Consider the following 72,089-nt stretch of genomic DNA (forward strand, 5'->3'; position numbering starts at 1 on the left):
ATCAGGCTCTTCGTCTATCTTGGTAACGGCCGCTGCGGCCGCGCCTCCATAATCGCTGTAATTTTTATCGTCAGCCTGTTGCATGGTGTGTTGCAATCTCTGACGCCTTTGACCGGTCATGCGTGCCATGATCCATAGGCTCAGGCGACTGATTACGGTAGTTGCCCGTGTTCTGGGCAGAACTATTTTGTTGGGGCCTATTTTGCTTTCTGTAGAAATGAGGGTTTTTCCCTTGGTCATTTTCGGCCCTGCTGTGCTTTCCCTGCGGCTCCCTTGAGCGGTTTTGATTTTTTCGGTGCTCATAGAGGAGTGCCTTGTCCTCCAAAGCCTTTGCATATGTGGCAGCGAAGGTAGTGCGCTCTATGGTATCCTCGGCAAATCCTTGGGCTGCGCTGGCAACACTGTGGCCCTCAAGGGTTTTCTAAGGCTTGCAATAAATGCATGGAGAGCATCCTCTCTAACTTCATTATTGAACAGAATAGCACTGTCCGGTTCGTGTGTCATAACGATCTTATTTGTTATCAACGTTAATCGTTTTTCTACGTCGTCGTAATACTGCATTAGGCTAAGTTCCCCTTGCCTTACTGTTTCAAGTCCCTGCCTAAGGACACGCAGCGACGTTTTGTCGGCGTAAGTGCAGTTTAATCGAGCAATAATGGCATCGAAATTTAAGACTGTGCTATGGGCAACTAGTAGCCCTCTTGCCGACCCCCTTATTTTATTTCTGATAATGAAAAAGGCCTGATAATACGCTTCGCTACCATAATACGGCTTGAAGATCTCGTATGCGTCTACGGCTGATTGCCGCCATGACACATAGTCATCTTGTTCTCCCGTAATATCCGGCATCGTCTTTACGATGTCAAGCTTGACTTCACATCGAATAGTTGGGTCTGGTTTTATTCTTTCTTAAGCTTCCACTTGTGGTGCTTCCACGCACAAGCTTTCCAGCTGTTGTTTTACCTCATCTAACTGTGCCTGGAATGCCTGTCTCAATCTAACTTCTTGCTGGGATAAGGCCTGGCTAACGGCTCCAGCTATAGCTGCTTCTAAATGGGCAGCTTCCATAACTGTTGTGTTATCTGTCGTATTAGGCCGAAAGCCTTCTGATTCTAATTCCCACCCGTCATCATTCTCGTATTCGACTTTGATGTCTCTATATGCCCAATTCATGCCCAATTTGGCACAGCGCAATTAAATTTTTTCGAGCACTGTTGATTGCTTACGAGGTGCGATAATTACAAGCGCGAGATGTAGAATGCGACACAACAATATGTTGGGTCATGCAGCCGCAAAAACTGTGCAGTAGACTAATCTCATATTCTTTAATATTGTAAGCCGAATTAGTCAGTGGTAGCAGTTGCGATGCCCATAGTACAAACCGCTGTTCTCGCACGCATTTATCTGTACGGCGCTCATTCCTTCTTCCTTTTTTATCTACCTACGTTAAGCTTGGGCGCTGCATTTCGGCTGTCTGTTCCGCCAATTGCCAATTCTTCGTGTTTCGGAAAAGACTAAACTTGTACATTCGATATAACTCTTTGTCGGCCCTAGCTGCCTTAAACAATTCGCAAAATAAACAGTGTCGTAATATAAACAAACTTTCTTCGACTTTTTATTATTCACAACAGCTATTGAAAAAGCTCAATAGCTAAACAAACATTGGTGACCCCGACGTGATAGTGTTAATTTGCTTTTATAAATAAATATGAATACATTAAATCGCAATCGGTTGGACAAGTGAGTGGTGATTTCGTTGATAGTGGCTGTGTTTAAGCGAGTTAGCATTACATATATACATACATTGCTACATATATAGTGCATTGACCCCGCTTGCATTTTCGGCATTTATTTTGTGCTCATCTTCCCGCTGAACCGAATTAAAGGCGATTTGTTGCTATGCCCGCTGAAGGTGAAAAAAACAGGGTGACCTTTTTAAAGCCAATGCGCTGTTCAGCAGGTTGCAGAGGCTACAAACGTCGCTGTCTAATGAGACGCTTAGCGGATACGACGAACTGGAGCAGATTGATGAGCTGTAAAGTGCCTTCAATGTTCTGCATACAGAACTGGAGGAATTGGATTTCGACGAAATTGGCAGTGAAATGAGCGAGTCTTTTGATGAATTCATCGTTGAATTCAAGGCTAGTGTCCGCGCGGAAATAGCCAAACGCAATGTGCATTTCGCGCCGCACTCAACGCTTGCGGAAGGTGTTGTGCCCCACCAGTGTAGTGGTCCTCAAACGCAGTCGCGGTCGAGGCCGATGCCGTTGCCGCCTGTGCAGCTGCCAACGTTTGGCGGAGGCTACGCAAACTTTACTCCGTGTTCACGAGCATATTCGACAGCCATCCGGACCTCTCCAACATTAAGAAATTTCAACATCTGCGGTCATGTTTGAGGGATTCAGCGTTGGATACTATCCGACCATTGGAGATTTCAAACAGCAATTACGAAGCGGCTTTAGAGTTGCTTCAAAAAAGGTTTGATAATCGGCGTCTCGTTTTTCAGGCGCACATTACCGAGATTCTGGGTTTAAAGGTAGTACGGAATGGTTCAGTGGCATCGCTTCGGAAATTGTCGGACAAATTTAACGCTCACATTCGTGCGTTGAAGGGTTTGGGCACCACTGATCAAATCGCTGGCTGCATCATAGTGCAAAAGCTGCTGCAAAAGCTGGATGCGGCGAGCCAAGCTAAGTGGGAGGAGCGCTTGGAGTATCCGGTCTTTGCCAACCTTATTCCGTCGTGGGAATCGATGGCTGCATTCCTGGAACAGCGATGTAGGACTTTGGAGGCCGTGGATTGCGCCATGGCAACCTATGCGCCAGGCGTTCAGGTGGACAGAAATCGTTCGACGCTAGTTGCTACCACCCAAAATTCTCTTGGTTGCATGCTGTGCCATAGTGCAGAGCATGCCATATATCATTGCCAGCAATTTAGAGACTTAGCGCCAGTAGATCGTCTGCGCGAGGCAAAGAGACTAGCACTATGCCTAAATTGCCTAAAGGCAGGTCATCAGCTACGGCAATGCAGCTCGAGCCGCTGCCGCACCTGTGGAATCAGGCATCATACGCTGCTCCATCTGGATGGTCGGCCTTCCTCGCAGCCACGTGTTCCGGTGTCTTCAAGCTCCCACACTGAGCCTTCTGCCCCGCTTGCGAATTCATCTACTCTAATTGCCCAGGATCTCGGTAGTGACCTTGTGCTGCGAGGCACTGCAACCGTTCTAGTGCAGAATCGGTCGGGACTGTTCGTTCCCTGCAGGGCCTTGTTAGATCCTGGCTCTCAACTGCACTTGGTCACCTCTCGGTTTGCAAATCAACTGCAACTTAAAAGGTCGAGGTCGTCCGGCTCCGTCACTGGAATCGGGCATTCCAATTTCGCGACTGATGGATTCTCGGTAGGAATTGCGATTCGGTCTGTCACTTCGGACTTCTCAACGAGCATAACAGCAGTTATCGCTCCCAATATCACGGATCGCCAGCCAAGCTTTAATGTGGACATTGGGGACTGGAAGATTCCAGAAAACCTGCAGCTCGCCGACCCGGATTTTCATAAAGCTCAACGTGTTGACCTGTTAATAGGAGCTAGCCTGTTTTATGAGCTGCTGTGCGTAGGTCAGATAAAGTTGTTGCCAGGACTGCCCCTGCTTCAAAAAACTCGTCTGGGCTGGGTTGTGTCTGGAGGCTGCGCGCGCCCTTGCGGTAGCGCCTTAATAGCTTCACGCGTTCCTTCTTCAGCCAGAAAGGAAAGGAAAGCATTGATGTTGAACTTGATTCACTTCTGCAGCGCTTTTGGGAGGTAGAAAATTGTCCCGGCCCAATAGTTCAAGGAGTCTTCTTAGACATGTGCTTGCTGACAGAGCCATTTTCTCCTTTCATCAAGCTTGTCAAAGCCCTCGAAACATCGGTAATAACTGGCTAGACCCAAAAATGATCTAAGCTCATACAGATTTGTAGGCTCTGGCTATTCCTTTATGGCCTTTACTTTTTCTGCGTCGGTTTTTGCACCTCCATTGGTGACAATAAGTCCCAGATATTCAACGCTTTGCTTAAAAAAGTGCGTCTTTTCGTTGGACACCTTCATATTGCCATCACACAGGCTTTTTAAAACCCAATCTATTTGCCTAACATGGTCGTCTTCATTTTCAGAAAAAATAACGACGTTACCTACGTAGACATAGCACGATTTGCCAATCTGTTCCCGTAAGACGTCATTCTTCAACCCGAACGGTAATCGACAAAATTCATACTTTCCTCTGTTTACTTCGTCATGCTCGTCTTCGTCATGCTCGGCCAAGTAAATCTGGTTGTAGCCGGACTTTAAATCTAACGTTGTAAAGTACTTGGCTTTTCCTAAGTTTGCCAGTATCATGGGGATTATTCGCACGGGTCCCACGGCCACACCTCCCGCCCAACCGACCGAGGGGCGCTGCCGTGTATCGTACGGCTCGATTCGCGAGAAGATATAGACGCGATATAAAAAATAGAATAGGAACGAGGAAATTAATAACTATGTTAAATATTAGTGTTAGTAGGATCTTATTATGTAATAGAAAAGATAAAATGGATTGCTTTAATAGCGGCAGAGAGTCAAGATTACAGATAATAGGATAAAGTCTATTATAGACAGAACATAAAACTCTGTAAGGGTCATGCAACTCATAATTAGATCAACAATGATTTAAGATAAGGGGTATATAGTTTCTAGTGAATCTACTTGGAACCGAGAAGTTAAGCCGACTAATCAAGTCGGGACTCTCAACATCCCTACGAATAAGCTTACAAATAAAGACTGTTCCAAGCATAGTTCTACGGTTAGCTAGGGATGGTAAATTAATTAAAAGTAGTCTACTGGAATAAGGAGGTAATATATGGTTTGCATCCCAATTTAGGCGCCGCAAGGCAAAAAGTAAGAAGTTTTTTTGGACCGATTCAATGCGGTCCGAGTGGACTGCGTATTGTGGACTCCAAACAGGTGATCCGTACTCGAGAATCGGACGGACTAACGAAATAAATAAGGTTTTAGTCAAGTAAGGGTCATTAAATTCCTTGGACCACCTTTTTATAAAACCAAGCACACCCCTGGCCTTATTGACAATAGACGAAATATGGTCAGAAAATTTTAGTTTTGGGTCCAGAAGAACACCAAGATCATCAACTCGTGTTATTCTGTCCAGAGAGCACCCACTTAGAGTGTAAGTCGTGCGTATTGGGTTGGCACGACAAAAGGTCATAACTTTACACTTGGAGCTATTTAAGTCTAATATGTTATCACGGCACCATATTTGAAATCGGTCTAGATCGGATTGTAAGTCCAAATGGCAAGAAGTGTCCTTGTACTGGAGGCATAATTTAACATCGTCTGCGTACATAAGTACACGCGAATGTTTTATTATTAAGGGGAGGTCGTTAATGAATAAGGTAAAAAGAAGCGGACCAAGATGGCTCCCTTGTGGGACACCGGATGTGACTCGGAGAATAGAAGATAACGAATTTTTAAAGAGGACTTGTTGTGTCCTGCCATTCAGATAGCTTGAAATCCAATTTAGAAGATCAACAGGGAAACCTATAAGGTCAAGTTTTTTTATTAGAAGGTAATGATTAACAGAGTCAAATGCTTTACTGAAGTCAGTGTAGATGACATCTGTTTGAAGATTATTTTTGAAACCCTGTATTACGAAAGAAGTTAGCTCCAAGAGGTTAGTGGTTGTAGATCTGCGTTTCATAAAACCGTGTTGACACGGTGATATGATTGATCTACAAAGGTGCTGCAAATGAGGAGTGATAACATTGGCATTGGGTACTTATCAGCTATGGTTTTTTCGTAAAGTTTCCCAAAGTCTATTACAAGACGCTTATTTTTGTTCCACAGCTCATTATGGCCTGTTTTGTCCACAACCGATGTTGGATTGTTGTACGGTGACCTTGAGGTTCTAATAATGCCTTTCTGCAGTAAGTCTGCGATTTCTCGCTTAACAAACTCAGATACACCCATGGGGTGCGGGTATAATTTGGAATATACTGGCTGTTTAGCTATTGAGCTTTTTCAATAGCTGTTGAGAATAATAAAACACCGAAGAAAGTTTGTTTTATTACGACAGTTTTATTTTGCGAAATAGCGATAATTTACGATAGCGACAATGGTAAGGTTGGTCTTTTCCGAAACGCGAAGAAATTGCAACTGGCGGGCAGGCAGCCGAGAATGCTGCGCCCAAGCTTAGCGTAGGTAGCTAACAACAACAAAGGAATGAGCGCCGTACAGATAAATGCACGCGAGAGCAGCGGTTTGCACTATGGGCATGCTACTGATAATTTGGCTTAAATATTAACAAGTATGACATTAGTCTACTGCACAGTTTTGGCGGCTGCATGACCCAACATCCTCCCCCCGTTGGAAGCTTGTGTTCCAACAGAGTCCTCAAGGGGGAGCAGACACAGCTTGTTCACTGCCCGTCTTATTACTCCAGACGCGGTCCTCAATTCTGCAACTCGAGCGACGCCGTCTCTGCCAGGAATCAACTGCATGGCTCTCGCCAAAGGCCATCTCATTGGGGGTAGATTCTCGTCCTTAACAAGAACGACGTTGTCCACGGCTGCGCCAGGCTTTGGGGTGCGCCACTTGGAACGCTGCTGGAGCAACGTCAAGTACTCTTCCTTCCATCGCGACCAAAATATATGCTGAAGAAAGGAGATGCGCTGCCAAGAGTCAAGCCGATTATAGTTTAGGCCCGTTATATCTGGCTCGTCAAACGACGAAGGCGGACCACCATTGAGAAAATGCGCCGGAGTGAGGACATCTAGATCGGCAGGGTTCTCTGAAATGGGAACTAAAGGTCTGGAGTTAATAACTGCCGAGATGTGGCAGTTATTCGGGTGGCGGCCATCAAAGTCCAACGACGAATTCCGGAGGCGACCGCCAACTCTAAGAAGTCCGAATTGATCCAGGAACGGCGAGAGCGATGATATGGGACTAGACGAGGAAACTCTTCCCAGCGTTTTTAGGGACTGCAGGTCCTCCCATAAATGCGCGCGCTGCACCAACCGCAGATGTTGGAATTTCTCAACGTTGGAGAGGTCCGGATGGCTGTCGATTATGCTCGTGAACACGGAGTGAAAATCCGCCCAGTTTGCGTAGCCGCCGCCAAACGTTGGCAGCTGCACAGGCGGCAACGGCATCGGCCTCGGCCGCGGCTGCGTTTGAGGACCACTACACTGGTGGGGCACAATACCTTCCGCAAGCGTTGAGTGCGGCGCGAAATGCACATTGCGTTTGGCTATTTCCGCGCGCACCCTAGCCTTGAATTCAACGATGAATTCATAGAAAGACTCGCTCATTTCACTGCCAATTTCGTCGAAGTCCAATTCCTCCAGTTCTGTATGCAGAACATTGAAGGCACTTTGCAGCTCATCAATCTGCTCCAGCCTCACCGTAAGAGTGAATTCGTCGTATCCGCTTAGCGTCTCTATAGACAGCGACGTTTGTAGCCTCTGCAACCTGCTGAACAGCGCATTGGTTTTGCCCTTTAAAAAGGTCACCCTGTTTTTTTCACCTTCAGCGGGCATAGCAACAAATCGCCTTTGATTTTGTTCAGCGGGAAGATGAGCACAAAATAGATGCCGAAAATGCAAGCGGGGTCAATGCACGCAACGATATATGTAGCAATGTATGTATATATGCAATGCTAGCTCGCTTAAACACAGCCACTATCACCGAAATCTCCGCTCACTTGTCCAACCGATTGCGATTTAATGTATTTATATTTATTTATAAGCGGGATAAGTGCATTAATTAATGCATGCAAATTAACAAAATCACGTCGGGGTCACCAAATGTTTAGCTATTGAGCTTTTTCAATAGCTGTTGAGAATAATAAAACACCGAAGAAAGTTTGTTTTATTACGACAGTTTTATTTTGCGAAATAGCGATAATTTACGATAGCGACAATGGTAAGGTTGGTCTTTTCCGAAACGCGAAGAAATTGCAACTGGCGGGCAGGCAGCCGAGAATGCTGCGCCCAAGCTTAGCGTAGGTAGCTAACAACAACAAAGGAATGAGCGCCGTACAGATAAATGCACGCGAGAGCAGCGGTTTGCACTATGGGCATGCTACTGATAATTTGGCTTAAATATTAACAAGTATGACATTAGTCTACTGCACAGTTTTGGCGGCTGCATGACCCAACACTGGCTTTTCGTCGCTTGTGCGAATTGTGGCAAAAACAGAAGTGTAAACGGCAAAATGTTTAACGTGAAAATGTCTTAGATCTGTTTGCGATCATGTTTCGAAATTGATCTTTTACAGGTTCTGGTACGCCGATGTCATTTACGTTAGTAAAATTTACATTGTCGCAATTTTGATGCTGAAGCTTGTCAGAAACAGAACCATAATTAATTGTACCTTTCTCTTCGTCGAGTTTTGCTCCCACTTGAGCTAGGAGGTCAAATCCTATAATACCATCGAATGGTGTTAGCGCGCCTAAAAGAAAGAACGCAGATGTTTTTTCAAAAATGTTCATCAAACATATCTGGTGAACTCTGTTAGAACCATGAATGGAACTAACTGTGAAAGAGGAATCGACCGGCATCACATTTTTACGGGCTTGATGTAGTTCTTTGCCGCCCCTGTGTCGATTAAAATTTTTAGTTTCCTCCCATGTAGCTGTCGTTCAATGAACGGCAGTCGGGAGCGCTCCCTAAAAAATTGATCTGATCATTATCATCAGGCTCTTCGTCTATCTTGGTAACGGCCGCTGCGGCCGCGCCTCCATAATCGCTGTAATTTTTATCGTCAGCCTGTTGCATGGTGTGTTGCAATCTCTGACGCCTTTGACCGGTCATGCGTGCCATGATCCATAGGCTCAGGCGACTGATTACGGTAGTTGCCCGTGTTCTGGGCAGAACTATTTTGTTGGGGCCTATTTTGCTTTCTGTAGAAATGAGGGTTTTTCCCTTGGTCATTTTCGGCCCTGCTGTGCTTTCCCTGCGGCTCCCTTGAGCGGTTTTGATTTTTTCGGTGCTCATAGAGGAGTGCCTTGTCCTCCAAAGCCTTTGCATATGTGGCAGCGAAGGTAGTGCGCTCTATGGTATCCTCGGCAAATCCTTGGGCTGCGCTGGCAACACTGTGGCCCTCAAGGGTTTTCTAAGGCTTGCAATAAATGCATGGAGAGCATCCTCTCTAACTTCATTATTGAACAGAATAGCACTGTCCGGTTCGTGTGTCATAACGATCTTATTTGTTATCAACGTTAATCGTTTTTCTACGTCGTCGTAATACTGCATTAGGCTAAGTTCCCCTTGCCTTACTGTTTCAAGTCCCTGCCTAAGGACACGCAGCGACGTTTTGTCGGCGTAAGTGCAGTCTAATCGAGCAATAATGGCATCGAAATTTAAGACTGTGCTATGGGCAACTAGTAGCCCTCTTGCCGACCCCCATGACACATAGTCATCTTGTTCTCCCGTAATATCCGGCATGGTCTTTACGATGTCAAGCTTGACTTCACATCGAATAGTTGGGTCTGGTTTTATTCTTTCTTAAGCTTCCACTTGTGGTGCTTCCACGCACAAGCTTTCCAGCTGTTGTTTTACCTCATCTAACTGTGCCTGGAATGCCTGTCTCAATCTAACTTCTTGCTGGGATAAGGCCTGGCTAACGGCTCCAGCTATAGCTGCTTCTAAATGGGCAGCTTCCATAACTGTTGTGTTATCTGTCGTATTAGGCCGAAAGCCTTCTGATTCTAATTCCCACCCGTCATCATTCTCGTATTCGACTTTGATGTCTCTATATGCCCAATTCATGCCCAATTTGGCACAGCGCAATTAAATTTTTTCGAGCACTGTTGATTGCTTACGAGGTGCGATAATTACAAGCGCGAGATGTAGAATGCGACACAACAATATGTTGGGTCATGCAGCCGCAAAAACTGTGCAGTAGACTAATCTCATATTCTTTAATATTGTAAGCCGAATTAGTCAGTGGTAGCAGTTGCGATGCCCATAGTACAAACCGCTGTTCTCGCACGCATTTATCTGTACGGCGCTCATTCCTTCTTCCTTTTTTATCTACCTACGTTAAGCTTGGGCGCTGCATTTCGGCTGTCTGTTCCGCCAATTGCCAATTCTTCGTGTTTCGGAAAAGACTAAACTTGTACATTCGATATAACTCTTTGTCGGCCCTAGCTGCCTTAAACAATTCGCAAAATAAACAGTGTCGTAATATAAACAAACTTTCTTCGACTTTTTATTATTCACAACAGCTATTGAAAAAGCTCAATAGCTAAACAAACATTGGTGACCCCGACGTGATAGTGTTAATTTGCTTTTATAAATAAATATGAATACATTAAATCGCAATCGGTTGGACAAGTGAGTGGTGATTTCGTTGATAGTGGCTGTGTTTAAGCGAGTTAGCATTACATATATACATACATTGCTACATATATAGTGCATTGACCCCGCTTGCATTTTCGGCATTTATTTTGTGCTCATCTTCCCGCTGAACCGAATTAAAGGCGATTTGTTGCTATGCCCGCTGAAGGTGAAAAAAACAGGGTGACCTTTTTAAAGCGCAAAGCCAATGCGCTGTTCAGCAGGTTGCAGAGGCTACAAACGTCTCTGTCTAATGAGACGCTTAGCGGATACGACGAACCCACTCTTACGGTGAGGCTGGAGCAGATTGATGAGCTGTAAAGTGCCTTCAATGTTCTGCATACAGAACTGGAGGAATTGGAATTCGACGAAATTGGCAGTGAAATGAGCGAGTCTTTCGATGAATTCATCGTTGAATTTAAGGCTAGTGTGCGCGCGGAAATAGCCAAACGCAATGTGCATTTCGCGCCGCACTCAAAGCTGCTGCAAAAGCTGGAAGCGGCGAGCCAAGCTAAGTGGGAGGAGCGCTTGGAGTATCCGGTCTTTGCCAACCTTATTCCGTCGTGGGAATCGATGGCTGCATTCCTGGAACAGCGATGTAGGACTTTGGAGGCCGTGGATTGCGCCATGGCAACCTATGCGCCAGGCGTTCAGGTGGACAGAAATCGTTCGACGCTAGTTGCTACCACCCAAAATTCTCTTGGTTGCATGCTGTGCCATAGTGCAGAGCATGCCATATATCATTGCCAGCAATTTAGAGACTTAGCGCCAGTAGATCGTCTGCGCGAGGCAAAGAGACTAGCACTATGCCTAAATTGCCTAAAGGCAGGTCATCAGCTACGGCAATGCAGCTCGAGCCGCTGCCGCACCTGTGGAATCAGGCATCATACGCTGCTCCATCTGGATGGTCGGCCTTCCTCGCAGCCACGTGTTCCGGTGTCTTCAAGCTCCCACACTGAGCCTTCTGCCCCGTTTGCGAATTCATCTACTCTAATTGCCCAGGATCTCGGTAGTGACCTTGTGCTGCGAGGCACTGCAACCGTTCTAGTGCAGAATCGGTCGGGACTGTTCGTTCCCTGCAGAGCCTTGTTAGATTCTGGCTCTCAACTGCACTTGGTCACCTCTCGGTTTGCAAATCAACTACAACTTAAAAGGTCGAGGTCGTCCGGCTCCGTCACTGGAATCGGGCATTCCAATTTCGCGACTGATGGATTCTCGGTAGGAATTGCGATTCGGTCTGTCACTTCGGACTTCTCAACGAGCATAACAGCAGTTATCGCTCCCAATATCACGGATCGCCAGCCAAGTTTTAATGTGGACATTGGGGACTGGAAGATTCCAGAAAACCTGCAGCTCGCCGACCCGGATTTTCATAAAGCTCAACGTTTTGACCTGTTAATAGGAGCTAGCCTGTTTTATGAGCTGCTGTGCGTAGGTCAGATAAAGTTGTTGCCAGGACTGCCCCTGCTTCAAAAAACTCGTCTGGGCTGGGTTGTGTCTGGAGGCTGCGCGCGCCCTTGCGGTAGCGCCTTAATAGCTTCACGCGTTCCTTCTTCAGCCAGAAAGGAAAGGAAAGCATTGATGTTGAACTTGATTCACTTCTGCAGCGCTTTTGGGAGGTAGAAAATTGTCCCGGCCCAATAGTTCAAGCCACTAAGGAGGAGCTAGATTGCGAGGCCCACTTTGTTAAAAATTACACCCGACTGCCAGCTGGCGATTACTCGGTACGGTTGCCGCTAAAACTCCATTTGGACTCTTTAGGAGATTCCTATCCTCAGCCTTTGCAGAGATTCTTGTCGCTGGAAAAGAAGCTTACACAAGCTTACGCGAAGCTTTTTGCCACATCACTGCGTCATGAAGGAGGATAGCACTACCACCAAGCTTCGCGTTGTCTTTGACGGATCAGCTGCCACTTCCACTGGTTACTCGCTTAACGATGTGTTAATAGCTGGCCCGGTCATCAAGCCCAAGCACATCATCATCACATCCTATTTCGATTTCGCTCACACCCAGTTGCCGTTACAGGAGACATATGTCAAATGTACCGATGTGTAAGGGTCTCGCAAGAAGATAGCTATTTGCAGTGCATTGTATGGAGGGACTCCCCGATCGATGACCTTCAAGTATACAAACTCGACACAGTTACCTACGGCACCAAACCAGCCTCCTTCTTGTCCGTAAGGGCTATGCAGCAGTTGTCAATCGATGAGCAGGCATCGCTTCCCATTGGATCAGAAATCCTTCGGCGTGATTTCTACGTGGATGATCTTATCTCCGGCTCAGGCACGGTAAAGGATGCTATCAGCATAATGCAACAGACGGCTGGCATTCTTGCGAAGGGCAAGCTCAAGCTAAGGAAATGGAGCTCTAACATTCCGCTTGTGCTGGAGGGTGTGCGCATAGCATAGCGCATAGCTCCGTTGAAGACCATAACAGTACCAAAGCTGGAGCTTTGTGGTGCGGATCTTCTGGCTAAAATCATGAGGGAAATAGTTGGCTTGAAAGTATTTAAAGGACGCTACTATTGTTGGTGCGACTCGACGGTGGCACTTTCCTGGATCCGAGATGAGCCCGCCAGGTTCAACATATTTGTGGCAAATAGGGTTGCTGTCAGTCAGGAGCTGACAGATGTCACGGCTTGGCGTTATGTTCCAACAGCGTTAAATCCGGCTGACATCTTATCCAGAGGATCCCTGCCGTCTGAGCTTAGCGAATCGTCACTCTGGGCGCATGGACCCGCCTATCTTACGGAGCCTGAAAGAGATTGGCCAACAGCTGTTTGTCCTGACAAACCGGTGCTTGAGCTTCGTCGAAGTGTGTTCATCGTAAAGTCGCCGTACGTGGATGTATTTGCAAATTCTTACCCCTCACTGCAACGAGTGTTTGCATACATTTACAAATTTTGTAATGGAATTCGTCATTCTGGGCTCACCGTCGCACACATTCAAGAGGGTACTCATATGATGCTGCGGTTGGTGCAGCGCGCGCATTTATGGGAGGACCTGCAGTCCCTAAAAACGCTGGGAAGAGTTTCCTCGTCTAGTCCCATATCCTCGCACTCGCCATTTCTTGATCAATTTGGAGTTCTTAGCACATAATGGCGGACCTTCCCAAGGAGGGCTTGGAAGGATCTCACGCTTTTGAGGTTGCTGGTATAGACTTCTGTGGACCCTTCTTTCACAAGTCGGATAGTCGCAACAAGCCCGCGGTTAAATGCTACGTCTGCGTATTTAAATGCTTTGCAACCAAGGCAGTGCACCTGGAGCTGATCAGGGATCTCTCGACAGTTGCGTTTCTGTGCGGACTCAAGAGGTTCATATGCACCCGGCGGAAGCCGAAGCAAATTTGGTCAGACAACGCCACCAACTTTGTCGGCGCCAAAAATGAACTTCTGGAACTTCGAAGATTATTTCTCAGCAGCGAGCATCAAGGCACCGTTCAGAATTTTTGCCTTTCGGAGACGATTGACTGGCGGTTCATCCCTCCACGGTCGCCCCATTTCGGTGAACTTTGGGAAGCAGCTGTGAAAACGGCCAAACATCATTTCTACCGCGCTGTGGGTACGGCGGTTCTGACCTTCGACGAGCTGAGGACGCTGGTGTGCCACATCTCGGCAGTTATTAACTCCAGACCTCTAAGTCCCATTTCAGAGAACCCTGCCGATCTGGATGTCCTCACTCCGGCGCATTTTCTCAATGGTGGTCCGCCTTCGTCGTTTGACGAGCCAGGTATAACGGGCCTAAACTATAATCGGCTTGACTCTTGGCAGCGCATCTCCTTTCTTCAGAAAATATTTTGGTCGCGATGGAAGGAAGAGTACTTGACGTTGCTCCAGCAGCGTTCCAAGTGGCGCACCCCAAAGCCTGGCGTAGCCGTGGACAACGTCGTTCTTGTTAAGGACGAGAATCTACCCCCAATGAGATGGCCTTTGGCGAGAGTCATGCAGTTGATTCCTGGCAGAGACGCCGTCGCTCGAGTTGCAGAATTGAGGACCGCGTCTGGAGTAATAAGGCGGGCAGTGAACAAGCTGTGTCTGCTTCCCCTTGAGGACTCTGTTGGAAGCCAAGCTTCCAACGGGGGGAGGATGTTGGGTCATGCTGCCGCCAAAACTGTGCAGTAGACTAATCTCATATTCTTTAATATTGTAAGCCAAATTAGTCAGTGGTACCAGTTGCGATGCCCATAGTGCAAACCGCTGTTCTCGCACGCATTTATCTGTACGGCGCTCATTCCTTCTTCCTTTTTTATCTACCTACGTTAAGCTTGGGCGCTGCATTTCGGCTGTCTGTTCCGCCAATTGCCAATTCTTCGTGTTTCGGAAAAGACTAAACTTGTGCATTCGATATAGCTCTTTGTCGGCCCTAGCTGCCTTAAACAATTCGCAAAATAAACAGTGTCGTAATATAAACAAACTTTCTTCGGCTTTTTATTATTCACAACAGCTATTGAAAAAGCTCAATAGCTAAACAAAAAAATTTATTTTATTTTTTTTTTAAAGAAGGCTCTGTGCAAAAAAAAATAATTATTTCTTATTAGTTCACGTATGTGAAACAACAAGGTATGCTACAGAATTCGTTCTTGTTAAAAGTATGCAGTGCAAAATACCACTCCGTAGGGTATGTTATAGAATTTATGCTTTAGGTTTTTTTTTTGTATAACTAACTTATTTCAAAACCAAAATGTATATGTCCAATCAGACGGACAATTGTACGACCTTATAAAATTAGATACTACCTATTACGATTCAAAATACATATATTTAAGAAAGAAGAATACAGAATTGCGACAATAATTCCCCTACCAATAAATAACACCCACTTTATTGTAACCCCTAGATATATTAACTATAGTAACAATAGTTAAATCTATCCCCTAAGAGCAAAATGTCTAAACATAAATAACATATACATATGCGATAACGACAACATTCCTACATATGTTATATTATAACAAACATATTTGAGGCGGAAAAAGGCTACATATTCAGTTTTAATGCAAAAAATATCTCTATTAAAAGCGTAAACGATAGCCACACCTTAATAAACGGGTCAGCTATAATTTTTTTATTATTAATATTTATTAAGTGAAGAATCCGTACATCATAATATTGTATCTTAACATCACAGTGTGGAGAAGTATTCTTATCAATTACCAAACACTATAAAATAAAATAAGTGGAGTAGGAACATAAATGAAGAGTTTTTACTGCTGCCCAATTGTCTTGGCGAAGCCTTGCCGTTTAAGTCTTCTTAGAGGTCGAGCGGGGATGAGACGTCTTGCAAGAAGACTGCTATGGCTCAGTAATCTGTCACTATATCGACTTGTATGTCTCCCAATTTGTGACTCAACTGTGTGAATATTGAGGTCTTTATGGAGTGTAGAGTTACGTACATACCAGGGGCAGTTGGTTATTTGTCGTAATGCGCGATTTTTCATCACCTGGATACGATTATAATTCGATTTGGCTGCAATTCCCCAAATCTGGATCCCGTATAACCATATCGGTAATAAAATACTTTAACTGCACACTATCTATAAACGGCATCGAATACGATGATACTGTAGATGTCACTGCAGAAAAATTTGACTTCTTTTTGGCCCCTTTACAAAAACTAATAAAAACACTAAAATAGCAGTACTCAGCCTGGCAAGACTACACCTTGAAGCCGTACACACGTCAAACAGAATCCTGAACTCCCACCGCCAAACAACGCGACACACCACAGCCCTCTACATACTGTTCCTGCTACTGGCAGTCATCACCGTCTTCTTCCTGACATTCCGGCGCAACACACACATCGTCCACCTGCCTACAGAGTGTCAGCTGCCTATTGTCGCTCCGACCATTACATCGTTATGGCCTTCGCTCCATTCTAGGGGGGGAGGAGTCACTAACCCGGCGCCGACAGCTGCCATTCCCCCCTTAAAACCCCCTCGCGCAGAGCCATTCGCGTGGGAGTTCCGCGTTATAAGCATTTATTCTCCAAGACATAACCTACGCGTGGTTACGTTGAATTGAGAGCCGGCGTTCGTCTTGCTCGCCCTGACGCTGAGCGCTAGTGTCGTTCTGGCCCATATTTTTATTATTTAATTATTTAAGTACTGTTTTTTTTTAAATTTTGAAGACAAAGAATTACAATATTAATTTGAGCGATCTTGCATCGCATAAAGCGTCTCTTTCGCTTTCGAATTAAATATTTATTTTATATTTTTAGCCGTTCACTGACCCTTAACCGTATTAATATCACTTTAGCTGCTCACTTGACACACAACCGTTCGGCTTCGCGTTAAGTGATCTACTGTGAGGAGTGTGAGAGGAGTAACTTATGTTAAGTTATACAATGTTTAAATGATAAGACACATTTTTGAGTTATGTCTTCTACTCATGTCTTTTGGGGCCCAATTTATGGATTTTATAGGCAACCTTATCGTTTGCACTTCCAGCTTTTTGGCAATATTATTTATTTAAATATGAAATTTCAAATTGTTATATGGTTATTATATTTATCTGTGGGCAGATAACCGCCTTTAACAGCGTCCTGAGTGCGACTGACCTGATAGCACATATATCCATTTGGGGTGTCGAGCATAACACAATCACAACCATACTTTATATGAGATGGATACAAACATTTTTTTATTTTTTGAATAAATTTACTAGGTCATTGAATACAATGTTAAACTATAATAAGATACATATTTGTGCCATTCGTGGTTATATGATTTAATTACTTCATGTCCTTTGCAGCTTCAGAATATTCTCGAATAAGTGTAGTGATTTGATAGGCCTGCAATAAAAGAATAGTGCATTTAGAAAATTAATAAGTAAATATTGGAAAAAATGTGGAATGGAATGTAATAATTAGCGGCTATTCGATCTGGATGTATCAACGTCCTTATTTAAGTCGCGAGCTCTGACACGATTTCCACAAAAACGGGCTACGGGGCTAACGAACGACAGGACTAAGGGCAAACAAGGACATAGCAACTTATTACGACAGAAGATGTTATGCATTCTTACATAACATAAACATAACTAACATAAAATGTGATCCCTATAAGTATGCTACACAACGTCGAACCTCCGACGACGCACAACATTATAAACTTTAATTAAAAACATAGATTAAACTTAAAAACTGACAGTACATTTTTCTGGATAGGTTCATGGGGCTTATGTATAAGGATTGATCACACAAATTATTAAAACTATACAAACTACTTCAATTTATTAAGAGCAGATTTTTGTTTTTTCCTAGCCTTAGTAAAAATTTTTAATGCCATGCTAAGGCTAGGGCACTTTCCAAGGCAATGGAAGCGTGCACGTAATTTGGTTTCAGGAAGTCCCACGGCTGCCCTGAACAAATACATCGACTGGTAAACCAGGTGACGCATGGCTTCGAGCTCAAACTCTACACGGTCGGCGTCTTTCTAGACGTGAAGCAAGCGTTTGACAAGGTGTGGCATGAGGGCCTTCTATACAAGATTTTATTTTTATTTTTTTTTACTTTGCTTTTTTATTTATTGAATCTTCTTGTATAAGAACTAACAATAAGTTTAAAAATCTTAACTATAACAAGTATTTTTTGAACAGTTGTATTATTTTTCCAACTGTTCTATGATTAAACGGCCCTAATAATTTATTCGCTGGGTTGGTAGGTCCTTTCGCCGGAGACGGGAACGGCTGCTGAGCTGGATTAGACCTCGCGCTAGGTGGTTGGGGTGCGTGTAAAGCTTGCTATGGAATTTTTCCTTAAGTTCCGTGATTGCGTTGGTAACTGATGGGATATTTAAGTCTCTTTGGATGTTTTCACTCCGAACGTACCACGGTGCCCCAGTGATGGTTCTCAGAATCTTTGATTGTGCTCGCTGTATGATGTCAATATTGCTGTTGCTGGCATTGCCCCATAACTGTGAGCCATAGGTCCAGATAGGTTTCAATATAGAATTGTAGAGCAAGACCTTGTGATCTAGGCTGAGCGGAGAACCAGAGTTGATGAGCCAGTATAAGTTGTTGGCTTTGAGTTTAAGTTGGGTTTTTTTGGCTTCAATGTGCCTGCGCCATGTGAGTCTTCTGTCAAGGTGTACTCCTAAGTACGCTACCTCATCTGCTTTCGGGAGTGGTATGTTGTTCAACAAGAGCGGAGGACAGTCTTGTCTGTTTAGCGTAAACGTCACGTGCTTGCATTTTTGCTCGTTTACTTTTATTCGCCAGTCAGAGAGCCACTTCTCAATGTCGATGAGGTACAGTGCCAACTGTGCTGTAGCTTGGATAGGGAACCTTGAACGGCTAAGGATAGCTGTGTCGTCGGCAAATGTGGATACCGTTAAGCGACTATTTGTAGGGATGTCGGCTGTATAGATGAGGTATAAGGTTGGCAAAAGAACGCTGCCTTGGGGGACTCCAGCCTCAATTGTATGATCAGTGGAAGTGGCAGTGTTGCACCGCACTGCAAACTTTCTGTCATAGAGGTAAGACTTTAGAAGTTTGTGTGTGCTTTCGGGTAGGGATGTTTTAATTTTAAACATTAGGCCGTCGAGCCAGACTCTGTCGAATGCTTGGGATACGTCTAAAAATACTGTATACGGCCGCTAGTGTAAGGAGAGTGTTGTCATCCAGCTGAATGTTGATAGATGTGGCCTGAAGATGATTTTCCGCAAATTCTTTGTAAAAGTGGTGTTTCATACGGTTCCTTATGAGTATGGCGGTGCCACCGTGTGCTTTTCCGTCGGGATGATTTGTACCGTAGAAATGGTAGTCTCTTATTTGAAAATTGTATTTGCTTGTGAGATGAGTTTCCGAAAGAAGCATTACGTCGATATGCTTCTCGTGTAGGAATTGAGCTAGCTCAAGTTTGCGCTGTGAAACGTCATTGGCGTTCCACGTAGCTATGCGAAAGGTAGCCATTATTTATTTGATTGTTGGGCTACAAGCATTTGTATCAAAAGGTTTTGATTACGCATCATGTCTTGAATGGTGGTCTTCATAAATGTCATAAATTCCATCATGCTCTGTTGTAAGGCTTGCATCATAGCTTCAGTTTTTGTTTCCTGCTGCGCAGCTGGGTTATAGTTTTGTTGTGTGTCTAATTTTGTGTGCACTTCTTGTGGAGTTCGGGAATTTTGGGTTGGAGGCGTCATACCTGATTTTAAAACGTTTGCAAATTTTGTCTTGTTAGTGTTGGATGTAGGCCAGGGAGCGAAACTTGCTGCTTTCAAGAAAATTACTTCAGGATTTGTCTCTGATGGTATCAGCGTAGCTGTTCCTTGGTGTGCCCGCGCCGTGTTCATTCTTTTGTGAAGACGGATTGTTTCTGTTTTTGATATTGAACACGCTTTTGGCGTAAAATCCCTTTTCCTTTAGCGCCTCAGTTATCTCTTCGGGCGTAACATCAGACTCAATGCCCTACAGATCTACTTGCAGGCCCTTGCTGCTTTTAAGCTGGTAGGTGTAGATACAAGATGAAAGCTCTCCTTCCTGCTCCCTACTATGCCATCCTGAGATCGTTCGTCTCTTATCGGACTTTTAACGTTGCAGTGCGTGATGCTCGATCTATCCTGGAAGAGATTCACGCAGGAGTTCCACAGGGAAGTGTTCTTGGGCCCTTCCTGTACACCCTGTACACTGCTGACATGCCATCTCACGCAAACAACACCGAAGTCCCCCCGGCTCAGCTGCTCCTGGCCACTTACGCCGATGACACTGCCATGCTGGCGTCTCATCCTTTCTTTCCGACAACATCTTGGGAAAACAATCACTGTGACTTTTTTGTGCTTTCTGCTTGTATTCTTTGGCGTGATCCGTTGGAGGATTTTTTGATTGGTCGCCCAGTTGACCTAGCTGTGCCTCGACTCACAGCTGATTGATCAGCCAAGGAAAAGCAAGAACACAATGTTTCACCTTATATAAAATTACTGTAAATTTGAAAAAGCTAACTATAGTTAGCCGGCGAGCCCAAATGGGTTGAATTAATAGATAAGAAGAACACACAGGGGCTTCAAGACTTAATAAATAAATTAAAAAAAAAAAAAAAAAAAAAAAACTTTATAGTCCTAGTACTTTAAGGCGTGGTCTTTTATTCTGTGTTTCTTACCACTGGTGGGGGAAAACAACAGAATTTCTCGAAGGACCAAAATGTTCACACTTTAAACTTGTGCGTACACTTAATGAGTTCAATTCGGGTGTTTGAATCTAACTGACTCGCTGCTGCGAGGGCTTCGCCTTTTATTCATTCTTACATAGGTTCTTATCATCTAATGATATAATGCAGCGCTTGTAAGACGCCGCAGTCTGCGTTGGTAAATGCAGCTGAGTTTTATTCTGAAATCTATGTTTGAGGCCTCCCGCATGGTCATATTTCTTCACACTCCGTCAATAGGCCGCTGCAATCGTACTTATCTGTAGTTGCCACTTATGCTGTCCCGTGACATGTTTATTGCAGCCCATAAATAGAACATATTTATAGTTTGCCTACTTATGTCTAAACACATATTTAGACAGCTATAATAGTTGTTTCGTGGTTTTCTTTAACAGTTTCCTTTTTATACCTAGGCGACAATTTGGATCCTAGTCTAGTATTGATTTTGACGAATATTTCGTCACCTCTTTGGTATGTTTTTAGAGTTTTTCTATTTTTGTTATGGTATTCCAAGTTCGTTTTTTGCTTTTCTTTGAGTCGGTCAATGTTATCTAGTCGAGTCTTTTCGTATTGTTCTGGATCAATTGTGATTGTATTTCTGAAGAACATTTCTAGTGGCCGTTGATTTGTAACAGAGTGGAATGTATAATTGTATTCATAAATTGCTCTGTCTAAAAATATCTCTGACAGTGTGGAATGGAATCTTTCGATTTGACCATTTACTGTGCTTTTATAAGGGGGGCAGTGAAAATTCCAATTTTAAATTGATCTGTGATTATGAATTTTATTGAAGCTGAGTTTAGGGATTTTTCATTGTAGAAAATAAGTTCTCTCAAAGGGGATCGGATATCTTCTATTGATTTCGATTTTATGACTCTTCCTTGCGTCAATTTGGAAAATTTATCGATGGCTGTTAGGACTAGTTTCCCTTCTGTTGAATAGATGTCTATATGGATTATTTGTCCTGGATATTCGGCAATCGGAGTTTCTTTTAATTTGGGATTTGGTGGGTGTCGGTCATATTTCTGTTCTTTACAGGTTGTGTATTGTTTCACTAAATCGTATATTTTTTGTTTCATTTTTCGGAAATAAAATGTTTCGGACAGTTAAGTTTTATTCTCTGAGGCATTGCGAAGGGTTCTGTTATGTGTCTTAAGGACCTCTTCTTCTTGCCTTTCCACGCTTTTTAAGTCTTGTACTATTTTTTGTGAAAATCTTATTTTGAAGGTATTGAAGTGTGATAGATGGGATTTTCCCCATTATATCTTCTGTAGTGTTGATGCCATTGATAACCGAGGGGTTGAGGTATTTCTTTAGTATTGACGTTAGTTCATTAGAGTCATAGTTTTGTCGATATGTGTCATGTCTGTGGAATGTGGGAAATGGTATGCTGAATTTGTAATTTGGAATTTTGCTTTATGGATGAATATTTGGTTTTTAAACACATTAATTGGAGCTTCCACACTTGGTATTAGGTTGTGGCTAGAGCTTTCGTCACTGTGTTGGGTACTAACTGAACTAATTGAATTTAACTCTTTTGGATTTGTTTTCCGAGATAGGGAATCTGCTCATATGTTATCTTTTCCTGGTTTGTACAACAATTCGTAGTCAAATTCCTCAAGATGGGCTTTCCATCTTTTAATTCTAGGGTTTCCATTTCAACTACTCAATGAATGTGTAAATATTTTTACTTTGGCTCTGGCATATAAATAGTTTCTTAGTGCCTTAAGGGCCCATGCTATGGCCAGCATTTCTTTCTCATTAGCCGCATAGTTTTCTTCTGCTTTCGAAAGCAGAAAGATATGGGTTGATTGTTTTGGGATAGGACGGCACCTATTGCGATATTAGATGCGTCTGTGGTGAGGTGAAATTCCTTTCTGAAGTCAGGATACTTTACAATTACTTCGTTTGATATTAATGAACTGTCAATTTTCTTAAAAGCCTGCATTGTTTCTTGGTTGAAGTTAGCTATTTTAATCATTGAAGTTTTCTTGCTGACGTGTCCATCGACACCTCTTAGCATAGAGGTCAAAAGCTTGGTGAGCTTTGCATAGTCCCTAATAAATCTTCTATAATAGCCTGAGAGACCTAAGGACATTTCAAAGCCAATCCATTTAACATACAAAAACTCATACTTTTCATTCAAAAAAAAACGGAGTTATACCCCAAATTTGGAAAACAAAAAGGCAAATGTACATAACAAACACAGCAATTATTTAGCCAATTAGATATTATTAGATTAAGATTCAATACCATTGTAAATCAATATAGCTGTAGGCCCTGTAGCCAGTGTTAAACTTTTTAATTTAGTCTAGTGTTGTAAACTATTCTATCTATCATAATAAATAAATAATTGGTCAAAATTATAAGGGAAGCGTTATTTAAAGTGAAAATAGTTTAAGTCCAGAATTTAACTAAATTGCATTTACCGATGATACCTGTAACAACCTGTTATTTTAATAAACAACACACGGTTCGGTTTATCAACATATTTATTTCCCTTCACCTAAGTATGTTTGCTTCCTTCGCCAGAGTCAAAACTAAACTAAAGAGTAATAATGAATGTTAATAGAGTACAGTCATAGAGCGAAAGCGCGAGCGCGAGAGAGAGAATGTTGGCCGTCGATCTTCGCTCAGCATCATGGTGGTGGTTCCCGCAATACCGATGATGTGATAAAAATTGTAAAAACAATTTAAGAAAATAATACCACATATTATGTAACAATAATAATTGTAAAAAATAGAACCGGCACAGAACTAGTTGCCCACATTATACCCTTTAATGATAGCCCAAGCAGAGACATTTTTTTTTTTTGCTTGTTTGACCAAGTAAATCGAAGCATTCAAATGCATAATGTTTTAGCCACGTAGGAAATTCAAATAGAACGAATATATTGGATGAAATATTAAACAAGTCTGGTTACATAAAAGTTCAAAGTGGTCGATTATAATAATCAGAACAAATAGAAGCACAAAAATCCAAGTGGAATAAAAAACGGCACTTATGTGGTAAATCAATAATTTCACAGTGCATAGTTGAGGCTCTCATACGTGAGCTTGGTGAAGTGTACCGCGTTAAACGGTGTGAAAGATCGACTCAAAGGGCTTGCCAACGGCCAAGTTCGAGTTCGAGCACAGCTCAATATCGACGATCCACTGGCGTGTCTAGTTGTTAGACTGATGTCGAACAAGTTGCGCTAACTGTTCTAAGCGAAGAATTGGTTCAGCGGCACTCGTGGCGTGGTTGGCTCTCTCCATACCAAATGTTGTTGCAGATTGATTTAGCCGGCGAATTTTATTCAGGTCGTATGAGCATGCATGGTTTATCAAATTAACAACAACCAACATATAAACAAAATATAATAGATTTCATAAATAAATAAATAAATAAATAAAAAAAAAAAATAAAAATAAAATACTTTTCTATTTTCCCTCTCTCTCAGTACACATATATACATAAAAATACTTAAATTCATGCATATATAATTAGCTGTAAGCCCCGTAGCTAATGCTATACTATCTAAGTCTGTCCAGTTTTGTAAACTATTCTATCTATCGTAATAAATAAATAAATAAATAATTACAGTTAACACAAGGACTGCTTATCCATCAACAACAATAAAACGCACAACAACCAACATCGAATTAATTAAGAACACACACTAATTATGTACACATAAATACAACACAAATACAACATTTAATTAACATATCTAAAATCTAAATCACACATTTTCACAAACTCTGAATCTAGTATTCAAGGATTTTTCTAGAGTAAATGTCTAAAATTGCCAAAGTAATTAAACTAATTCCCGCTACTAGAAGTAGGAGTCGTTTGAGTGCTAGTTTGTCAGACGTTAGAGAAGATCAGTGTGCCTTAACGACTTTAACTAGCCCTTCGATAGTCACCACAATGAATTCTTCATCAGGGTCTTCCTCATCACCCCCTCTTATTTCCCCTCAGGATTTGTCAGTCCCTAAAGATTTCGGATGGTATTCGATACCTTATCCTTATCCCTTATGAAGGAAATCCGGCTACTTTAAATGATTTTATTAGCAATGTCGAGGAAATACTCCTCCTGATTAGAGGCACGGATAAAACTCCGAAAAAAAAAAATATTTTTTGAGAGCTATAAGGAACAAAATTAAGGGAAAAGCAAATGAGTTGTTAATATCTTCCAGCATAGGATTAAACATTAACATAGATAACATTAGAGAGGCCCTGATAAATAAATTTGCCGACAAAAGGGACGAAGAAGCCTTAAGTTTCAAATTACACGGACTGGTCCACAAGAAGTTGCCAGTGCAGGAATTCTACGATCGAATTCTAGACTTCAGGGCAACCTACGGAAGAATTGTGGAAAACACTGGAATAGAATCGTTAGCACTAAAAAACAAAAAGGATTCTTTCGACAAAACTTGCCTGTATACATTCATACACGGCATTAAGGGCCCATTAGGGGCCACTGTGAGAACTTCCAAACCTAGAAGTCTCCAGGAAGCCTATGATGTGGCTATTAAAGAAAGGGACATTTCTCATTTCTCTCATTTGCATGAGAGAAAATTGGTCTAAACAAACTCAAACTTCAAAACCAAATTATTTCAACTATACTAGGAAAGATTATCGTAAATACGATGGACCTCGGGACGAAAGAGTTAATAGAAGACCAGACTTAGACAGAAATCTCAGATCTAGGGATCAGCTAGGCCTAGAGAGTACGACAGATCATTTAACAAAATGATGGCTATCATGCCAAGAGTAGAGGACAGAAAACAGTATGACAAGAACAATCAATACCCGCGAAATTACGGAAATTCTGAACAACAAAGACAAATATCACTTAACCACATACAAACTACAGATGAACAAGAACTACACAATATGGAGGACGGAAATTTTCAACTAAAAGCCTCGTCGGACAGATAGGGTATGTAGAAAAATTTAAAGTCGGAAGCCCATTACTTTACATACTACTCAACTTCGATTATAGACCACTAAAACTCCTAGTACACACGGGTGCTACTTCTTCTTTCATTAATCCAGAACTTATTGAGGAATATAACCAAGTGACGCTAGAAACACCAATTTTAATCACCAGAGCCTTAGGCTCCCACAAAATAAATAAAATGACTAGAGTTAACCTATTCACGGAATAAAACTGCAACGATACTTTTCCATTATTACTTTTCAAATTTCATAACTATTTCGACGGCCTTATTTTTATTATTTTTTTTTTTCGTCGCACGGGTCGCACGGCCACACATCCCGTCCAACCGACCGAGGGGTGCTGCCGTGTATCGTACGGCTCGATTCGCGAGAAGTTTGACGCGGTATAGAAAAGGGAAGAGAGATGAGGAAATGAACATAATGTAAAATGACTCCAAGAAATATTAGTGTTAGTAGGATCTAATTATGTACTAAAAAAGTTAAAATTGATTGCTTTAAGAGCGGCAGAGAGTCAAGATTACAGATAATAGCATAAAGCCCATTATAGTCAGAACATAATACTCTGTAATGGTCATGCAACTCATAGTTGGATGTACAATGATTTAAGATAACTCAACTTCACCACGATCAAGCTTACAAATAAAGACTGTTCCAAGCATCATTCAACGGCTAGCTAGGGAAGGTAAATTCGTTTAGGCGACGCAAGGCAAAAATGAGGAAGGTTTTTTGGACCGATTCAATGCGGTCCGAGTGGACTACGTATTGTGGACTCCAAACAGGTGATCCATACTCAAGAATCGGACGGACTAACGAAACGATCATCAAATTCCTTAGATCACCTTTTTATAAATCCAAGCACACCCTTGGCCTTTTCGACAATATTCGAAATATAGTCAGAAAATTTTAGTTTAGGGTCCAGAAGTTCTGTCCAAAGGGCACCCACTTAGAGTGTAAGTCGTGCGTATTGGGTTGACACGACAAAAGGTCATAACTTTACACTTGGAGCCATTTAAATTTAATACGTTATCACGGCACCATATTTGAAATCGGTCTAGATCGGATTGTAAGTCCAAATGGCTCGAAATGTCCTTGTGCTGGAGGCATAATTTAACATCGTCTGCGTACATAAGTACACGCGAATGTTTTATTATTAAGGGGAGGTCGTTAATGAATAAGGTAAAAAGAAGCGGAACAAGTTGGCTCCCTTGTGGGGCACCGGATGTGACTCGAAGAATACAAGATAGAGAATTTTTAAAGAGAACTTTTTGCATCCTGCCATTAAGATAGCTTGATATCCAATTTAGAAGATCAACAGCGAAACCTAATAAATCAAGTTTCCTTACTAGAAGGTAATGTTTAACAGAGTCAAATATATATGAAGGAATGACTCCTTCCATATATGAGGGAACTGTGAAGATTCCAGAGATAAGGTAACAGTTTCAGTAAAGTCTTGCACAAGGCTTCCGCACAGAATCTGAGCACATATAGGAATGAACTCATTGGATAAAATCCTAGGGACAATAAACATACCATGTAAAACATTAACTACACCCAATTTCACGTCAACAAGAAAAACGTAAAGCAGAATTATTCAGCATAGAAAAAGCGTCTATGAAATTGGTAATGCTACAAGTCACACTTAAGGAGGGTACATTTTTATGCGAAGACCAAATCATTTCTGAAAACATGTTTATTACCGGTGGTCTATATATGGCCCACAACTATTATAGTTGTATGGAAGTAGTAAACTACTCTAATAAAGAAAAAATAGAGGTAAATCATTTTAACACAGACGAATTTCTTAGAGTAAATAACATCAAAGACTATGGTAATATAGACTCCGACACCAAGATAAGGACAAATAATAACTTACGCTTAGAACACGTAGGCTTTGAAGAAAATACTGCATTTAAAGAACTATTAGAACAATTCCCTAATATATTTTACAAAGAAGGGGACAAATTAACGTTCACCAATGTAGTCAAACATCAGATTAAAACAACTGACCAAGTACCGGTACACAAAAGACCATTCAGATACAGCCCTTCAGAAAAGACGGAAATAATTAGACACAGCTATTCACTCTGGAGCGCTCCAGTTTTCGTAGTTCCCAAGAAACTGGATGCCTCAAACCAAAAGAAGTAGAGACTAGTTGTAGATTTCACGCAGTTAAATGACAAAACAGTCAAAGATTGATACCCAATGCCACAAGTTAACGAAATCTTAGACAAACTAGGTAGAGCCAAGTATTTTTCGGCCCTAGACTTAGCAAATGGTTATCACCAAATTGAAGTAGAACCTATCGATAGAGCAAAGACAGCTTTTTCCGCTGTGGGCGGACATTTCGAGTTTATCCGAATGACATTCGGCTTATCCAACGCACCTGCAACCTTCCAAATGGTGATGGATAACGTTTTGTCGGAATACAATGGCAATTTCTGTCTGATCTATCTGGACGATATAATAGTATTTTCAAACTCTTTGGGGAAACATACTTAAATTGAATCTTCAAGAGACTCACTCGGGCAAACTTAAAACTTCAACCTGATAATTCAGAGTTTCTTAAGAAAGAAATAGAATACCTTGGCCATATAGTGACTGAAAACGGCGTCAAGCCGAATCCAAAGAAGTTCGAACGATAAAAGCCTTCCCTATACCCAAGACCAAGAAAGAAATGAAATCTTTTTTTGGCGTTGTTAGGCTACTACAGAAGGTTTATCAGAGGATTTGCCAAGATCACGAAGCCAATAACTCTACAACTTAAAAAGAACTCGGACGTGACTATCGACGAAAATTACACTAAACCATTCGAATTTTGCAAAACACTCTTATGCATCCCGTCCAACCGACCGAGGGGTGCTGCCGTGTATCGTACGGCTCGATTCGCGAGAAGTTTGACGCGGTATAGAAAAGGGAAGAGAGATGAGGAAATGAACATAATGTAAAATGACTCCAAGAAATATTAGTGTTAGTAGGATCTAATTATGTACTAAAAAAGTTAAAATTGATTGCTTTAAGAGCGGCAGAGAGTCAAGATTACAGATAATAGCATAAAGCCCATTATAGTCAGAACATAATACTCTGTAATGGTCATGCAACTCATAGTTGGATGTACAATGATTTAAGATAACTCAACTTCACCACGATCAAGCTTACAAATAAAGACTGTTCCAAGCATCATTCAACGGCTAGCTAGGGAAGGTAAATTCGTTTAGGCGACGCAAGGCAAAAATGAGGAAGGTTTTTTGGACCGATTCAATGCGGTCCGAGTGGACTACGTATTGTGGACTCCAAACAGGTGATCCATACTCAAGAATCGGACGGACTAACGAAACGATCATCAAATTCCTTAGATCACCTTTTTATAAATCCAAGCACACCCTTGGCCTTTTCGACAATATTCGAAATATAGTCAGAAAATTTTAGTTTAGGGTCCAGAAGTTCTGTCCAAAGGGCACCCACTTAGAGTGTAAGTCGTGCGTATTGGGTTGACACGACAAAAGGTCATAACTTTACACTTGGAGCCATTTAAATTTAATACGTTATCACGGCACCATATTTGAAATCGGTCTAGATCGGATTGTAAGTCCAAATGGCTCGAAATGTCCTTGTGCTGGAGGCATAATTTAACATCGTCTGCGTACATAAGTACACGCGAATGTTTTATTATTAAGGGGAGGTCGTTAATGAATAAGGTAAAAAGAAGCGGAACAAGTTGGCTCCCTTGTGGGGCACCGGATGTGACTCGAAGAATACAAGATAGAGAATTTTTAAAGAGAACTTTTTGCATCCTGCCATTAAGATAGCTTGATATCCAATTTAGAAGATCAACAGCGAAACCTAATAAATCAAGTTTCCTTACTAGAAGGTAATGTTTAACAGAGTCAAATATATATGAAGGAATGACTCCTTCCATATATGAGGGAACTGTGAAGATTCCAGAGATAAGGTAACAGTTTCAGTAAAGTCTTGCACAAGGCTTCCGCACAGAATCTGAGCACATATAGGAATGAACTCATTGGATAAAATCCTAGGGACAATAAACATACCATGTAAAACATTAACTACACCCAATTTCACGTCAACAAGAAAAACGTAAAGCAGAATTATTCAGCATAGAAAAAGCGTCTATGAAATTGGTAATGCTACAAGTCACACTTAAGGAGGGTACATTTTTATGCGAAGACCAAATCATTTCTGAAAACATGTTTATTACCGGTGGTCTATATATGGCCCACAACTATTATAGTTGTATGGAAGTAGTAAACTACTCTAATAACGAAAAAATAGAGGTAAATCATTTTAACACAGACGAATTTCTTAGAGTAAATAACATCAAAGACTATGGTAATATAGACTCCGACACCAAGATAAGGACAAATAATAACTTACGCTTAGAACACGTAGGCTTTGAAGAAAATACTGCATTTAAAGAACTATTAGAACAATTCCCTAATATATTTTACAAAGAAGGGGACAAATTAACGTTCACCAATGTAGTCAAACATCAGATTAAAACAACTGACCAAGTACCGGTACACAAAAGACCATTCAGATACAGCCCTTCAGAAAAGACGGAAATAATTAGACACAGCTATTCACTCTGGAGCGCTCCAGTTTTCGTAGTTCCCAAGAAACTGGATGCCTCAAACCAAAAGAAGTAGAGACTAGTTGTAGATTTCACGCAGTTAAATGACAAAACAGTCAAAGATTGATACCCAATGCCACAAGTTAACGAAATCTTAGACAAACTAGGTAGAGCCAAGTATTTTTCGGCCCTAGACTTAGCAAATGGTTATCACCAAATTGAAGTAGAACCTATCGATAGAGCAAAGACAGCTTTTTCCGCTGTGGGCGGACATTTCGAGTTTATCCGAATGACATTCGGCTTATCCAACGCACCTGCAACCTTCCAAATGGTGATGGATAACGTTTTGTCGGAATACAATGGCAATTTCTGTCTGATCTATCTGGACGATATAATAGTATTTTCAAACTCTTTGGGGAAACATACTTAAATTGAATCTTCAAGAGACTCACTCGGGCAAACTTAAAACTTCAACCTGATAATTCAGAGTTTCTTAAGAAAGAAATAGAATACCTTGGCCATATAGTGACTGAAAACGGCGTCAAGCCGAATCCAAAGAAGTTCGAACGATAAAAGCCTTCCCTATACCCAAGACCAAGAAAGAAATGAAATCTTTTTTTGGCGTTGTTAGGCTACTACAGAAGGTTTATCAGAGGATTTGCCAAGATCACGAAGCCAATAACTCTACAACTTAAAAAGAACTCGGACGTGACTATCGACGAAAATTACACTAAACCATTCGAATTTTGCAAAACACTCTTATGCAATAATAATAATAGGAGCAGAAGGAACTATAGGGAATGATAGACCAATAGCATATGCTAGCAGAACATTGTCAGAATTATGCTACCATAAAAAAAGAACTACTGGCAATAGTGTGGTCAGTAAAGTATTTTCGACCATACTTATTTGAAAACAAATTTCTGCTGATCACCGATCACAAACCTTTGGTCTGGTTAAAAATTTAAAAGAACCCAATTCCATGCTAGTAAGATGGAAACTCCAACTCTTAGAATATGACTGTGAGGTCATTTACAAAAAGGGCTCTCAAAACGTGGTTGCAGACGCATTAAGCTGAATTGTCATAGAACTCAGCACGAATGAAACCAGACCAATCACTCTTGACAGAGAAATTTTAAACTGAAACAAGCCAATTAATGAGTTTGCAATTCAAATCATATTAAAGAATGCGGATTGCGCAATCGGCAAAATCAGACGAATCATTTCCTGACCTCTTTTCGATAATAAAACAATAATAGACATAATAAAAACGGTTTTAAAGCCAAATAAGACCACGGACACAATCTTCGAAACATTACAAAAAATGTATATGTCGGAGCGCGACTCTTCGCATTCCAGAAATTCCTTCTGTGATTTCATATTCTGATGAAATTGTAATATTGCGGTAAAGTTCTGTCGAGCGCTGCGGCAGAGGCACGAACAGCCTCTGCAGCTGAGTGAGGTCCGATCGGATTGTCATAAATAGTGTGTTAGAGAGAGATGACAATGTAGTGCACGCCAGTGTGTATAGACATTAGAGAAAATGATGAAGAAGGGACATGTAAGAAGATCCCTTCAGTGAAGTTTGACTGGTAGAGTTGTTCGGAACTTGCTGCGCGGCCGCACCAAATCACAAAGTGAATAAACGAAATTTTATTTTATTTATTTATTATGATAGATAGAATTAGTTTACAAAACTAGACTAACTTAGATAACATTGGCTACGGGGCTTACAGTTATATTTATTTACAATGTTATTATATCTTAATTTAGTTTATATCTAATTTGCTAACTAATTGCTGGCTTGTTATGTACAATTGCCTGTTTTGTTTTTAGATTTTGTGGTATAATTTGGTTTTTTTGAGGAAAAGTATGAGTTTTTGTATGTTATCTGGATTGGGTTTGCTAAGAAGGTCTAGGAGGGTTGGTGTTGTTAAATATATCTTTTTTGGCTTGTAGGAGGGATGGGCATGAGTTTAATAAAAAGTTGATATTATTTGTGTTTTGGATTGAATATATTGCTGATAGGGAATCGGAACAGATAATAAATTTGCCTCTTCGGTTTTTAATAAGATCTATTGCTTCTAGGATGGCGATTGTTTCGGAGGTGAGGACGGATGAATATGGAGGCAATATGCCGTGTTTCAAGACGTCTGTCTCCGTTGTAATGGCGAATGATATTGTGTAATTAATTTTTGAACCGTCAGTGAATATGAAATTATGTGTTTTGAGGTTATTCTTTGTGTGTTCGTATAATTTTCTGTATTGATCTGGAGATGTTTGTTCTTTCTTATGGATTCTGAGTTATGTGTCTATTAGATTGGGGAGGGTCCATGATGGCCTGTATTTATGGAGTTTTACTGGTTTGTAGAGTAGATTAAGTTCTAGGCTAAGCTTGATTGTTCGGTCTATTATAGGTGCTTTTTTCTTTTTAGTTTTTTAATGCTTAACAAACTTATGTATTGGTGTGTTTTTGGAGAAGATTAGGTTTTGGGATAGTTTGGCTATTTAAAGGTCTCGATTCATTTCTAAAGTGGGAGTATTCGATTCGTAAAGTAAGTTATTTATTGGGGTAGAGCGATAGGCTCCGAGAGCTAGACGGATTGCGGAGTTAAATGGTGTTTTTATTTTGTTTAAAATGCTTTTGGGAGCATGGCCGTACAGAAACAACCCATACTCTAGTTTGACTATAACTGTTGCCTTTGCGACATTAAGTAGTGTATGCGTGTTGCAATTAAATTAAAGACTAAATAGGCATTTTATTATATTTAGCTTATTGTGTAGTTTGGGTAGAAGTAAGTTTATGTGTGTGTTCCATTTGTATTTGTTGTTTAAGGTCATTCCTAGAATTTTTAAGGAAGTAACGGTAGGAATTCGGATGTTGTTGCAGCTTATCTTCAATGTACAGTGGTAATTTCTGCATATGTGGAGGTGTTGACATTTGGATAGGGATAGCGATGCTCCTGAGAAGGAGCACCAATTTTCTATATCGTTAAATAGGTTGTCTAAGTTGAAGTTTGTATTTGTGTTTTTGTTGAAATTTATTATAAGGAAGAAGTCGTCGGCGTATGCATTAAATTTTATTTCTTTATGTAGGGATATGATGTTAGATAATTTATTGAATGCTATGAAGAATAGTATCACGGATATGGGTGAACCTTGGGGTAATGGGTTTGATGTATGCGGACCGACGCAGACAGTAACTTTCCTATTACTCATAAAGTTTTTAATGTACTTTATTATTTTGGGTCCCGTTTTCCATTCCTGCAATTGCTGAATTATGGAGTGCACACCTACTCGATCGAAGGCTCTTTAAAAATTAAGAGTGACGTGGGAGGTGTGCATTTTTGACTTCGTCAACGTTGACTTCGTCTAAATAGAGTAGACAGTTCGAAGTCGATTTGCCTTTTTTAAATCCGAATTGGTTGTCGTTAATTAGATTGTTATATGTCACTAGCCACCAGAGTCTTTTCGCTATTATTTTATCAAGTGTCTTTGCTACACATCAGTTAAGAGAGATGGGTCGGTATGAAGAAGTTTTAGTTTTGTTGGTGTTCGGCTTGAGGATTGGGATGATTAGACTTGTTTTGTAGGCTTGTGGTATGTGGCTATTGAATATTTCATTAGTTTTGTTATTCTGTTTTTTGTTGTGCGGGAGCTATTTTTGATCATTTGATACGAGATTCTATTTAGTCCTGGAGCATATCCTTTTAATGTTTGTAGTGCTGAGCTAAGTTCTAGATAAGTTATGTTCTCTTCTATGGCTTGGGCTATTGGAGAGGGGGTATAGTGATGTAGTTTATTTCTATATTTATTGTCCCGGAACTCCTTTGAAAAGTTCCAGTCGCCGGAGAGGTCAGAAAAATATTGTGCAAATATGTTAGCAATTTCGTTGCTAGACAATGTAGTCCTATTGTTTTCTGGGTTTGCGATGGCATGAATTGGTTTTACTGGGATAAGTCCGCAGAAGCCTTTTATATTCGCCCGTATGGTTGAGGTAAAAGAGCTGGAAGCTTCTTTTTTTATCTTTTTTAATTCGAACCAAAATTTTGCGTCAATAGTCTATAATGTTTTCTACTGTAATTGTATTAAATTAAAATTTAAATTTTTTCCAGGCAAGTTGTATTTGTTTTCGTAATTGGTCGAAGTGTTTATTGCACCATGGAACCCTATATGGATGTGTGTTAGGTGAGGTTTGTGGGATGGAAAGGCTTGCGCTAAAAAGAATAATTCTATTGATTTGAGCGGCGTCTTTGTTTACGTTGTGGGAGGTGGGCTATTTCTTGTTAGTTTGTTAAGTGAGTGCGTTGAACTGTTCCCAGCTGGCTTCTTTGAGTTTAAAAAAGGGTCTGTAGAATTTTTGTGGATTGGTTGTTGGGAATAGTGTTGTGATAATAGGGAAATGGTCGCTACCATGAAAATCGCTTAGTATTTCCCACTTGTCGTGGGGGGCTAGGTGTGTGTATGTATTGTGTGTTGAAAAGTGTGTGGGAGATTTGTCGTTAAACAGAATAAGGTGCTTGTTGTCAATGAATCTGAGTTATTTTTCCTCATGTATTTGTTGTTGGGGAGCCCCAGGATGGGTGCCATCCATTAAAATCTCCCGTAATTAGAGAGGGTGTTTGTTGTATATTAAATGTGTTATGGAGAGTCTGGTTAGTAATATTTTTGGTCGGAGAAATGTATATGGAAAATATGTTTAATTTAAGTTTAGATTCTATATTTATGGCTATTACTTCTATATCGATAAGTATGTTGAGTATTGAGTATTATGTATTGTATTGACTTATGCACTAGTAGTGCTACGCCCCCAAATCTGTTGGTGGCAATATTTGTTAATAGTTTGTTGGGGTTGGAATGTTATTAGTGTATTGTATATGGAGGGGAGTATTTTTGTGAGAAAATTAAAGCTTATAACTTAACTTAAAGGTCGTGTTAACGGTTTAGGTTTTGTGTAAAGTTTAGGGTTCTATATGGATTCGCTGTCGATGTTGTTAGTGTGCTTGTTTATGTTTAGAGCTTTGGCCCTTAGTTTCGATGCTTTAAGGTTTATGGATAGGTTATTGGACTTATCTTTCGGGAAGATTTTTATTTTTAGGTCTTATGTGAGTTGTGATGAGTATGCCGTAGATGTTTTTCTGGTAGGTGTGTAGTCGGTATCCATGTCTTCTAGTTTGTCGTAGTCAGTGGTGGTGTTGGTGTTGGTGTGGTTGGTTGGATAGTATGGTTGTTTTGGCTGGTCCAGTTGTTGGTGTCTTAGATGAAGTGTTTTGTGCTTCTGATGTGGGTGTGTGGTGCGGCTTTTGGTGTTGTGATTGGGTTGTATTTGTGTGAATATTAGGTGACAGAGTATTTGTTGTCCTTTGGGTTGTGCCGTTTGTAAGTCTTTTGGTATAGGTGTTTTTCGTTTGGAAGCCGTGACGTTCGAAATATATGTGTTGGGCAGTTTTATGGTAAACTTTTTGTGTAGTTTTAATGGCTGTTAATTCCTGGTTTTTTATGAACGTAGGGCATTTGCGGTCAATTGGACTGTGTTAATGGTCAAGTTCTGGGTTGTTTCGGCAATTTAAGCAGTTCTTTTCATTTGTGCATTTTTCTCCGTCGTTTGTGTGTTTTGTTTCTGAGCAATTAATGCAAGTTTCTACACTTTTGCATATGGGAGTTGGATGACCGAAGCGGAGGCATTTTTTGCATCGAAGTGGGAGTGGGATATATTCGGACTGTTTCGTAACCGATTCATACTATCTCGGGGAGCTTATGCGATTCAAAGGTTATAATTATTAGTCCAGTTTCAACTAAGGTGATGTTGTTGGTGTCAGAGTTAGAGTTGGGGTTTTGCCGTTTCATTATTTTTTTAACTTCAGTTACTTTTTGTGGTTTTAGTTCTTGTAGAATTGTGTCTTCGTCGATGTGTCTAAGGTCGTTACAGTAAATAACTCCATTAGAGAAGTTTAATGTTTTATGTTCACTTGCTGTTACATCCACATCTGCAATTTTTGTTAGTTTTGTAGAGGCGACTGAAGCAGTGGGTAATAAGATCTAGATGAATAATCGATAGTGGGCTTGCGGTCAGCTGTGACATACCAATGTAAGGTCATACCAGATGCAGTATGAAGTAGCTGGAATATACCAGACGGGATGCAACCCTTATAAGCTGCACCCGATATGCTTGGGATAATTCGGTTATCGGGAAAAAAGTGTGGTTCAGCTGATCGTGATTTCCGCCGATGGCCTACACCTCGGCTTGTGTTTCCTGTTTGCTTTCTTTTCGAATAGAACAGACGATGAGTCAAGTTGCGAAAGTGCGAAAAGTTGTAACTTGCGGGCATAAGTATTTTCTTGTCGCGGGAAATATTGTAGTACGGCGTTTCTTCGACAATATTGGTGGGCGAGATAAGTCCGGCGCGTGTTTCCCGTCAATAAAAACGAAATATTTTTTTTAAGCCGAAGAGATCGTCGTTTGGCGCAGCCATCTCGCCGCCGCTTTGTCGCCAGACCCCAGTTTCGACTGAGTCAATCAAGGGCAGGAGGGTCTTCGCTTGGCAGCTTTTACGTATCCGCATCACTTTCCTGGTCCCATGGTTCGACGGGGCCGCCACCGGCGGGCAGAAGGAGAGACGATAACTAAGCCAGGCCGTGAAGTGGAGCGCCTTCCCAGCGAGGAGTAGCGAAGGACCAGCCGCAGTAGCAGGACCGCAACCGCCCCTAAACCGGGACCCTAGGAGGATTGTTTAAATAAAAAGCCAAAAGGCAACAACTCCGAAAGTGAGGTTAAAAGCGCGAAAATTTAGCGGGATTTAGTCCAGAATGCACAGTGCCCAAATTGAAGTTAAATTTAGAGTGCGACTGGTAGTCCAAAATGGACATTAAAAATTAAATTTTAGCGAGTTTAAATTGATCCAAATTCTGAATTTATGCGGGAAACGCTAAATATCTGAGCTAACCTGTACTCGAATGTATTAATTCCCGAACCGCCATCTTGAACGTAGAGAGAGAAAGAAGTTAAATTTTTTTTCTGATGTATTTTAAGTTTAACAATAAGCTATACAAATGTGTACTCGAGTAGGAGACTCAGTCATGCTGTTTTGTAATTTTTCTTGCATTTAAATTGAATTCCCATTAGTAGTTTAAATTTTTATATAGTAGGAAAGCTAACCTAAGCTTATCATTTCTTTAAGAAGAGTTCATTTTCTGAGAGTGCTCCTTTGAATTTTCTAGTAAGAATTCATGAGAGTTTGTTCGAAGTCGTGTAATCCGAAATTATACCGTCTCGAAGTAGTTGCGCACTTTCGTTTCAGCTCATCTGCGCCGGGAGATCGATCTTTCGCCGAGGAGTGAAAAGTTAAGTGAGTTTCATTTATAAAACTTTATTTTATTATTGGAAATATTCGGTAAAGTACACCGATAAAATTTTACTGGAGGTCATCATTTTTATGGCGTACCACGTATCATTTATTTTTATACACACTGCTAATAAACAATTGATCCTAACGGAGTGGCGAAAGCTGCCGCTTGAATTATAAAAAAAAGGAGAAAATCTAACCGAATTTACTCGCGGCTCACTATCAAACAAAAAATTTGTTTTTGTCTTCTCTTTAATAATTCTTTATAACAATAAAACAAAAAAAAAAAAAAAAAAAAAAAAAGATACACAAAAAAATTATGGAAGATTTAAAAAAATGCTTTATTCCTTTTCATAAATATATTTAGCAGCTAGTAACTTTAACTCTTTAATTGTAACGTTCTTGAATAACGACTTAAACCTTCCTTTTCTGATTTCGCAACAGAGGAAACCCTTGCTTTAGATTCTTTTGACTTACTCTACTTTGTATTTCCATACTTGCTTGCTTCCTTTAGTATGTACTTATTTTTAGCTATAAATATTGTTATTAATTATTAAGCGACATTGAATATTGAAAATATGAATTTCTAAAAACCTAAATACTGACTCGGCTGATGTTTCTCCGGACGTACGGTACTGAAGGGACCACTAAAGCCATGCTCTTAAGGAAAGTGGCCTTAGGTAGGGTAGGGCAATACGCGAACACGATTCCACTAGTGTTTCGCAGGCTACAAAATTCTCAAACTTTTCCTCCTGTTCTAGAACTGTCCGCTTCCGAAGGTATTAATTTGCTTCCTCCGATTTTGGATACTAGCTCCTTCCTTTAGTTGTTGTTGTAAACATGCTCAATTTCTTGGTCTTTTTCATTATGGCATGTAACGAAAAGATATCTGTACAAGCAAGACCACCACACCCAACGCCATGAGCTAGAGCCGGCCTCTAAAGCGTGCACCCGCAAGTACAGGTACTCTAGACTTCCATCACTTTAATTCGTTAGACGTTACAGTTTTAAGAGTTTTCTGGCTTGTAATTCATTTTTGGTTTTTATTAGCAGGTTGCCGTCTCTTGTTCGCTTGCATCCCTCAACTTCTCCTCCACAGGCAAAGTCCACCGATTTTTTTATGATGACTGGTGAAGTGCTTTCGAAAGAGTTGTTGTCCTTTCTTTTAATAATTATAAATTTAGGTTCGCCTAATTGGTATTGGTATGTTTTTGAAGTAGTTTTGTAAATGTTTGGTGGGTCTGTCATGATTGTTGGTTAAGGGCTTGAGCCCGGGTTGGCGGTATTGTTGTTTTTGTTGTTGAGTTTTTTATTTTCTCTTTGTGGTTGATATTTGTTTATCAAGATTTTGCTAATAAGGGTTTTAGGCTTACGCGAAGCGAGGATTTACACTGAGTGGCACGACTTATCTCTTCGGAGGTTGAAGTGGTACTGAATAAACGAAATGGATGAGACTACTATTGCCGACATATACAACATTTTTCGCCCCACACAAATTTTATAAAATTATAAGATGCTCAACCTTTTTAAAAGAACTTCAAACTATATAAGAACAAACAGAATACATCTCTGACTACCATGTCAAAAATAATCATATAATCGACGAATCCTAATCACATCAAGCGACATGTATACTGCCCATGTTTGAAAGAGAAAATAAGCCAGTTTATAAATCGATGTGACATTTGTCAGACCCTCAAAAATGACAGACAAGTTCAAAAATTAATATTTCAACTAACAGAGACACCAAACACACCACTAGACATTGTACACAGAACTCTGCAACCAATACGGAATAACGTTTACCACTTAACTTTTTTTCAACAATCCAATAGCAATGACCCAGTAGAAAGGCTACATTCATCTCTGACAGAAATCTATAGGATAATTTTCGAAAAGAAAAAAGCCTTAAAGATCAATCTAGACCACGATTCAATTTTAGCGGAAACCCTTACAACGTATAATAACGCCATCCATTCAACCACAAATTAAAGCCACATGAAGTTTTTACAGGACGAACCCACATTTTCGAACAGACCTACAAGGCTGATAGTCAGCAAGACTACTTGAGAGAAATGGACAGTTTTCGAAGCAAACTGTATGCAGATGTCAAAGAGGAATTTGAAAAACAAAAATTAAGTAAAATTCAAAAACTAAATAAAGAGAGAGTAGTGCCGAAACCGGTACAGGAGGGAAACACAATATTTTCAGAAAAGAAAATAGAAGGAATAAACTAACGCCTAGATTTACCAAACATAAAATAGTTAGTGATAACGGAGTGACAGTTACTACAACTAAAAATCAGAAGTTACACAAATCTAAAATTAAAAGAATTACTAGACGAGACAATATAAAAACTATAAAAAAAAACTATGCTCCATGTTCAACATGTAAAGGAAAATACCCCCTAACAGAAATAAAACTGGGAGAAGCAAGGAGCATTAAAACAATAAGTTCAATGGCCCACATAATAGAACTGACCGGATTGACAAATAACTGGAACGACTTTGCAGCAAACTTAGAAAACTTATCAGAGGAGGACTCACACGACTCGATAACAGCCCTACAACGGAAAATAGAACAAATAAGGAATAAGATTCAGTCCTTGACCTCGAACCAAAGAAAAAAAAGAGGGATAATAGACGGTCTGGGTAGTGTTATTAAGAAAGTAACTGGGAACATGGATGCGGAAGACTCATCGACAATAGACACTACATTTAAAAGAGTTTTTGAAAAAAAAAGATAACTAACTGTAAATTTTAACAATATGTCTATCCATTTCAACAAAGAACAGGAAAAAATTGAGGACATACATACATAAACAACTTTAAAAATAGTATATCTAAATAATATATCTAGAAGATAGGAAAATTAAAATCCTACAAATACTAAATATAATAAGTAATAATATAGACATTTTACAGACCCCCAAGCATGTTGTTGGCTAAATTCGACATAATTCCAAATTTCATTTTTGAACTAACTAAGAGATATAGCCCAAATCGTTAAATATCAAAATTTTTCGATCAGTTCAGATGAGCATATTTACAGACTACTCAACATAGAGACAGAATGAGAACAAACACAAATCTTTTTTCACATAAAAATTCCTATATTTGATAAACACACTCACACACTCTCATTCTTAATTAAAATACCAATTAATGGTACTAAATTTCTCACTCTAACTAAGTATATATTATATGATAAAAGATTTGACTATATGATAAGTTTTAAAGAAAAATGCCCGAAGATACACGGCACATACATCTGCGACCCAAGAACAGCGGAAAACAATATGGATAACAAGGAATGCGTAAAGCAAATTATACAGGGAATGAACCATGTATGCGAAGCCCAAAACATGGACACAGACGAAACAGTGGTGGAACCGGAGCAACAATGGATCGTTATCATCAGAAAAAACCAAACAAGAGTTTAAACACGATCATAAACCACATCAATTGTTCAATAGTTTTGGAAGAAACCAGGTACGATGACACCGAATTGTTTTACAAGAAAAAGATCAAATTATCATTGCCAATGACAAAGAGCATTTCGGTAAATACAACAATAAAAGATCTTTGCCTAAGCAAAATGGCATTACACCTTCAAGAAAATAAGGCCAGGATTCTTCAAGTAAAGGATTCTACGGTCGATCTTCGATTCCTGACATATGCATCGAGTGTCATCCTGATCATATTTATACTATACGCCCTACTAGTGAAAGAGAACGTTACTTACCTGCCCAACCCTGTTTCCCCGGTCAACTACGTTTCGTCCATACCATCGTTATGGCCGACACTTCATTCTAAGGGGGGAGGAGTAAACACATCAAAGCTCCACGCCAGAACTGTTAGTTGGTCGCCCTCTAAAGTTGCAACATAGTGTAACATTGTGGGCGAAAACAGCTCAGCAACACGGAGGCATTCACCAAATCCGCTGGGTCATCAGATTCATAACAACCAAACATCAATATATAATATCATTCTTCTGTACAGTAGTCAGTCTTAGTTTGACGAGTTACTGAACCAAATCTATTGTTTAAATAAATAATTAAAATAAAGAATAAAAACCAAATTATGAATATATTGGATTGGAGGGCAAAACACTAATACTTAGACCAAACGGACTATAAGGAATTAGTCAGAAGAGACCACCCTGACTATAGCCAGTCCGTCGAACTTCGGCAGTGGAGCGGAGCTAAGAAAAGAACCAAGCCTTGTAATTAATTTTTATTGAATAAAATTGTCTGAATGATCTGAAGACTCCAATCCTTTACTTGATACCAATTAATCCCAAGAAAGCAGGAAGTTATTCCAAGGTAGTATTCGTAACTGTCCTAACTTATATTATTATACCCATCGAGTAAGGGGTTCGTTGAAAAGTATGTAACAGGCTGACGGAAGCATTTCCGATCAAATAGGGTATATGTTCTTGATCAGGATCAATTGCTGAGTCGATCTGGCCTTGTCTGTCTGTTCGTCTGTCCGTATGAACGCCTCGATCTCAGGAACTATAAATACTAGAAGGTTGAGTTTAAGGATATACACAACAGAGACATAGAGGAAACGATCTCGCCAAAAACTTCTGGAAAAAGTCGAAAACTCCGCGGCTAACGTGTGTGTTTTAATGAAATCTTGGCAAAGAAAGAAATAAAATATACTGCGAGAAATATATATTGAAAAATGTATCAGATAATATAAAAATATCAAACAACAGAATACAAGGAAATAAGTGTAAAATAATATATAGGAAAATAAACATGAATAATCAACTTAAGAGAGGACGCATGACTTAGAGCTCCAAAATTGTCCCAAATATTCCTTTCCTTCTTTCGGCCCTCCTGGCGAGTGCCAGAAGCTTAGCCCAATACGCATGTCGCTGCCCAATGTTTTTTTTTTTTTTTGTTCAATGCTGATAAAGAATAAAACCATTTTCACTTAATAACCTAGTGGCTGACAACCCCCAGCGTGAGTCAGCCCACCGTCCCATTCAAGGGTCTTGAATGGTCGCGTATCTATATAAATATTTTCTTTATGAGATCCTGACGTGACTGAGCTCTATCCCAGCATTAGAACTACTTCACAAGAGCGAGTTTTCTAGTCATGAATAGTCAGCAGTTTTGCTGACGTGTGCACCTTTTCTTGGTGGCAAGCTCAATAAATGCTTCTTTAAAAAATCCATGACAACCTTGGCAAAAGTGGCTCGTATTGCTCTGCCCGCGAGGATCCATTTATAATACGAATGTGTGAAAAGGAGAAAATATTGTCGAAACACTGATGTCTGACGTTAGTTACAAAAAACGTAGATTTTCTTAGACTCTTAATATTTATTATTGTTGTGTAATAATTGCATAGCTGAAAATTATCTAATTCTTATATTTGAGTTTAAAGAATAAACTAAAAATCTGCTAGTGGCTGCAACATCTAAATAATGCTGGTTTTATTTTTAATGACATCTTGATATCTTAAATATTTAAATGGCTTTTATTCATGAAATTTACGGAAAAAACTTTACGAAGATTGCACAAAAGAGATTAATACTTTCTTACCTGCGATGTGGTTAAAATCACCTTAGATTGTTTTTTTTCCGTTCCAGTAAATATCATTAGGGAATTCAAGTTTGGAGAAAATGATATAATAGAATCGTATCCGTAGGTACATAATACATTTCTTGAGCGATGTTCCAGTAGATGAATACCTTTTTGATCGATTGCTAGCCAAAGCGTTCGAGGCCAGTTTGTTGTGAAGCTTTGCTAGAATATATAAAAATATTTGATTCAGAAACTCCATTCAAATTGAATGCTCTTCACTTTAGCAATAAAACTATTAATATAAATATGATGTATTGTGTTAAGGTAGGATCCGCCAGATGTAGTTTAAATATGAAAACACAGTGTATTCTTAATATTCCTGGAGCATAGGTCCGTTTATTTTGGTTGTCAATTTCATTGTTTCAGTTGTCAAAATTCAACTGATTCTTAAAGCTAATACAATATTCCTCTTAGGCTATGAAGTACGCCTTAGCTGCTTGGTGAAGCCGGCAGGCCCACGGATGGCCATTTAATTACTCTGGCACGGACTACTTTGGACCGTTGCAAGTGACGATCGGACGATAAGAGGAGAAAAGGTTGGTCGTGCTATATTCTTGTCTAACCACTAGGGTTATCCTAATCGAATGGAACCCGTCTGCAGGAGGCGGATGGGAGCGTGGTGGTCCAAATGAATAAAGAAGGTGCTTGTGCACTCCGAGCAGAATATGATACCTAAGGAGCACGTGCTGGAGATCTTTCTCGTCGAAGCCGAGAATGTAGTTAATTCTTGCCCTCCGACCTATCTGCCTGTTACGGCGGACCAGGATGTACCCCTAACGCCGAATAACAATCTGAAAGGAATAGCAAATGTTCCCGATCTTCCCGGCGACGACGGACATACGCCTTATAGGTGCGGCACAAGAAAGCCGTAGCGTGTCGCACGGATGTTAAGAGACCGATTTAGGAACGATGGGCACATGAGTATCTATCCACGCTGGTCCGCAAGGAGAAGTGGTGCGCAGGAAGAAGTAGTGCGAGCATGTCGAGCCCATACGTCTAATTCGGTCATTCCTCGTAGAAAATGGAGTAATGTCGTCGTGGAGAAAGTGTACCCCTTTAATTACATCGAAAGTTTTAATGTGTCAAGTGCACAGAAAGTAAAAATTTCTTACTGTGTTTCCAATTCAAAAAAAGTAAATCATAAGGTTTAAAGCAAAGAATACGATTTTTGAAGACGACTTTTGGAGCTGGCTCTGTCGCATTTATGTTTAAAAGCCAGAGAGCGGCGCTTTTGCCGACCACCGCACACGTACTCTGATGAATGTAAATTTTGAAAATATTAAACTTCATAGAATTTAAATTAATATTATTGTTGAGCGTTACTTACGTTTTTACTTAACTTTACTTTACCTACGTTACTTGTAGAGTATACTATAATAGGGTATACTGTAACAGATCTCTCTGTACTTATTTAACGTGGCTTGTTCCAATCGAATGATTACAACCACGACGTTCATATATGCACATAAAGGCGCATGTGTGTTCAAATAAAGCGATGAGCCACCGCCCCCGCTAGAGTAAACTCAGAGGTACCAATTGGGTTGCACACTTGTCGGGTAATGCAACCCGCTTTGGTGAAGGGGATCTGTCTAGCTTAAGCAACCACAGTCACCATAAAACTCCAACAAGAGGACCTACCTCACATGAGCGGGGTTGGTTAAGTGTGTTAAACTTCAGGCATAACATGATATGCCGTCTATGCTCATCCCATGGTACCGATTGGGCTCGGTGGGCACCCCTTTTTCGGCTCCGACAAGCCCGGATTTGGAGACACCTGATTTTGTTACAAGTTTCGGCTTTCAGCATGGAACTGACAACCCATTCGCCACTCCTTGGTGCATCCTTTCCTGCCGCCTTTGGAAGAGACCGCATATACAGTCTCACTGTCTCTCGCGTCCGTGATACTCCAGAGACATCCCAAACGCCATATTTGCGTCTTATTCCGAGCCCATTGACTTATCGCAGATCCGCATATAGCAAACATGCGTTGCCAGTCTTCAAAATCATCACAGCATAGACACGCGGGAGTTACCAGTGTCTCCTGCAGCTGGGGTGTGAGTGTGTGTGTTGATATATTTGAATCCAAGTAATAAAATAAGCGACTGCTCTGATTTGTGTCTCAAAATGAACTGATCTCTCCTTTATTAGTCGAGAAAAACTTAAGCTAAAAGGTTTACAAGAATGTGCTGCGTTCTCATTGTCCGAAATGCTGCTGCGGCAGTTCTAGTTTTGTTTACCAGAACTGTCGCAATCGACATCCTGTCCACTGCTGCGTCAGCATTGCAACAGTGTTGGAGTTAGTGGAGCGATGAACTGCTCCTAGGTGGCTTGGCGGGTGGTACCGAATTGTATATACTCTGTATAGGCGATTCGGTAACTCGGGCGTGTTGCTTAGACCTCTATTATCCAGAAAAGCGTTCAACGATCCGTGGCCCGTCAACAAAAATCCGGAGCGTAGCGAAATGTATTTAACAGGCAGAAGGAACAGTTTCCGACTATATAAAGTATATATATTCTTGTTCAGGATCAACATGGGTCAAAAAACTTGCGCTGCGACTTTGTCTCTAGAATCTGTATGCTGTATCTAAACCTTCAAGCTTTAATAGTTCCTGAGATCTCGAGGTTAATGCAGACAGACGGACATGGCCAGATCGACTCGGCTATTGATCCTGACCAAGAACATTTATACTTTATTTGGTCGAAAATGCTAAGATGAAGTTTATTATAGTTTAAACGTAATACTCCTTTAGAGTCATGTAACGCATAGTTAGATCTACAATAATTTAAAAATACGGGCTTATAGTTTCTAGTGAATCTACTTGGAACAAACTAGCTTAGCCGACCAGCCATATCGGGACAATCAACCATAAATAAGCTTACAAATAAAGACTGTTTCAAGTATAGTTCTACGGTTAGCTAAGGTTGAAGGTTGATTAATTAACATTAGTCTACTAGAATAGGAAGCTAATTTAAGATGAGCATCCCAATTTCGGCGCCGTAAGGCCAACAGTTAGAAGTTTATTAAACCAATTTAATGCGGTTCGAGTGACCGCAGAATCGGACGGACTGGCGAAATGCAAAGGGTTTTAGTTATGTAAGGACTATCAAATTCCTTTCCTTGTCTGCTGAGCTGTTGTTGTTGTGGCCCTTGATGCCGTTGGACGATTCGGGGGGAGTGGGGAAGGTGTAGTGGTAAATCGCGCGACTCCCACGGCCACACTATGATTCGCGAAAAGACTTACGCGACATAGAAACGAGCACATAAACGAGGAGATAAATACAATATTAAACAAGAGAGAATGCTATAGTCGAGTTTCCCGACTATCGGATACCCTTTACTCAGCTAGTGTGAGTGAGAACGTGAAATTTAATCATTTTTCTGAGACATCAATTGATATTGGGGAATAAAATGAGAAAAAGCCGCCGAATGACCAGTTCGGCGGCTTTAGGGCGTTAGAGTGGTCGTGGATAAAAGTTTTTGGCAAATTTACACGACTAAGAACATTATAAAAAATATCCAAACATTTTTTGTAAAATGTGAGAGTAGCAGTTTTTGGGCGTAAGAGCGTGGCAAAAACTTTTTTAGCAACTCGATAGAAATCTTAAAGTTCTGGGCTACAATCCACTGCGGAAACTTGGCCCGCAATTGGCGGTGCTTATAGAGATGGCACTACTATTGACGTATTCACACACGTAGGGTTACCTAAAACTGAGGAGCTCCAAGGGATTAAAAGGGATGTGCATCTAAATGTAGATGTGTGATGTTTCCCTGCCAGGCTTACTAGCTTTTTCGCGACCCAAAGTTAAACGGCACGACTACGACAATTCAGACTCGCGATTGACTCCGAATTGGGTGACAAATTCAGGTAAGTGTTACAGAATTATTTACACAAAAACAGCCTAATTGAATAATATATCCTAGCACCAGCGGTTGACGGCCTTTGTAAACAATCGTGGCGGTCGACGTCTTCGGACTGTCCAAGGAATCTACGGGAATCAATGGTCCTTGAAGGCTCCTGATCCGAGGAACGCGGTCCTCCGCGCGCTCACCTGTTCAGACTCACCGTCGGCATCGGATTCGCCTCGGGGCAGATGGTGACTCACTGGTGTAGCGGACAAGTAAGTTTCCAAAATATAGCTTAATTTTCAGCGGCGAAATATACGCATTCTGCCGTAACGGAATATTTATTTTGCGACTTTCAATGTAATATTCGGCGGGGCCCTTTATATCGGCACCCCGGTTATTCTAGGAAAAATTGAAAAAAAAAACAAAAGAGAATGCTATATTCGAGTTCCCCGACTTTCAGATACCTATTACTCAGCTAGTAAGAATGCGAACGCGAAATTTCTTAATTTTTCTGGGATAGATATAGATATATAGATATAGATAGATATTGGGGAATAAAATGGGAAAAAAATTTAAAAATGGTTTATAAATGTGGATGAAAAAGTTTTGGACGGTTTTAGGGCGTTAGAGTGGGCATGGCAAAAAAGATATCAATAGAAATTTACAAGACTAATTAAATTTTATCAAAAGTGTGGGCGTGGTAGTTTTGTGCGCTTTGTTGGCGTTAGAGTGGGCGTGGCAACATGGGTCAACAAACTTGCGCTGCGTCTTTGTCTCTAGAATCTGTATGTTGTATCTTAACGTTCTAGCTTTTATAGTTCCTGAGTTGAGACGTTAATACGGACAGATGAACATGGCCATATCGACTCGGCTATTGATCCCGATCAAGAATATAGTCGGAAACGCTTCCTTCTGCCTGTTACATACCATTCAACGATTCTATTATATACCCGCTTACTCTACGAGTAACGGGTATAATAAATACCTTAACGTGGAACTAAACTTTTATACTCTCTATTTTTAATAATTTCACTCACACATTTAATAGTCGGTATGGCTCCGATTAAGCTATGATTTGCATTTAATCATGGTCCTCGCCATATTCCTAATCCTCTCCCAACTTGGGTCATCGGACATAATCCGGGCCGTTTAAGAGTAATCCCGGAGCGAAGATTTGCGAAAGTGTGAGCGTAGCAGTTTTTGGCGGTTTATGGGCTTTAGATTGTGTGTGCCAACATGTCTCTGGAAGCTGCGTGCATAATCTCAACAATCTAGCTTTTATAGTTCTTGAGAACTTCTAAAAATAACTGTTTGGTCTTGCCGCCGCCAGCAATTCCTAAAGCTATTTGTAAAATATATATCTTTGTTATCTATGCATATCAGCCCCATCAGCATCTATCTCTCTCTCTCTAGTAGAGACTCGTAATTTTCAATTAAAAGCCATCTTTTGTGAAATTATTATTATAATTTATTTTTATAGCGACAAATTATTTGGCTGCGAACAAATTCGCCGACAAGTATGCTAGCTGTTAAGAAATCATACGTAGTGTCTGCTGTCGACTTAGCTAATAATAAAGCTTATTAGCTAAATATTTTTTGATCCCGACGTGATTTGTACATAAATAATACATTGTGTAAATTATATAATTATATAATATAATTATAATTTAATGACCGAAGGTAATGACGTACATATTTGGGTCACCCAAAGCCGGCCAATTCAATTATTTCATAAAACACCAAAAAAATAAAGCAATTCATTGATTTCCATACTGTATGCCATCTGCGCAGTATGCCTTTTTTGGCAACGGTACTTAGCCATTCTTTTAAACAAAGGTAAAAAAATCGTATGGCGGTACACATCTTGTTCAAAGACACTGGAACAACAAGATGCGTAACGCCAAACGATTTTTTGACACACGATTTTTTTTGGCGTGGCTCTAGAGGTGGCTCCAGGCTCTCTCGAATTTTTGTTCGAGAGAGAGAGAGAGCGGAGAGCGTTACAGCGAACAGCTCTTCTACTAATACTGTATGTGTGCAAGTTGACAATGCATTGTCAAAAATTTATAATATTTGAGGCAAGACTTTATGAGAACTGCAAAAACACCACGGTGGCGACCAGCTGGATGGTTTGATTGGTGAATGTCATATGTCAACATAATATCAATGTGATGATATGAACATACAGATCCAGCTCCAGAGCCTTATTGGCCAGTCTATTTGCGTTCCACAGTCCGATTTTGAGTCCAATTTTGAGTCCAATATTACCCATGCATGGGTATGGCCATGGTTAGATTTGATGAACGGCGAGAAGGCCAGAGATTACTTGCTCATGTTTCTGGCGCATGTTGAGATATGAGGTCAGTGATGAGAGTCATAATGGACATAATTGTTAAGCTGTGTCACAAGGGCCGACATTTTTTCATAAGATATGCTATCTGAACATTTGTTCTTGTCGCTGCCATTGCTTGTTAGTTGCGTCTGCTGGTTGCGATACCATTGCTGTCTTTTCTGGTTCTGCTTCCGGCTCCTACTTTTTAGTGGAGGAAATTCTTGCAATTCAAGGCGACTTGTCCATTGCTATTGTTGCCTCTTAGAGCAGCGGACGCAATAGTTGGTTGTAGAGGAGGGCTACGATGGGATGTATCACCTCTACGTCGACTAACTATCTGCTGGTAGACAAGAAACGCGTGTAGCTTGCTGTATAATTACAGCCACAGTTGGAGTTCCGTGAATGACATGCTGGTGACCACATCTAACACAGAGAACTTCTTTATGTCAGTTATTTTTTGTGTGATTAAAGGATTGGTACCGATGGCATTGCACGTCATACTTTTCTTCCACACAAAATGCGACGCGAATCCCTTGGCGACAGAGTGTCTTATGCTCATGTATTTTCTTATAGTTGGAAACGGGACCAAATTCAACAAAGACTTGGTTGAGGAGCTTTGTTTTCTTGAAACGACTTCTAGGTCTATTGATTAAACGCACAACGTGGCCCAGCGAGGTAAGGCTTTCCTTAATGTCATCATCAGAAACAGAGTGCTGAGTGCCTCGGATTATTATGCGGAATAATCTTTCCCCTTTTTGCCAGGTATGAAATGGTACTTTTTTAAGGTACGCATTTTCGTTATAGCTCTGTACCCATTTGAGTCTGAAACCAGGCTTGAAATCACAATTTTTTTTTAGCTTAATTAGGGTGTTTTGTGAAACGCTTGCACTTTGCTGCTGCCAGAGGTCTGATTTGGGTTGGCGAAGCTGTTTATGTTGACTTGGTGGTCCACACATCTCGCTCAGCCGATGTGGAGGATCGAGGATCGCTGCCGGCTTGATACGCGAGTAGATAGAAGCGATAGTTTCTAGTAAATCGACTTGGAACAGTTTAGCCGACTAACCAACCGACTAATCCAGGACAATCAACTTCACCACGAATAAGCTTACAAGTAAAGACTGTTCCAAGTATCGTTCTACGGTTAGCTAAGGTTGAAGGTTGATTACTTAACATTAGTCTACTGGAATATGAAGCAAATATAAGGTGAGCATCCCAATTTAGGCGCCGTAAGGCCAACAGTTAGAAGTTTATTAAACCAATTTAATGCGGTTCGAGTGACCGCAGAATCGGACGGACCTGCGAAATGCAAAGGGTTTTAGTCATGTCTGGATCATCAAATTCCTTAGACCACCCTTTTATAAAACCAAGCACACCCTTGACCCTATTGACAATAGAAGAAATATGATATGAAAATGTATGTTTAGGGTTCAGAAGAACACCAAGATCATAAGCCCGCTTTATTTTGTCCACAGAGCACCACTTAGAGTGTAAGTCGCGTATTGGGTATTGGGAGCCAAGTTTAGTACGCTATCACGGCACCATATTTGAAAGCAATATAGATCGGATGGTAAGTCCAAATGTCAAGAAATGTTCTTATACTGAAGGCACAATTTAACATCGTCTGCGCACACACGTAGTCTGCTTACACGAGAATTTTTTATTCCTAAGGGAACGCGTTAATATATAAAAAGGGAGCGCACTAAGGTGGCTTCCTTGTGAGACACCGGATGTGACTCGGAGAATACAAGAAAGAGAACTAATAAGGAGGTATATAAGGAAATGAAATGAGAAAAAATTTAAAAGTTGTTCCGAAGTGTAGGTGTGACCGGTTTGGTGGCTTTAAGTGGGCTTGGCAGGATGTGGTGCCAAGTCGCACTCCATCTTCTTTTGCGATGCACTGCAGCGCCTTTTACGACCAACTGAGCATACAGTCGTAGAGTTATTGCCACGCCAGAATACGGGAGTACTCCTTATCTAAAGTTCCGATTGCCTCCGATTGGCCAACTCGTCCTAACGGACACGCTTCATCATGGTGACGATGATAACGTGAGCCACGTCCCAAACGGTTTTGTCCGCCATCATAGCGGCAACCAGGCCTCTCGGGCTGAGAGGTGACCCAGCGAGCGCCACGAGTTGCGCCCTCTCCTCGACGAACCTGGTGCAGTGCAGAAGGATCTGCTATCTAGATAGGTTTTTTTGGTGGTAACGTAGCTCCAGATAAGCGCTCCAAAGGCAGCGTTGCCTTTGAAACCGCCACTAATAGTCTCCTAGCCGGCAATCTGGGTCCTCCCACGTTGGGCATGATTCTCGCCAAGGCTTCTGCTGTCATTGCCGCTTTTTTGCTGGCATACATTGCGTGAGCCTTGAACGAGAGCCTTCGGTCTATTAGAACCCCAAGGTATTTCAGCGTTTCTGCTGAGGCGATTTCGACTCCTTTGACTTCAACACGCATGCACTCAACGGACTTTCTGCTGCTCAACAGGACTACTTCGGTCTTATGCGCAGCTATTCTAAGTCCTACTTTCTCGAGCCATTCTATGACCGCCCTGATTGCCTCGTTACATTTTTCCTGGAGCTCCGGTATTGTCTTGGCGACCGCTGTTACCGCAACGTCGTCGGCGAAGCAGTGCAGCTAAACACCTCTGGGCTTGCTAATGCTCAGTATTCCATCGTACATAATGTTCCAAGATCGGTCCTATTACCGACCCTTGGGGAACACCTGCGGAGACTTGGTGGCTTCTTGGACCAGCTTCTGTTTCGTACCATAACACACGGTCCCTGAAGTAGTTCCCAATTACACCTCGTATATAGTCGGAAATGCCCAAGTTGCGCATTGCGCCGAGGATATTGGGCCATCTCGCTGTATTGAATGCGTTCTTGACGTCTAGCGTAATGATGGCACAGTACTCCTTACTGCCGCCTAACCAACGGTTACTGTCGAGTGCTTTCCTGGCAGCGACTGTTACTGCTTTGAGAGCGTCGAGCGTACTTTTCCCCTTCCGGAAGCCGTACTGTTGGCTCTGAAGGCCTGTGGGACTTTCAGTTATTAGCTCTATGCGCGCGTAGAGTATGCGCTCAAAGAGCTTGCTAACAATGTCCAACAGACACAACGGTCGGTAACTGCGAGGTTCATTTGCCGGCCCCTTGCCCCCAGCTTCATCTTTTTCCAGCGCTTGGGGAAGACTCCGTCTAACAGACATTGTTGGAATGTATCCCTGAAGACCTCAGGTCTTGAGGTGGCGGCTGCTTTGACGATCACGCCCGGGATACCATCAATGCCCAGAGTTTTGTTAGATCTGATCCTCTTTGCTGCTTCGACGACTTCGCATGTCGTGATGCACGGGAAGTCAGAGGCGGGGGGGTCAACAGCGGGTTGCCATAACGTGTGTTGGCTTGGAAATAGTTCCGACACGATGTTAGCCAGGGCGGCTGGGTCCTGCGGAGATCCTGCACCAGCGGAATTGAGTTTTTTCGTTACGATTTTGTAGGCGAGACCCCAGGGGTCGTCGTCTACGCTAGCAATCAGGTGCTTAAATGCATTCGCTTTTGCTGCTGATACGCCGTTCTTAAGCTCAGTTCGCTTCGCTTTATATAACTCAATGCACTGGGCGTGGTGGTTTCCCTGTAGATCGCTGCGCTTGTCTCTTCGCCTTGAGGCATTCCGTCCGAAGCTGGTGCAATGAGTCACTACACCAGTTGACAGGGGGCTTGGCGATGCGGCGATCCTGATGGGGACTTCGCTCCCGCCCTTTGTGCCAGCACGTTGATGAAGTCCATCGTCTTCTGGCTTGTGGCAGTCATGGAGGCTGTAGGGGCCAGAGTCTCCACATCCACAGCTGCACTGCAGTCGCTAGTTTTCGGCGGCGGGGGCCTGCTTGCTCCGTGGGAATTAGAACTAGTTGCAGTTCTTGATATCGATTTCGAAATTTTAGTTCAAATTAATTAATTCAAACTTGAATTTGAATTCGAATTTCGCGCCCTACGAGCGCGCGGCCGAATGATGATCGCACCGCTGATCTGGCAACGCCAGACTTACCAGCTCGTCCACCGCGAAGGGTTGGCAAATCTATCAGCTGTCTTATCTGATGCAGCTGATCTGATTAATTGCCAATTTACTGGATCACTCGTGAATTCCGAATCGACACCGTGACGCTCAGAACCGCGGCACAAACCCTAGTGTGGATTTGCAGGTTTTTTTTAGCAATTAACGGCTGACCGGACTCGTATATGTCGAAAAAATCGCGCAGCGCAGGAAAAAAAGACGTGCGTAATACGCGGGAACTCGAACTTAATTCCACTCGGCCCTGTCAAATGAGCATAATGTGGCAGCCGGAGTACCACAGAGAAGTGTACTTGGCCCGCTGTTTTACTGCCTGTATAGCTACGACATGCCTCGGCCAGATGTTAGCCTACCCGGGACATCAATGTTGGCCACATTTGCTGACGACGTGTGTGTCACCTACAGGTCCCGCTGCGAGCACGATGCTGCTGACGGCATCCAGGACTCCGCATCAACATTTGCGGAATGGGCAAAACGCTGGAACATTGGCATCAATGGTGACAAATCTGCGAATGTGTGCTACACGCTGAAAAGGTAAATAACACAGGCTGTGCTCATCGATGGCACCCCTGTCCCCCAGTCCAATTCAGCCAAATATTTTGGTGTAATCTTGGATCGGAGACTCAACTTCTCGAAGCAAGTGAGTGCGATGAGAGTGCGTATACGTGCAGCAGCAGTCATATTTTGGGCTTGGCTTGAAACTAGCAAACCTCAAGCTAACCACTGTCTTCCAGGCAATAAACATGCTCATCAGCCGGTACCACGACAGGCTAGAGCGCCACAGAAGTCGCCTAGACACGGCACTGTCCAGAGCTCGCCCACCAAGAAGGCTCCACAGGAGACAGCCGAAGGAACTCATCATACGGTCCCCCTTGAGCCAGGAGATGATAATGATCTCATAATTGTTATATTGATAATTTTTTATTTGTATTATTGTTTTGTTACAGCTAACTTTTGTTAGCCGGCGCGCCTGCAAGGGCTGAATTAATAGCGACCAAGGTGACAAAGGGGTTTTTAGCTCCCTAAAATTAATTAATTGAAAATTAAAAAAATAAAAGCCATACATTCATATCCAATTCCATAAGTGGAAAGAGAGATCAGAGCTGTTTCGATTTCTATCGATATGCTAACGCCCACAAACCTCCCTTAACTGCCACTCTTACACATTTGAAAAATGTTTTGAATTTTCTTCGTTTTATTGTTTGTCACTTTTCTTACGCCTCCTCTAAAGCCTGAAACCACCTATAACTGTCACGTCCAGTGTGTCTTACTTGTAAAAACGTTACTCGATCTGTTTATATTACGTGGTCTTATATTCCGCCATCTTCCGAATTCCCAGAATATCTAAATTTTTTGGCCGCTATCCAAACCGTCTCTAATAGACTGTCTGATATATTTTAATATACCTCGCACAATGTGATCCCCAGAAAAAAAGTTGAATATCCTCCTCCTTATTTCACAACATGACTTAATTGACGGTTTGCTTGACTTATGGTTGTCTCAAGTTAATTTTATACGAAACTCTCTTGGTCGATTTTTGGATCTATGTCTTGTTAAAAATCCTGAAAATGTGTTTCTGTCGAGAGTAGCACCTCTTACTCAACCTCTTACTCATCCTACTTTTAATGCGACAATGGACATAGATATCTAATAAAAGAGAAATCAGTCAACGAAAGTCAACCAAACGAATTTGGTCTAAACGAATAGGGCTAAAAAATTGTATATATGGCTTTAATTGGCCCGATCTTTACTCCTGCAACATAATGGCGAATGCCATAAATATTTTTTATACCACAATTAAATTATTTTTTAGCTCCTGTGTTCCGATGTACTATCCGTCGATCTCAAACAAACCTCCTTGACTTAATAAAGAGCTGACACATCTAAGAAACGTAAAGTCTGGGCTTTATACAAAATTTAAAAATACCGGTTCTCATTTTATCCTTTCTAAATACTAAAGTGCTCGGTTAAATTTTACCGTTATTAATGCTTAGTATTACAAGAGTTATATAACCCGATTCAAAAACGCGTTGTACGTTCCAGTTCGCACAGGATTCAAAACAGTTTTATAATTTCCTAAACACTACAACACAAAAATTTCTTACCTTTCCTCGCAATTTTTTGAAATTACTACGATAACAACGGATCAGCCCGTATATTTGGCAAGTGTATTTAAACAAAGTGTTCTACGTTACCTCGTTCCGAACAGCCATACTCCTACGCCCTATCAAAGACGAATCTAATATTTGGTCTCAATTTAAACGAAAGCTCAATGCTTTATGATCTTCATAAGCTTTTTGAAAATGTTATCACTTCTCATAGGTTTGGGTCCAAAGTAATCAATGGCTGATAGCCACACCGTGCGAATGTTTCACGGTGTCCATCAGCCTTATTCCCAGTACGGTTGCCTGTAGTTTGAGTCGTGATATCGACATCGTTTTCATCGGAGCAAATTTAGTTTCGCAAGTAACCATCTTCATATTTTGCTTTCCAGTTAAGACCTTTTGTCGTGTCAACACAATACAGACGACTTACGCTCTAAGTGGTTGCTCTTTGGATAGAATAAAACGAGTTCATGATCTTGGTGCTCATCTGGTCACTAATACGTTGTTCACTCAGACCGCATTGAATTTGCTAACTTCTTACTGTAGCCTTGCGGCGCTTAAATTGTAAATTAAATTATTCCAGTAGACTACTTTTAATTAATTTACCTTCCCTAGCTAACCGTTAAACGATGCTTGGAACAATCTTTATTTTTTTGTAAGCTTATACGTGGTGAAGTTGATAGCTCCGACTTGTTTAGTCGGCTAAACTTCTCTGTTCCAAGCATACTCACTAGAAACAACATAACCCTTATCATACACCATTGTAGATCTAACTAACTATTCTATATATAGCTATGAGTTGCATGACTCCTACGGAATATTATCTTTTAAATATAATAGACTGTCGGAGTCACGCAGCAGCCAGCAATTCCTACATTTGTTCTTTGTTAAGAAACCAACTTTCGCGACAGTTAAACTTTGCGGCACATCAGCTGTGCACCAATATTTTCGTTATCTTAGCTTCCCTCTCTAGCTTCAAAAATTGGTAATGAAAAATTATTGTCTCAACATATTCCTGCAATGCTTAAATTCTTCATTCGGGGAGAGATTTTAAAGAGCGCGTCGCAAAGGCATTGCTCCGTCGGTGCCCCCTCTTGAGCTTTCGAAATTCGATGTAGGCCAACCTTTAATATAAGTGGTGGTGGTGGCTATTAAAAGATGATTAAGTAATATTAACGGCTGACTGATGTGCGGTGGGTGCGTCGCCTGGCGCATTGAGTTATAAATGATGATCGGACAATTCCGTGTGTTTACACCTGTTACAAATTTGGGCGCGCTACCTTAAACAAACACAAAAGCTATTCTAACTGGGAAGCCATCCTGACCTCACCAACATAAAAAAGGCGCAGCATCTACGATCATGTCTAAGGGACACTGTGGTGAAAACCATGCGCCCACTAGAAATTTCGTATGGCGACTATGCTATAGCTTTGAAATTGTTAGAAAAGAGAGTTGCTAATCGGTGTTTATTTTTTCAGGCGCATGTCACTAGGAATATGGCGCCACAGGGCTGCCAATGGGGCCACCCCACGGACCCATCAAAATTGGTCAACCCACTAGCACGCTACCGCAATCCAAAATTTTTCAGGGCAGCCAGGGTCAAAGACAGGGTGCCAGTGGCACACTGGAAATCGGTGGGACAAAGCATATATCGCAGGACATCGGAATGAGCTCCTCGGGACCAGGACAGCAGAATAGGATGCGCGACATGCCGGCCCAGCAGCAGCAATCGCAACAACAAGGAGAGGTTCAGCAATCACCGCCGCAACAGAAATCCCATTTTCACAAGTAGAAACCGGTAGAATGGTTAAATCACCTTACGCCATGTCACAGCCACCTTCAAAGGGTGGGCAAGTGGGACAAGTGGGCCGGGGGCCACTAAGCGGCATGATGCCCAAAAGCAACCGCCGATGCCGGGACAGACAATGCAACAGCCCTTGCTCCAGCAGGCTGCGCAGCGTGAACACCCACATCCCCGTCAAAATCCAAAGCACCAGCATCAGCGCATATTTATGGCCCATCAATATGGTCAGCTGACCGAGTGCATTTGGGCACTAGAAGTACCTAATGTGCTATTGTTTGATGATTCTACGGTCCAGTTATTTGGCATTTCAAACCTGCCTTGCTTGTTGACTTTGCTGCCGGAACACATTCTTGCCGAAATGTTCGACGAACGGGAAAACGAGGCAGTTGCGGATGACGACGCGGACAGCTGCACTACGAAAAGCACCATCAGTTACAACGGCAGCCGTCATTATGAAGAGATGGATTTTATTTGCTGTGCTGAGTACACCAACAGAATTGATGAAGCGGGCAGTGAAAAATATGTAAGGAATTCTGTTGAAAGCCATGCTTCCAATGGAAGCCGCCAGCAATTCCTCTGAATTTATTATTTGTAAGGATGCCAGCTTTGGAGACAGTTACACTTTGCGGTGCAGCAATATCTCCGATAACCGAGCTCCCCGCTCTCGGGCTCCTTCTAGTACTCTCGCATGATCATTCGCTTTCCTATCTTGTACATATCGCATCGATGCAAAATCTCTTTCGCAGGAACCAATTAACACATTCGTTCAAAGTCTCCATATAAAAACTCTTTTATATATCGCGTTTATCATCTCAGCGCAACTCGTTTTGTTGGGTGTGGCCGTCGGAATCGCGAGTTAACAATGAAAAACAAGAGAGGATGCTATAGTCGAGTTTCCCGACTTTAGAGACAATCATACCAACAGACGGACGGACAGGGCCAGATCGACTGGGCTATTGATCCTGATCAAGAATATATATACTTTATATGGTCGGAGCCGCTTCCTTTTACCCGTCAATAACTTTTCAACGAAATAGTATACCCTATGACTCTTTTAGTAACGGGAATAATAAGATCTCTACGCATACTGTGACATCCGACAACTGTATGTGTGTAAGTTAGCCAACCCATAAATATAGCACTCTGCCCCAGTTGATAAGCAAATATAAAACTCTAATCTCAGCAGCATAGCCTTTGACGCTAAGACTTAGCCTGCCTTTGCCCTTGTTTTTGTCGCCAATACTAATGCTGTCTTTACCCTTGTTTTTGTCGCCAACACGTAGCCACCCGATAAATAACCGAAATTAAAGTAAACACTACCTCTACTTGGAGACCAAGCCATGATCAATTTACTCCGCTTCAATCAAACTGCATCAGTCCGAAAATGAAAATTTCACAATGCTGTGAAATTTCAGCATAAAGCTTGAATCCTAAACATAACTTAAAGTTTAAAAAGTTCGATGAAAAGCTTCTGGCCGAGGTTGATTGGATCAGGATCAAGAAATAGATTAGAATTTTTATTTCTGGATTGAACGGTTAAATCTCAGAAACACTCTTTTCCCCAAACCAACCAGACTTGCCAAATGCTCTGGCAAAGTGTCAGAAACTTGAGTCTAACAACTTTCGAGCCCATTACAATGAGGAAAAAACGATTTGTGTTTAATTGGGGAATATCATGGTCGTCCATTAAAAGAAAAATTTGATGAACAAAAAGTATTTAAATCCGAAACGGTAATTGGTGAAGAAAGATTATATAAAAATTTATAATTTAATAATAATTTCAAATCAAACAAAAGAATTCGAAAATAAGATTATGAATAAAATTGCAAAATATATGCAACAACCTTTTCGAAGCGATATTCGAGGAGAAATAAATACTGACAATGATAGGGCAATTTATAGCAAACAATATTCTTATGCTATGTCAGTCTCAGATTTCGTTAATAATGAAATCGATAGAATGCGAAAAGAAGAAATTATAAAACCAAATAGAAGACCTTATAATTCAGCAGTCTTAGTAGTACCCAAAAAGGGTCAAAACGAAGATGGAACTCTACAACATCGACTAGTAATTGATTATAAAAAACTGAACGAAAAGACAATACCGGACAGATACCCGATGCAAGACCCGTCCATAATATTATCTTACTGGGGAAAGTCAAAATATTTCTCAACAATTGATTTGGAATCAGGATTCCACAAAATTTTATTGAAAGAGTCAGATATTGAAAAACTCCTTTTTCTATAACAATGGGAAATTTGAATTCTTACGTATGCCATTTGGGTTAACATACCTAGAATATTTCAAAGACGAGAACAAGTCGGAAAAACTTGTCATGTTTATATGGATGAGATATTCTAATCTTTTCAAATACAGTTCGACAACATTATACCGATCTAATTTAAATAAATAATATTTTACAACAAGCTAATATGAAAATCTGTCTTGAAAAATCGAAATTCTTTAAATTAGAAGCAGCATTTCTTAGTTATATTGTTTTTCACAATCAAAGAAACCAATCCTGAAAAAAATTCCACAATTGTGAAGTATCCGATTCCACAAAACGTTACAGAGCTTCGAAGTTTTCAGAAGTAGCTATCGGAGCAGTTTTATCAAAGGATACACCTTTACGCCACGAAATAAAAAAGAATTGTTGGCCATAGTTTGGGCTCTTATAAATCTCAGAAATTATTTATATGGAGTAATCGGTATAGAAATACAAATAGACCATCAATCTTCATTTTTTACAATCTCAGATAAAAACCCGAACGTTGAAATGAAAAGATCGTATTCTGTCATAGAAAGTTTCACCCCAAAAATAATATATAAACACGGAACAACAAATGTCGTAGCTGTCGCTTTATCACGAATAAAAATAAGTAATATTACAAACAGCTGATATCAACTAGATCAAAAAAAGGAATAAATGAGTTAGGCACTGTTTGAAAATGGTTAGCTGGATCTCCGGACAACGATGATTTCATTAAAATACAGAATAAAATAAATGACTTAATTGAAAACAATAACTAACAATTTATTATCAATTCAAAATTGTTAAACGAAATAAAATCATTTTAAAAAAATTTTTATTGATTAAGAATTGCAGTTACGAAAACACCGTTTACGACTATATAAGGTATATGTATATATTCTTGCAGTGCATTCATTCCACAAGCAGACGTAATAACATATCTAGGCGTTCACCTAGACCGACGCCTCACCTGGCGGGGACATTTGGAATCTAGAATCTAACAGGACTCATATGAAGCTTAAAGCCTTTAATCATAACTGGCTTATTAATTGAAACTCTCCCCCTAGAATAGAATACAAAGTACTCCTCTAAGATACCGTGCTGAAACCCATTTGGAGTTATAGGAAACCCTTCAAAAACCAACATTAATATTTTAAAGCAAGCCCATTCAACGATTCTGCGAGCTATCACTGTGGCACCATGGTACGCAGCGAAAGCATTCAAAGAGTCCTTTACAAAAACGCTAACCCAAAATTCAGCTCGAGAGTACTAGAGAGAGAGAGCGCTGGAGGGGAGAGCGTAGATGCTCGCGCACCTGATCTGTCTATATAACGAAGATAATGATGCAGAGCTTAGGTGACGTAAAGTTTAACTGGGTAACCAAAGGTCCCATGTTTACAAATAAAAAATTTAGTAATTCCTGGCGGCTGCGAGAGCCGACATACTGCCCCGTTTAATGCGTGGCCTTCAACAGAATTCCTAAGGGACTCTTAAAATTGCATTAAAATAATGTCAGCTATATCTTTCTTTGTTGTTCCCACTCGTATCATCGCGGATCACAGCAATAGTTTCGCAAGTGGTAATTTCCGTAAATTTCGTAAAAATCGAGTAACGAAATTTATAGCATTAGAGCTGCTAATAGGGAAAGAAGGTAGACCTTCTGAAATACTAAAAATACAAGTTACAGAAAATAAAAAATTATGCTCGATATGATAAAAAAAGGCTTGACAAAAACAAGTCGAATGTAATTGAGTACCAGCTGAATACTGAAGAACGTCACCAAACAAAACTTGATTTTCATTTTAAGGGTCCCTTTCAGGTGATCAAAGTACTAGATGAAGATCGATACGAAGATAAATTATTTGTAAACATTTAAATATTCCCACGAGTTTCTAGAGTGTTATTAGGCAATGAATTGAGCATGTGGACGGCATTAGCGAATGCGCGTCAGTGGACGGCACCAAGAGTTGTGCGTCTGTTTCCCAAGAGGGATGAACCAAAGACACTAGAATAATATAATATTCTAGTGTCTTTGGATAAACAGTGTCGTGGCGGCTAGGTGTACATGATTCGTTGAAAAGTATGTAACAGGCAGAAGAATGCTTTTCCGACTATATAACATATATTTATTCTTAATCAGGATCAATAGCCGAGTCGATCTAGCCAGGTCCGTCTGTCCGTATGAACGTCGAGATCACAGGAAAGTTTGAGATTCAGCCTACATATTCTAGAGACAAAGAGGCAGCGCAAGTAATTCGACCCATGTTGCCACGCCCACAAACCGCACAAAACTGTGACGCCCACACATTTGCAAAATTTTTTGATATTTTTTCACATTTGTTTTAGTCTTGTAAATTTTTATCGATTTGACTTTTTGGCACGCCCACTCTAACGCCCCAAAACCTCCCAAAATTTCACCGCCCACTTTTTAAAAATTGTATATATTAGTCTCGTAATATTTTTTTTTTCATTTTATTCCCCAATATCTATCGATCTCCGAGAAAAATTATGAAATTTGGCGTTCGCATTCACACTAGCTGAGTCGGGGAACTCGACTATAGCATTATCTCTTGTTTTTCCTTAAAGATCTGTAAAGTTTACATTTTTGCTGATCGATAACTTAAGCTTTCTATCCTTTAATGGTTTGTGTCTTTACTGTAAGTCTTTTGATGAATGAAGTTTTTTGAAAGATCGCTATAAGTTTTTAATAGGGAGAATCAATGTGATATATATATTCTTGATCAGGATCAACAGCCGATTCGAAATTGCCATGTCCGTCTGTCCGTTCGTATAAGCGACGAGATATCAGAAACTATAAGGTTGACATTAAGCATACAGATGACGCGGCCATACTTAAGAAAAATGTTTTGATATTTTTCGAATTTTGTATTAGTCTTGTAAATTTATATCGATATGCTGAAATCTATCGCTTACAAACGACCCATAACTGCCACGCCTCCCCGTTTAAAAAATGTTTTGATAATTTTAATAGTTTTGTTAATTTCAATCGATTTGCCTTTTTTTACCCCCACTTTTTGTACCCCCAATCTAACGCCCAAAAACTGCCACGCCTACACTCTTGATAAATGTTTTCATATTTTTTAATATTTTTATCAGTCTTGGTAATTTCTATTGATTTGCCAACCAACTTTTCGACTGCCCTGAACTGCCACGCCCACACCTTGGATAATATTTTGATAGTTTTACATATTTATATAAATTGTAAATTTCTATCGATTTGCCAAAAAACTTTTTGCCACGCCCACAAGCCGCCGAAAACTGCCACGCCCACACTTTGAAAAATGTTTAGATTTTTCTTCGTTTAATTGTTTGTCTTGCCATTTTATATCCTGTGAAATGTAGGCTTTATTGGATCGTGGAGTTGAAAAATACCTAAAAAGAAGAAACACTTATTAGTTCTGCATCTTCTAAGCTTCTTGATCCGTTATACTTCTATCTTAAAAGCGATTGTGTCAGGATTAATTAAAGAAGTTTTCGAGCACTGCTACATTATTAGTTTAAATTCGGTCTCTCCTGACACATCTGTGCGCCCTTACGAGAGTACGGGAATAATTAGTGATCTTCATCGCTGTCTCAACGGGGTCATCTGGAGGAAATTTTATCCGCCGAGTACACCGACTTGTAGTGTATTTGTTTCCGTTTAGAGCTTGGGATAGCTTCTACTGGAATCAGCTTCGTAATAATAAAAGATTTTTTAGGCTCAAGTTCTCGTGATGTTCCAAAACAAGATCGACAAGGCGATTTGCGGTTAGTTTAGAATGTCTGGCATGGTAACGTTTCTAGACTGCAGCTCGATGACCGTTGATTTTTACGGCGGAGTCTACTCTCAGTTAAGTCAGCTCAACATTGAAAAGGAGAACATTTAAGAGTACTATTTATCATTGCGTTTCACTCCATTGAATCGAGCGTGTTTGCTCATCCCAACACTTTTCATTCTCATTTGAAGGTAGTAACATTGATAATATAATTCGGTTAGTTCGGTCAGCATGACCATTAGCTCTTGGTGTTCTGACTGCATTGAGTATGTGCTCCACATTATTCGGTTTGCCGTATTTCGAAGTAAAGGCTGTACCGCGATCAGTAGTGATTCGATCTGGCATGACCTGTAGCTTGATACATCTTGTGGGATATTCCGGACGTGCTTTATTGCTGCACTTTTCACAGCTCGTACGACATTCAATTTGGTTAATGCATCGACAATCAACTCTTCGGAAAAGGTCCCAAATGTTCCATGTGTATAGTAGGGAAAGTGATCGGATTAATGTCTTCGTAATGGTACTGACCCTCATGTCGTCCGACTGGAGCTTTATAAAGTGCACAACCAACTCATGATTTTATGTAGCTCTTTACAACGTTGCTCATTCGAGAAAACCAAAATAGATTTAAAATTCGAGAAATTGTCTTATCGTGGCTCTTGTGTCCAGCCTTACTGTCATGGAACACTCCGTAGAAACTTTATTTCATATTTGCAATAGGCGATAGCGCTCAACCACATATTCGTCGCTCTCTGATTTCTTTTCTCACTTCATGTCAGCGCTACAGACGACTAGGACAGCTCCATCTCCCCTAGAGTGAACACTCCCTCAAACATTCCGGTATGCTTTTTTGTTTTATTACACATAAATATAATTATTGATTAAATCTAACATTCTTTCATTTTCTCATAGTCCCTCATCGGGCAGCGATCACCCTTGATTTGGATAGAGCATTAGCAGTACTTTAATCCACACATGAAATCAAGAAAATCATTTCTACACAGAAGCAAAAACGAGGATTAACTAGCCCAGTAGGAACCGATTATAAATACCTATTTGGAACAATACTTGGAGGTACATATAATTGAAAAATGAGAATTTAATGCAATAATTTAAATAGTAAACAAAGGTATAAACAAACTAATAAAAGACCAAGGAGAAGAAGAAGATGCTTTAAATATTAAATTTTTTGCACGCATTGTACGTTTCGATTTGCGAAAAGACTTACGCGGCATAGAAACGAGCACATAAACGAAGGGATAAATACAATATTAAACAAGAGAGAATGCTATAGTCCAGTTTTCCGACTATCTGATAACCGTTACTCAGCAAGTGTGAATGGGAACGAGAAATTTCATCATTTTTCTGGGATATCGATAGATATTGGGGATGAAATGACAAAAAACTTAACAAATGTTGCAAAGTGTTGGCATGACCTGTTCGGCAGCTTTAGGCGTAGCAAAAAGTTTTTTGGCAAATCGATAGCAATTTATGAAAAAATATTTCAAAATGGTTGAAAAATGTGGGCGTTGCAGCTTGGGCGGTTGTAGGGCCTTAGAGTGGGCGTGGCAAACATTTTTTTTGTAAATCGATAGAAATTTACAAGTCTAATACAAATGTGAAAAAATATCAACATATTTTCAATAGTGTGGGCGTGGCAGTTTTGTGGGCGTTACAGTGGGCGGGACAACATAACAAACTTGCGCTGCGTCCTCGTCTCTAGAATCTGTGTGCTGAATCTCAACCTTCTAGCTTTTATAGTTTTTGAGATCTCGACGTTCATACGGACAGACCGACATGGCTCGATGGACTCGGCTTTTGATCCTGAACAAGAATATATATACTTTATATAGTCGGAAACGCTTCATTTTGCTTGTTATATACTTTTCAACGAATCTAGTATACCCTTTAACTCTACGAATAAAGGGATAATATCCACTCAGCCTCGTATATCGTATGTAGGCTAACACGTAGACATGGTTCATCCGTGTTTCAACTCAATGAATAACCTAACGCCAAACTCTTGTATTGTGAAACACCATAGTGAGATCCGTTGTATAAACTATCGTTTCTCCATTGATGTTTTCAACACATTACAATCGGTGACGAAATTCTATTTTCCGTAAATGTAGTACTTAAATCGCTCTAGTAATTCAACGATCGCTAGAACCTTCAACTCGTAACTGTGGTAGTTCTTCCCAGGCTTAGAAGTTCGCATCGGCTATAATAAGCAACCGGCTTCAGCTGATCCTCCTAACGTTGCAACAAGGCTCATGCTAAACCAATGTCACTGGCTTCCGTATGCAACTCATGTTCGTTCTTTAGGCAGAAACTGGTTTAACTGGACTTGCTGACAGGTTTCGCTTCAACTCTTCAAACGCATCCTGTTGTGGAGTTTCCCATTGAAACTTATGTTCTGCGCCCATTAGAATTCGCAATGGCTCTGATATAATCGCGTATCCGGCATTTTCGGAAATGACCGCTGACTCCCAAAAATGTTCTACCACTGGGCTGGCATACTCTGATTTGGTTAGCTTTATGATGTCTTACTCCAATAGCTCGTCAACCATTTTGCATACTATTTCCGTCTTTGGCTCAGATTCTCGTTAGGGAGCTTGAGATACTACCTGACCACTTTCAACAATAATATTTGCTTGGACGATTCTTGTTTTTCCAATGCATTGCCAGCCAGTAGAGAAAGTATCTGAGAATTTGTCTTACAGTTTGCGCATTCTATCTCTCTCTAAATGAATCAGAAGTTTTTCTATTTTACTATTGCTTACAAAATCACTCGGCTGGCGAATGGCTCTTTTAACATAGGTCTCGACTGGCTCATACTTCATACTTAATAATGACATCCTGTCCTAACAAAAAGTCCTGTTGCAATAGATTGTCGTCTGATACGTATACTTCAGCTGTAATCATTTTTTCGTCGATATCCAAATTCCCAATTATCACTTCGGAGATCCCTCCGCAAATCCCTCTAGTTTTTATCGAGCACTTGTGTCGATTGGTGTTAATTTGACGGGAACCTGATTGGAGCACGATACACGCCCGACTACCGGTATCAATGAAGGCGCTATTGTTATGAAATCCACCGCAGACATTCTTCTAACTTGTCTTGATTTGAACCAATCGGTTCACATTTGCACTTTGAAATAGCACTTCAGGTCATCCTTAGCCTTCAGAGGCTTGACATCGTTGTACTCTTTTTGCTCGTAGTTACCGCCTTTTCGTAACACATCTTTCTTGTATGTAGTTGACTTACCTCTTACCTTACGAAGTTGTTTCATCGCCAAGAAGTGAATAGCTGAAATGCTGTTTTGCGGTGCTAGACCTACACGCGCATATCGAAGAGCTGTTGCTTCACCTAGTCTATAACGCACACCCAGGGCAGAAATCCGGAAACAGTAAATTCCTTTACTGTTTCTTTTAATAATCTTGTTGCATTAGCCATATTGAAGTGTTAGCGATCTCCTTGACCGATGCTTGTATTATAAAGTTGTCGGTAACCCGTCTATCATGATCTCTCTCTCTCGTCTTACTGACCTTAACGGCTCCCCAAGTCTTCTTTCTCTTGTGGCTGTCCTTAACGGGTCCCCGATTTAGACAGGGATTACACGCTTGTGGAGGACCTTAACGATCTCCTCGGCCACGTTCAAGTTCTGCCTGACCCATCAAATATCTGGGACGACCCTGGGCCACCCCCTGAGCTGCCCAAAACCCCGACTAACCGTCACAACTGCTAGTACGCACCGTTTCCGCTTATGTAATACATATAGCAACTATTGAGCTTTAAATGACCAATGCGTCATAATTGAGTAAAGCGCTCTGTGCTAAGAAGTGACGGTGATGAATTGCCGCTCAAGGTATGTTCAGTTTTGTTAAGTACATTGCCACAATGATGAGAAATAAGGCTATTAATTCACAAAGATGGCGAAGTCAAGCCCCTTATCTTCATAAAACTGAATTAAGGCATTCTAATTCCAGAAGGAACACATAACTGAAGTAAGACTCTAATTCCTCCAATCTCCACAATCCTGAAGGAATATATAACATATATATAGTTTTACTTAAAATAATTTTGCTTACCATAACATCAAAAATAGTCGCTCGATGAAGAGGCCAGCTTTTTATTAAATTTAGAAAAGCTTTTTTAGCCTCTGTGGGTAACATTCCTCTAAGGCTTTGATGATGCATTGCTACAGCTTCATGTGGTATATTTGGTACAAATCTTGGTGGTAAGCAATGACTAGCGACAGCCCTGTAATCAGTTATTAATTCACTGCAGTCACCACGCTCAAGTTGGCTTTGAAGAGCAGTTAGCATAATCGCTTCCATTTCAGTTATTGGATATCTTTCACTTCTTAGGTTAGCCAAAATTTGATGGTATAATAGTTCCTTTTCAACAATATCCTCTAAATTAATATAATTGTCGAAAAATAAATGTTTTTTGAATAGGAACACATACTGATTCTGTTGTGAAATTATTGTTGTATTTTTCTAAAAATAAATAAATTGTTTTAAACTGTTAAAAGATACTCATTCTCTTAATAAAAATATGACATATTATTAATAAACATTGTTTTTATATTTAAAAGTCATTGTGCATTGGTTGCGCATTCAAATTTTTGTGTGTAAGATTACCCACCACCAAGGATAATGCACAAGATTAAAATTTGAATATAAACAAAATTGTGGATATCAGAGTAGCGGTTAGTTGTAGTATTGAAAGTTTCGCAATCAGATTCTAGTAGACTGGGGTTAAAACAATCGGAACATGGAACGCGGGCAAAAATTTCTTTATCGGTGTATCGGAAAATTATTGTTGTTTATCAAATGAAAATATTTCCCCTACAACTGGAAAGTTTTGGTTTACCTAATAAATGTACTTTGATGTTTTATATATGTATGTAGGCAGCGATGATGTTTCTTCTTGCGTTACCCACTCCCTTGAATCTCCACTCCTCACCCCCGTTGACACAAGCGTCGTCATATGAATCTAACTTAATCGTCAAATGCAGTGTTCTCTTTTTCTCTCTCACTCTCTCTTTTTCTCTCTCACGTCTTTGGTAACGAAGGCTGAACTTACTTAGCAACGGAGACTGAATGCCTTGAGCCTAATTTCAGCAGAAACGTGTTTTCCACGAAATTCTCTCCGACACGACATTCCTGACATATCACTCGATCTTGTGTCTTCCGTCTTCAATTTACAAACCAAATCAATATTAGATACCTGTTAATCAGATGGAAGAAATGCGAAGGCGAAGTTTCATCATTTTTGGGATATTGGGATATCGATTTTGGGGAATATAATGAGAAAATTTAAATTGTTTTGATATTGGGAAATAAAATGATACAAAGTTTAAAAATGGTTTAAAACGGTGGGTGTGGCCGTTTTGTAGGTGTAGGGAGGCCGAATTGATTTTGATATACCGATATATATTGGCAAGAAAAACAATAAAACGAAGAAAAATCTAAACATTTTTTAAAAATGTCCGTTTTGGACGGCTTGAAAGTTTTATTGCAAATCGATAGAAATTATCAGGAGTAATAAAAATATAAAAAAATAACAAAACATTTCGCAAAGAAGTGGGCGTGGTAGTTTTTGGCGGCTTTTGATAGAAATTTACACGACTAATAAAGGTGTGGCCGTCGCAGTTTTGTTCGGTTTGTGGGCGTGGCAACATGGGTCGAATTACTTGCGCTGCCTCTTTGTCTCTAGAATCTGTAGGCTGCATCTCAAACTTCTAGCTTATATATCTGCAATCTCGACGTTCATACGGACAGACGGACATGGCTAGATCGACTCGGCTATAGATCCTGATCAAGAATAAATATATTTTATATAGTCGGAAAGGCATCCTACTGCCTGCTACATACTTTTCAACGAATCATGTATACCCTTTTACTCTACGAGTAATTGGTATAAATGCGAACCTTTTCCATTTATTACAAAAACATGAATTACCAATTAACATAACCTGTTTCATTTCAACTTCATACATTTGTTCAGTTCCAGTTCCAAGACTTCAACTTCATCGTAACATAAGTTTTTTCTTTAACTTCAATCAACATTCGACTTATTTTTGTCATTTTTTTTTTTTTTTGTGTTATTTTTTTGTATTCTTATCATATCGAACATTATTTTTTATTTTCTGTAACTTGTATTTGTAGTATTTCAGAGGGTCTACCTTCTTTCCCTATTAGCAGCTCTAATGCTATAAATTTCGTTACTCGATTTTTACGAAATTTACGGAAATTACCACTTGCGAAACTATTGCTTTGATCCGCGATGATACGAGTGGGAACAACAAAGAAAGATATAGCTGACATTATTTTAATGCAATTTTAAGAGTCCCTTAGGAATTCTGTTGAAGGCCACGCTTCAAACGGGGCAGTATGTCGGCTCTCGCAGCCGCCAGGAATTACTAAATTTTTTATTTGTAAACATGGGACCTTTGGTTACCCAGTTAAACTTTACGTCACCTAAGCTCTGCATCATTATCTTCGTTATATAGACAGATCAGGTGCGCGAGCATCTACGCTCTCCCCTCCAGCGCTCTCTCTCTCTAGTACTCTCGAGCTGAATTTTGGGTTAGCGTTTTTGTAAAGGACTCTTTGAATGCTTTCGCTGCGTACCATGGTGCCACAGTGATAGTTCGCAGAATCGTTGAATGGGCTTGCTTTCTGGGCTAGGTTGGGGAACTCCAGCATTGATGATGTGGTCGTGTGAAATCGTAATATAACTGGTGGTTTTGGGAAAGCATTATTGTTATCTTGTACATTAGTTCTTCCGGTCAGACTCGGTGAAATGCGTGTGCCACATCTAAGAATATAGCTGAGCAGTATTCCCGGTGCTCCAAAGTTGTACGGATTTCGTTTGTGATGCGATAGAGCTGTTCGAGTCTTTCTTCTTTCGCCCTTATAAATCTGTGATTCTGTCATTCTCTTCATTGTCTTCGTATTTCAAGTACTACCCATTCGATTTCACGATTTGTCTTACAAAATGACAAATCATATTTTGTAGGTTTCTGGAGGGGTAGAGTCCTCTATCGATTTGGACATATCATATCATATTTCGAGTACCTTGACCAGATCTTTCTGTTGCCTGTTAGCATGTACGGCCGATCAGTTATATGTGGAGCAAATACTGTGTAAGACGGGACCGATTGTGGCAGAGCGTGACTGACGTGGGTGATCTGAGCGCATATTGATTCTTCACTTTTGTTAAGGCGGCTCTTTAGTTTCTTGCATAGGACTCAGCCACGCTAGTGACTTTCACCGCAGTTTCTGGTCATTTTTCGTGTCGTGTTTTTTTTTTTGCGAAAATTTACTTTTGTTCGTTTGCTTTGCGAGTGAATCTATTTTTATTTGTGCAAAAGTTTAAACAAATTAACTAATTATTTTGCTTTTCTGTCTTTTTTTATTTGTGCACTAGCTTAAAAAAATTAACTAATACTTTTGCTTTTCTGTCTTTGTGTTATGTTTAGTTTCCCTTCGTGCGTTGTTCGCAGTGGGCCCATTCTCTCGCTCTCCCACACAAAATCTAAAGTTCCTAGCGTGCACACTGTTCTCTTGCTGTACTTATAACAGCTCGCTTGCAAGATTAGATTTTTTGTTTTGTATAGTGGTCAGTGAAGAAAATTTGGATACTAATGTTGTCTGCTTTCAAGACAATTGCCGCCTGTTTCTAAAACGTGAGCAGCCAAAAATGGACTCGTTGGCTATGTGATAAAATGGCGCACATTAAGTGCGCTGGGCCAAAATTTAAAATACTGTTGCGATGCTTGCCTAGGTGAACTAAATGAAATCGTTAATGCGCCAAACGAATGGTGGCTTGCAAGGACTGATTAACAGGTTTGACGTGGCTAGAGATAGATTTCGTCGAGCCGATGATCTAAGTACCGCGCTAAATTCGCAGTCTAATTGTCTTAAGCTATTAGAGGAATCTACAAAGACAGCCGCTGGTGGTGGACTGCCTAAGGAAAACGCACCGCAACCACTTGTAAACAGGACTCCACAGCTGATCAGCTGTCAATCGCAGCAATTCCTAAAATTTTGCAAAGATCACCAGCCAAAAAAGAATCGGGCAATCCGATCAATCCATTGTGGAGGGAGTCCAACCACTGATTCCACCTGTCCCGATTAGTTTACCGCCAAAAATGAATATTAAGTCATGTGAATTGCCAAAACCCCTCGCGATAATTTCACTAAAGATACAAATTTTCGTTTCTTGGCTTTCCCCTTTTTATCTTTTAAGATAAAAGAGATCTTTTTTTGACCACATGCTCTAGTCACTTTTGACTAAAATTAAAAATAGGAAAAAGGGGCCTTTAATGGTTAATGACATAAAATAAATAAATAAATCGAAAGCGAAAGAGACGCTATTGGCAATGTTAAATTCCTATAATACAATACAAAATTGTGAGGAATCTGTGTGAGGAATAATAAAGTAAATCTAAAAAACAAATAGACAACGAACAAATCGATCGTTCTAAAATGAGCCAACGCGAATTGCGCGCTCAGCAGCAAAAAGAGCAAGACGAGCGCCGACTCTCTTTGCACCGGAACAATGCATACTTCACCGTCGTGTCTGACGCCCTCGAGTGCCAAGTTTCTTCGTTTCTAATGTACTGTAACGAACTGATTTTCTTATTTCGCTCGCTACGGATTGCAGCGGCTAGCTCAGAGAGTTTAAGCGTTCGTCCCACCAAATTTATGATTTGTGTGATTGCCCGACCAAGGAAAAGCAATGGGTTCTTAATATAGCCGTGCCTCCGTGGTACTGCTTGCTCCTTGACGCGGACGACGAGTCGGCCCGGCCGGGACTAGGATGTTATGGGGCAGGGTGTATCGTCCACGGGCGAGGCAACGCTCGGCCTGCGACCACCTTTGCTGGCCACTGACTCCACTGATCCTTACGACACGCCA

General features: G+C 40.7%; 2 protein-coding genes across 2 annotated transcripts; one reads left to right on the forward strand and one right to left on the reverse strand.

Annotated features, from left to right (window-relative positions):
* Positions 1 to 13,462: 13,462 nt before the first annotated feature.
* Positions 13,463 to 15,669, forward strand: LOC123327450. Its single transcript, XM_044923871.1, has 2 exons — positions 13,463 to 13,963; positions 15,619 to 15,669. The coding sequence occupies exons 1-2, from the start codon at positions 13,463 to 13,465 to the stop codon at positions 15,667 to 15,669; spliced, it is 552 nt and encodes a 183-aa protein (XP_044779806.1).
* Positions 15,670 to 16,980: 1,311 nt separating this feature from the next.
* LOC120285683 lies at positions 16,981 to 45,083 on the reverse strand. The gene is made up of 3 exons (XM_039298331.2): positions 44,618 to 45,083; positions 42,938 to 43,141; positions 16,981 to 17,153 (listed from the first exon to the last, which is right to left on the reverse strand). Exons 1-3 carry the CDS (start codon positions 44,849 to 44,851, stop codon positions 17,094 to 17,096), a joined length of 498 nt encoding a protein of 165 aa, XP_039154265.1. The 5' UTR covers positions 44,852 to 45,083; the 3' UTR covers positions 16,981 to 17,093.
* Positions 45,084 to 72,089: the final 27,006 nt, after the last annotated feature.

The sequence above is a fragment of the Drosophila simulans genome, unplaced genomic scaffold, assembly GCF_016746395.2.
Source record: "Drosophila simulans strain w501 unplaced genomic scaffold, Prin_Dsim_3.1 Segkk87_quiver_pilon, whole genome shotgun sequence".
Classification (NCBI taxonomy): Eukaryota; Metazoa; Arthropoda; class Insecta; order Diptera; family Drosophilidae; genus Drosophila; species Drosophila simulans.

What these genes read in the sequence shown, in the direction of transcription:
- LOC123327450 (XM_044923871.1), top strand. Translation starts at nt 13,463, where the DNA reads ATGGCGGACCTTCCCAAGGAGGGCTTGGAAGGATCTCACGCTTTTGAG. An exon ending in TCGACGAGCTGAGGACGCTG is followed by an intron (nt 13,964 to 15,618) that starts GTGTGCCACATC and finishes AAGTCTTCTTAG; the next exon opens with AGGTCGAGCGGGGATGAGAC.
- LOC120285683 (XM_039298331.2), bottom strand. Translation starts at nt 44,851, where the DNA reads ATGCGGTCTCTTCCAAAGGCGGCAGGAAAGGATGCACCAAGGAGTGGC. An exon ending in ACCAACCCCGCTCATGTGAG is followed by an intron (nt 43,142 to 44,617) that starts GTAGGTCCTCTT and finishes TATATATTCTAG; the next exon opens with CAAAGCTTCACAACAAACTG. An exon ending in TGATTTTAACCACATCGCAG is followed by an intron (nt 17,154 to 42,937) that starts GTAAGAAAGTAT and finishes CTTTTATTGCAG; the next exon opens with GCCTATCAAATCACTACACT.